Here is a 72,089-nt window from a genome sequence, read left to right on the forward strand (position 1 = left end):
AAGGCAATAATATAAACCTTGAATTTTACATCAGCTTTAACAATAAGCACTGTAACGTATGATCTGGTGAAAAAATATCCTTCAGCTTCTGTGAGCTTATGTGTTTCATCCTGACTTTGGTGATAAATTTTACAGCTTATCAAATGCATTTTTTGTTTTATGTTATTAAACATGAATCATTTTTTAAAAGAAGTTACACATGAAAGCATTGATCGTGAGATATTTTCCCACAGTCATACAACACTGTTATTGCAGAATCAAATTTGGCTGCCTAATAATAATAATAATGATAATAATAACAATAATAAAACCTTAGTACTATGGCTATGTTTCAGTTATGTCATTCCAGTAATTATCTATTCCAGTGTGAAAGAAGATGTCTGTCTCCCATGATTTTAAAAATATCCTGAAGCTCAGGGCTTTAAATTTGCAGTGTGAAGCGTGGGTGGTAAGAACGGGGAAGGAAGGATAAAGACATGAAGCTTTAAGTGTACAGATTAATATATGGTGAGAAAGATAATATAAAAGAAAACTATAACAAAGTAGGCAAAGCCCATTTTAGTTTTAACTATTTATACAGTGATTTCAAAAATACTTATTTGAAGTTGTCTCCAGTAACCACTGCTTAGTAGAAATTTAAACAATGCTTTCTAATAAAAATGTAAATCATATGTTATTACTTATTACCTCTTCCTAATGTCTGCATTGGTTAGGCTATCACTGAAGTTAGTAGCTCAGGAAAGATGGCATTCTGTAACTGTTACAATATGATTACATTCTGGTATTATGTACTCAGTAAGTAATATCAAACTAAGGAAATTAATACCATTATAGATTTAAATTTAAATTTAAAAAATAGAATGTTGATTATTCTGGTGCACATTATAATAACAATTATTATTATTATTATTATTTGCCTCTTCTTCCTACTTCTGAGCTTTAAAGTTATAGCTCATAGATTCACAATAGTAATTAGATATTTATTTAATATGCTTTGCATATGATCTACTTTTGTGTGTCAATTCAAATTTTACCCAGATGAAGACTAATTTACTCATGTAATCCGTGTTATTTAAATCTCACTCAACTGCAATCTTTCCTTTCCTTCAGAAGGGGTAAACGTGCACTTGTACCCATGAACTTAAAACAAAAGTTTTTTAACAAAGAAAGTGACCCTTTAGAGAAATTGAATTTCAGAATATTTAATTCAGTTTCCAATCCTAAGGAATCAGAGACTAATTCATAATGTGGTATTATCTATTCCTTTCTCTTTTGGGGGGTGTATAGAAGATAATGAGGGGGAACTTATGCTCAGCTTCCCAAAGTTTAAAAAAGTAATTGTAATTTACTACTTTAAATATGGTTTGTATAAGGGGGAATGATAAGATAAATATCCAAAAAGAGCATATAAACTGTAGCCACAGGATAATCTTTATAACCATCTTTTCTCTTTTTGTGTTTTTTATTTAGCACAAGGCTTGGTTCTTGCTAGATTCCCAATAGGGAATAATGAATATTTAATTAGCATTAGCTAAATATTGGTTACTGCTTTAACATTTTACAACTATTGTCTTAGACATAACAGCAACCTTATGATTCAGGTACTAGTTTTACTGTCATCATTGTGCAGTGGTGTGATTGAAACTTAGAGGCGGCCAGGTGTGTTGGCTCACGACTGTAATCCCAACATTTTTGGAGGCCGAGAGAGGTTGCGGTGAGCCAAGATCATGCCACTGCACTCCAGCCTGGGCGACAGAGCGAGACTCCGTCTCAAAAAAGAAAGAAAGAAACTTAGAGGCATTCATTTAATTACTTGTTCAAAGTCACTGTACTAGTAATGACCATTGCTGACATTAGACTCCAAAGCAGTCTGATTCTTGAATCCATATTCTTATTGAACATACTAAAATCAGTGAATTTGTGCATGAATAAATTTCTGAAAGGCAATAATGAGCTTCTATAATGCCTTTATATACCTGTTTATAGCAAAGCTTACAGCTATTTAAACTTTGGTAAATGGTAGATGACTGATGGAAACGAAAAATAAATGATGAATTCATGCCTGGAAATGGCAGAGAGATTAATTAAATCAGTGTTTCTCTTAACTTGACAATTTTTAAAATCACTTGGAATGATTAAAAAAATACACACCCTGAGCAACACCCCTGAGTGGTGTCATTATGTTATTTGGGAGGGTGGTCTAGAAAACTGCATTTTAAAATAAATGCCCCCACCTCCATCATTCTGATATTTACCCAAGTCTAATAGCACAGATTTAGTCACACTCTACTTTTGTTGGGCATGAATTCATCTACATCATTTCTTCCACTTAATTCTCTTCGCTTCCTTTCCTCTAAAATTAAGTGATGCCTGGAATGCAGACTGTGCCATTTTCTTCATCCCACCAAGCTCCAGAGAATGTGAATATAGCATGTGATTGTGGACAGACCACCTGAGTGAGTAAAAAAAGTAAAAGTGTCCTTTTCACTCCTCTCTGGCTGTGTGCATTGGGCAAGATACATATCCTTTCTAAGCATCAGCTTTCTTGGGGGTACTGGGAATAAAATTAGTCATCTACAAGAGATGAAGAGTAAATTTTGTAAGGTAAGTAGTTGGTACCTTAACTAATGCTTCTTCCTTTTAAATTCTTACCCTCTACATTTGACTCTACTAATAGCTCCAGGAGCCTTACGCGAGAGTACTATCAGAAACTTTCTTCCTTTGATATTTCCTTATGCTTTGTGTGTCAGGAAACTACTTATGAAAGAAATTACTTGTATATGTGTGTGTATACAATAATGTATATTATACTTACAGTTGGAAAAATAAAGCAAAAAAAGAGCAGGAATAAAACAACTAAAATAGTTAAAAATATCTGAAAATGCTTGTCTATATTGTCCACAATCCTTACAGAAATATGTCCCTTGCTGATGCCACATGTGAAGCATAATTTTTCTTCACTTCTCCATAATATGAGAACCTTACATTGTTAAAAATGACCACAAGCCATATGACATCTGAGAAAATAGCCTCTAATATGAGGTCCTATTAGTAAGAATTTACTTTTAAGAGCTAAAACTAAAGAACAGAGTCTTCAATTGCATGCTTGCGTCACTTTGAAAGTGGTCCACAGACTCTCAGAAATGAAAGAACAAGATTTATTTCCAAGGACCCTTTAATACAATTCCCTACTTATGAGCATCTATACCCTTGATAAGTCACCTTTATCTGGTATCTTTTGACTAAATGAACTGTTTAGAATATAGAATGAGCCTTTTCTTTGACATTAGAAAGGTCTGGATTTGAATTTCAGGCATGTTTTTACTATATAAGTGATCCCTTTAAAGTCCTATTTCTCATCTATAAAATGGTGATTGTAACATCAAACTGGGTTGTATTGCATATTAAATAAGATTATGCATGAACCTGATAAAAAGGCAGTCATTAATAATTTTTAAAAATACTGAGTTCTTACTCTATGTAGGCACAACTTAACACTCTAGAATAGAGCAGTAAGCAAGAAAGACATGGTCATAGCCCTTGTAGTGTTTACCACAAGTGAAATGAGTCACATAATAATCAAGTAAATTAGTTATTTCAGATATAAATTACTCTGCATAAAATTCAACAGTGTGTTAGGAACGAGAGTGATTATCAAGAAAGGCATTATCATAAGTGATCAAAGATAATTTCTACCATCCTAAGAAGAAGGTGTCCAACAAAGAGTGTCTCATGCAAAGAGACCAATTTAAATGTTGCTGAAAGCATAATGTGTGTGAAGAACAAAAATCAGGCCAGTGAGATAATGTTTAGTGAGCAAAGAGGCAAGTGGTAGTGGTGAGGTCAGGGAATGAATCCCACAGGGCATTTCACTCCATGATGAAGTGATGGATTTTATTATAAGTTTCGTGGATGCCATTTGAGTGTTACAAATTCTAGAACCATCAGGAGGGGAGTAGAAGTAGTCAGGAAGGGAGGTAATTTTGGAGACTGCTGCAGTGTTCTATGAGAGAAAAGATGGTAGCTCAGATAAGTTGTTTCTCTGAGCTGATTATCCATTTCTCCCTTTGCTCTTAAGTGTCCCCATGGGTTTGTTAGGTTCTCACTGTGAACCTGCCCAAACTTTTGTCTCTCACATCTGACCACAATTAAGGAGCGCCTGTCCCAATGTTCTGACCTATTATCTGATCATTAATCATTGATATGTATCTGGTGTTTCCTCCCATTTTCTGGTCAGCCTTGAGTTGGACTCTCTGTGCCTTCTGAAGGAACAATTCTATAATAGGATACACTGAGCTATGTGGGAGTTTAGAGCCATGGGTTTTTCTTTTATCTCATGATAAATGTGCACTTTAAGGTACATTTGCATCCCCCAACTATGTTACCATCTGACACAGAGGAAGAAACAGAAACTCTCATGGGGAATATTTCTGGTTAGCAGAGAGATGAGTAAAACTAAACAGAAAAATTACGAGAATAAACACTTGAGAAATAAAATAGGAGAGAGAAGAAAAGAGAGGAAAAGATAAGGAGGAAAGAAGAGAGAAAGATTGATTAGTGAAAGGATGCAGTTTTGATGTCACTAAAATAGTGTTTCCTGAACTGTGATGTGCACAAAAATCACCTGGGTTCTTGTTAAAATGCAGATTCCAGTTGAATAAGTCTGGAGCAGGGCAAGGATAAACTTTTTTTTTTTTTTTTTAAACAAGCAACCTTGTAGTAAAAATGCTCCTGGTCTGTGAAACACACTTTATGTAGTGAGGCCCTAGAGCACATCATCTAAGCAGGTACTTACACTATCACAGTTGTGCTATTGGTCCTCTCACCAGTACTTATATAGAGAAGATACCCCCAGAATGTAGTGACTAGAATATGTTAGAAGTGCATTGTTGCAGTGATAATTATTCTTTCATTCATCTTCAATGTATGTTTTTGTTATGGTGGAAGTTGGGATGAAAGCAGAAATATGAGCACGAATTTTGGTTATGCAGTTTTTAAAAAACTGACATTCTGCAGTTAGTTTCACTTTCAATCAGTGAAGTGAGTAGCAGTTCAGAGAAAAAAAAAATCAATTAGGGAAGGATGCAGCTCTCTTAGGCTTTTCCCTCCTGCAAGATACAAAATAAAATGTTTAACAATAATATGTGTTAGAAAAGAGTTACAACCAGTATAAATAAAACTGAGTGGTTTAAATTTAGGTTTAGATACCAGTTTAGAGTTAAAAATATAAAATATAAAGAGTTACTATTTTACCCATAATCTTAGGGCTACCAGTCACACCTTACAACCTCTTACAACCTTGATGTCCTCAGTCACAAGTTTGGTAATGTTCTGCTAAATTAATCATTAATTTTTTATCAGCACTACTTTATCAGCCCTATGTTTACTTGGATCATATATAATAATCTGGAAATTACTTCAAGAATACCCTTCTATAGTTTTCAAGAAAAATTCCGATAAATATGTTACACTTATTTGAAGAAATATGTACCAAAAAGATGGAAAACATTAGAAATACCAATTTCCTGGTGGGTTGGTGGGCTTTCTTAAAACAGGAAACTGTGAGATTGTATATATAAAGCTCTTTAGAGTTTGAATGAGTTATTCCTTTATAATTATAGTTTACCTGTGTGGTACATAGTTTGATTCACTACATCTTAGAAGGTAATTGAATCTATCGATTATCGAGGAGGAGTATAGCTCAAAAAATTTCACTAGCACGGCTTAAAAAAATTAAAGAGAATCTGTATGCTATCATTCAAGGCTTGGTAGTTTTCAAGACTTTTAAGTTTCATAATGATTTCCTGGCAGTTCACCCTGAATCTCTAGTTTTCATTTAGACAACTTCATTCACTGTTTTCAAAGTATCTCCCCAGCTTTCATAGTTATTTGTAGAAATATAATAAAACAATGTGAGTGAAAGTTATTGAACAATTTATCTTTCACCCATGGACATTCTACTTTTGGACACCCAGCCCACAGGTCTCCCATGTCCCCTGCAGAGTCTGCTGTGGCTTTTGTGTTCTGCTTGATGGCCATTATGTTCTCTTTTGAAGTGGCTAGTAAGTCATCGCCACCTTGTGACTTCACTCAAACTTTGTGGTTTGCTCTTGGCTCTGAGGTTCACTGCTATTTTAATGATTTTGCACTTGTTACCTCATAATGCGGATCACTCCTGCTCTGTGCTTCTGTTGCTGTCATTGCTTCTCTAGCTGAAATCTAGGACCCTCTCTCCTGAACAATTTGATAACTCATTTTTCATGGTCCTCAGATGGCATATCAAACATACACTCTTCTTTTTATACACATCTCTAGTGTGACAGCTATAATCTTTCATGTCACTATGCCAAACAATGTTTCCTTCCAATCCCCAGTTTTGCATGGAACTACATGACTATGGCTCTACAGCTCTTTCAGAGGTTGGTTGTATGTTCTCTGCTTCCCTTCTTACTCTTATCACTCTAGCTTTGCTTTCTTCTTTTGCCCAATATGTATAGCTGTCTTATTCTAGTGACCCTAGCTACATAATTTTAACTATTTTAAAATTTAATTCTACTTAAAACTTCAATGCATTCATAGCAGTAAGAACTCTAACTTATCTCTCTCTGCCACATTATCAGAATTGAAAATCTCTGAAGATTTTTTTTTGGGAACTATAATTTTGCCCACTGAAACAAAGTCTCAAGCATGGTGTTGGAAGGAAACTTAAAATCTATCTATCATTATCTATCTATCTATCTATCTATCATCTATCTATCTATCTTATCTATCTATTTATCTATCTATCTATCTAATCTATCTATCTATGACATACATTTAAAACAATACTAAAAGAGAAAAGAAAGATCTAAATTTCCTTTCTGCCTACTACATCAACAGGAAGCCAAAGCAATAAAATCAGTATTCTTTCCTGAGTCTGCTTTTTTTGATAACTGAGTCATCCTTTCCATAATTTGCAAATAAAATTTGAAAGATTATATGCTTTGCCCTTTGAACTAATGTATTTCACCACTTGAGCATATGATGCATTCTGTTGATTGATCATATTGTAGGTGACAACTGAATACAGCATCTGATATGTGTAGCCTATCTGCCAACACACACACACACACACACACACACATTGAGAAATAAATCATCAAAAATATTTCTCTGTTCTGGTCAAAATTATCATTTGCAAGTAAGAGAAAACAACTCAATATAGCTCAGGAAAAAAATATTTTATTTCAGGGTTAAAAACAAGTCCGATGCAAATTTAGCAAGCAGATTATGCAAATTTAGCAAGCAGATTATGCAAATTCAGCAGGCAGATTTGGGGAAGAGGGAGCTGGAATGATGTACATGTGAATCATCTCAGTTGCTTTCTTTTCCTGTCTGCTCTTCTTCTGCTGACTCATCTGTTCCATTATCATCAGTCTCACAACTAGTTCCCTTACATCCTTAGTGCACATGTAGCACCATCACATCATCCCATCATCACATCATTGAACATGATTTGACATCAACTTTCAACTCATGTTCAACACTGATTACAGTATCCCCTTTTCCTTTGAAATGTAAAGTATACAGATCACACATCTTTAATCAAGTAAGATGTACACAAGTGCATTAAGTAAATAAAAATTATTTCTGGTGACAAATAGGTGAATAAAATCAGAATGAAAATAAATATTGCCACTTACATATATTAAGTAATTGTGCCAGGCATGTATTATAAATTTGGAAATTAGCTGTTGCTACTTCCATTTTATGTATAGGAAACCAAAACATAGACAAGTTAAGTGACTTGCTCAAGGTTACACGACTCATAAGAATAGGTCCCAGCTAGCCCACGGGCCATCAGACTCCACGCAGTGTGACATCAATGCCCATATTCCAAACATTGCCTACTGTATTGCTATTCTGTAGCAATACAGCTAAAGCAAGACAATGTTAATAAAAAAGTGAACACTTACAGGTGAAATAGTAGAAGAAGAAAAGCCATATGAGACAAAGACTAATCATGCCTGGCAGATAATTTAAGGGGGAAAACCATTTCCTAAGTAGAAATGTATGCATGTTTATGTAAATGCTAGACCTACCTGGTAGCAGTAAATTCATTTTGGATATGAAAGCATCAGGACATCATTTTCATTTTATTTAGCATTTAATCCCCTTCTCTTCTAACTTCAGCTCTTCTTACTCTATTCTCACTGAGAAAATTTTTTATAACTTGGCTTCCCATGTAATTCACCTACAAGGAAAAGATATATATTTTAAGCAAACACAAATGATTAATATGTCTAAGAATATAACTTACTATAGTTATGAAATTGGCTTCCTGAATTAAATAATTTAGGCTCATATTGCCAATGAGTTTCCTAAATCTGATACATGTTATGATACTGAGAAAATAGACTTTTTGGCAAAGTAGAAATTGAATTGGAATTACATAAGATAATAATTGCATTTTAAGAATGTCATGGGATAAATGTGCAGGCTTTCGTGACAATAGCTCTAGCTTAGCAACCAAAGGAAAAGCATTACTGAAGTATTTAGTGTGGGCCTGCATATTTTCTTTGTGGCAGTGAAGCACTTTTATTACTGTGCAGCCTCTCAGAGCAAGGAAAGGGGAAAGGTGAAGATAAAAATAGAGAGAGGTTCAAAAATTTACACTTGCCAAATTATGACCTGAACCTAGGGAGTCTTGTATATTTATAGGGGTGTGTGTGTGTGTGTGTGTGTGTGTCTGTCTGTCTGTCTTATGAGAGAAAGGGTAGAAGTGTCTGCTTCTATCATCCTAAACCCTTATTATGACAATGGGAATGTTAGTATTTTGTCTGCAATAATTTGTGTGGGGGGATTGTGGTGATGCTGCTATTGCAACATTTAGAGCACCTAATTTACTCTCTTCTTTACCTTGTTGCTCTTCTTATGGTGAGTGTGTGAAATTAGTTTAACTTGGCCTAAGGCTGCTCCATATGTTGAGTCCCCATATAGTGAACTGCTACATAACTTTGTACGTAAACCAACCAAAAGTGACCTTGAGTATAACAAATAGCTGATTTTTCAGCCAATCACAACCAGACAAGTTTCAGCCAGTTATAGGCAGCCAAGTCATCACATTATGCCCAAATAAGGCAGATGCTTTATCACACTATGCCCAAATAGGTAATTTCTGTACTTTGATTATTTTTGTCTGGCCTCTAAAACTCAATACTCATGCTGTTGGGGTGGAGCTCTCTACAACTCCAGTGGTTCAGGGTGCTGCCCAATTCATGAATTATTATTTCCTTAAATAAATTCTACTATATTTAATTTGACTGAAGTTTTTCTTTTTAATGGTTTAGTATCAAAAGAGGGATTCAAAGAAGACCTCTGGTGACCCCAGGAGCACTGAGTGACCAAGCAAAGGTGATTCCTAGGATCGATTGTGCCTATTGTTCTCTTGGAGCAACTAGAGGTTGTCAGTGAGTTCCCTGTAAGATTTGAACTCTACAAATTTGTGTTTTGAATTATTGAAGTTTATTTGGGCAATCATTTTAATGAACTGGGTCCAAGATTGGATTGGACCTGATAACTAGCTGAAATGGATCCAGTTAGAAGCCTCAGATAGGTAATTGAAAATAAGTTTCTTTAAATCTAAGTTTAGGATACCAGGAGCCTGGGACTTTATTTTCTAGGGTAACAGCTAATTTGAGATACAAAAATTTATGATCCCAGAACCTGTGTGGTTTTGTAAAAATGGATTAACACCTTACTAAGGGCAATTTGGGATTACAGTGTCCAGAGTGTGGAAGTTAAAAGAAATTATTCATTTGTAAGGCACATTAGAAAAGAAAGAATTTAAAATGTCAAAAAAAGCAATGAGATACATTCTCTAATTGATGTTCAAAGGCCTCTAAAATATTTAAAAAATCAAACATTGACCCTTAAGAATATAGGTTTTGTTTTGTTTTGCTTTGTTTTTTGAGATGGGGTCTTACTCTGTCACCTGGGATGGAGTGCAGTGGCATGATCTCGGCTCACTGCAACCTGTGCCTCCCGGGTTCAAGTGATTCTGCTGCCTCAGCCCCCCGAGTAGCTGGGACTACAAACCCCCGCCACCATGCTCCGCTAATTTTTGTATTTTTAGTACAGACAGGGTTTCACCATATTGGCCAGGCTGGTCCCAAACTCCTAACCTTGTGATCCGCCCACCTTGGCCTCCCAAAGTGCTGGGATTACAGGCATGAGCCACTGTGCCCGCTCAAGAATATAAATTTTTAAAATCTTAAAAATATTTTCCACAAACAGTAGTCAAAAGCTTTAACCATCAGGGTAAGTAATTTTGCTTCATTGGCATGGCCAGAAAAAAAATTTAGCTCTAGATATTCTTTAATGCATTAGTGAGCTTTGTGTCATTATGCCTGTCACATGGCTAAAATATTTAAATAAAATCTATAAGATCTGTTTGAGTTTATATGTTTACATATGCCTGTATTATGTTATGTGTATGTGATATTTCCCTATACTCCTCATGGTATTGCCAAAATTAAATTGTAAAATTTTTTATTTAATAGGCTTAAAGAAAAAGAAACACTTATGTAAAATATTTTTTACACACTTAGAAAGATAGAAAGTAACCTATAATGTTTTTCAGGTTCATGTTATCTGGCATAAATTTCAGTAAATAAAAGCTAGTAAAAGTGTGCTAGCTTGATTAAAACAGGAATGCCTTCAGAGTTGTTGGCATTAAATATAATACACATGTACAATTTTCTAGGTTTATTAGTAAAATAATTTTATATTACCTTTACATTTTAAAATTTGTCAGTAAGAAAAAATAACTCCAACTGATGGAAAGCTAGCTGTTTAATATTTCACCATCTCGAGGATTCCAAGTATAATTCTTAAAAACAAGTGAACTAAATAGATGCATGTAAGATAAAATTCCTATTTGAAAGACGTCCTTCTTATACCAGAAGGTTTTAATATTCTTATTATGAAGAATGGAAAGTTCTGCATAATAAGTCTGAGTAAATAAAAATTTAATTCTCACTTCTTGCCAAAAAAACTACGAGGATAGAGATAAAATTTTTCCTCCTATACAGTTTCTTATTACAGATAAATTAAAGATAGGTGGGACTATTAGTAAACATAGTTTGTGCCACACTGAAAAATTATATTATGAAAAAGCACATGATCCTAGAAATTATAATTCATAGATTTGAAAGTCTACTCTGTAGATGTTAGTGTGACATATAGTTTACAATTGCTTGCTTCCTAGTGTTTACTAGAAATTAAGGTCATTAAAGACTAAGAATTCTAATGAATATATGTAAATAATGTTGTTAGAAATGAAAAGGGAAACAACTTTATATGCAAGTATATGAGAAAAGCAAGATGCGCTTTTGGCAAGCAAAGCTATAAGGTATGGGAAAGTGTTTGGTTGTGTTAAGGAAAAAAAAGTAATTTTTATCGTAAAGTACAACTGGTTGTTCCAATGAAAAAGAAAAAGTATAAAACTAAACTGAATAGACATAAGCAAGTTGTAGAAAATTTGTAGAACATGAATTTTGGAAAATAAATTTTATATGTGAACAAGCTAAGATTAGAAGAGAACTATTCATAAGTCTTTTCTAAAATTGAGCATTAATATCAAAAGTACACTAATATAAAAATAGAATTTGATTCTCTGTGAAAAAACACAATTTTATTGGAATATTGGTCTGCTTTTAATATAAAATTGTAAAAGGTTATATTTATTACCTTTTTAGGTAATTGGCCTAGAAAAAAAAATTCAATATTTATCAAGATTATCTGCTATACTTCATGTTATCTTTTTTCTTTTTCTTTTTCTTTTACTTTAAGTTCCGGGATATATGTGCAGAATGTGCAGGTTTGTTACGTAGGTATACATGTGCCATAGTGGTTTGCTGCACCTATCAACCCAACATCTAGGTTTTAAGCCCCGCATGCATGAGGTATTTGTCCTGATGCTATCCCTCCCCTTGCCCCCTACGCCCCAACAGACCCCGGTGTGCGAAGTTCCCCTCCCTGTGTCCATGTGTTCTCATTGTTCAACTCCCACTTATGAATGAGAACATACAGTGTTTGGTTTTCTGTTCCTGTGTCAGTTTGCTGAGAATGATGGTTTCCAGCTTCATCCACGTCCCTGCAAAGGACATTAACTCATTCTTTTTTACGGCTGCAGCTTCATGTTATCTTTTTCAGGCTCCTGATTACTTAAGAAAACTGAGCCTTGTCTATTAAAAGATCTAAGATTTTTCTACGACCATGTAAATTTTCATATTTGCCTTTGAAGTCTTTAACTCTTTCTCTTGTTAACTGAATGATTATTTTTCAGAGTAAACTGTGATTCTATTTTAATCAAGTCCTTTAAATCTTTTGACATTTTTGACTTTCCAAAATCAAATACTCAATTAACATCTTTGACTTTGAACTAACTTTGGGAGGTTCCAGTGGGCCACTGGAATACCACAAAAGTTTCTCCTCTCTTTCAGACAGTTGACAAAGTAGGCTTATTTAGCATGTTAAATTGCATGGAAAGCATTGTGAAATAATAATTGATACTGAACCTATATTGAGTTAAATTGTATAGATATGTTATTAATATGTGCTTCATAAATTGGATGAAATTATTAGAAATCTGAAAGTTTTGGTATAATGCTACCAGTGACAATCATAATTATTATCTTAGAATATTGTATGTTACATAAACAATTGAATTTCCTTGTCCATTGTGTTTTAGTAAACTCTCATCAGATCTTTAACCATGGAAATTTTAAATATTGTCATTCACAGAGAGCTAATTACTTTATTCTGGTATTTTCCTGAAAGTTTTTGCAAGTAACTATAAACCTAAAAGTGTTTCATCTCTGAGAAGATTCTATAAAAGTCTCTAACAAGTGTATGTTTCTGATAACCTTACTTTCTGATAATTGGTCAAGGTAAGAATTTCCAGAACTTTAATGAAAAAATGAATTCGTTTATAAAACTGTCAACATCAAGCAAAACAAGAATTCATTAAATACCAAGAACATGCTTTGCCATGGTTTTATGCCAAGTAAGCTGGTACTGAAACTGTTAAGATATGCAAGTTAAATAAACTCTGTAAGATTAACCCAAGTTAATTTACTTATGATAACCTAGTCAATAAACAGTGTTTTGCACCTGAATTGGAGAACAAACCGGTCATTTCAAAGAATGTAAATTCAATGTTAAGCATGGACTCATGGAGAATCTGGATGGCTGCCTGGTCCTTCCCAAGTTCTTTAATATCATTAAAATTTTTATAGACTCTGACTCATTATGGAAGAGATAAAATGATTCAAATTATAAAAAAAATTGGTAAAGTTACTGTTTAAAATGGATAAAACAATTTATAACCAATGTTTGGTTTGTCAAACTCATAATCCTATTAAGACAATAAAAACCTCAAGTGGTATGTTTCTGGTGCATGGTGGATTATTTAGACACTTACAGATGTATTTCATTCTATTTCCACTTTCAGTGCTGGTTCTCTGGTTATGTAGAAGCTTTCCCATACAGAAAGACTGATGCTATAACAGTAAATAAAAGGTCATTAGAAAATATGTTCATAGTTAACATTTCTTGCTGTAGTTGGATAAATATGTTTGATGTGATCGAAACTCAATTGTAAGAAAGGAACAAACAAGATACTTGCTTAAAACAAATAGACTACTCTTCTGACTCATTTTTTTGACATATTTTAATTGATTTGGTTCATGAGAGCTCCTATGAAGAAGTACACTTTAACCTCTTGGTATTATCTTCCTGATAGCCATCATAATAATCTCCCTGACAGGCCATATTCTCTCACAAGTCATAAGTGCTAATATGCAGCCATCTGTTGTGTGTCAAATGGTCTCACTGCATTTAAAATAAGAAAAACATAAGGAGAACATAAAGAATCATTCAACTACCCCAATGTCATTAATTGTGAATTTCATACTGAGAACAAACAAGTCCATTCTGATGGTGACAGAGAGTGATGCCAATGCCCAAATTTTTGGTTATTCTTCTAAAATTGAGAGGCTGATCAAAAGGGGAGAATTGTCATTTAAACTTACCTGGAGCCTGCCTCTGTACCTTAAGTCCCTACATAGTGAACTGAAACCTACCTTAGTATATAAACAAACCAAAAATAACATAAGGATTATAAAAAAACAGTCAAGTTATAGCCAATCACAATCAGCCAGGCTGCAGTCAATCACAGGCATCTAACTCATCACACCATGCCCAAATAAGGCAGATGCCTAGTTGTAGCCAATCAGGTGATTTCTCTACTTTGCTTAGGTTTCAGTCTATGCAAACTTGCTGCTCACACTGCTGGGTAGAGCTTTCTGCACCTCTACGTGTTCAGGGTGCTACCTGATTTATGAATTCTTTTTTGCTCAAATGAACTCTGCTAAATTTAATTTCTCTATTATTTTTCTTTTAACAGGTTCAAATTCCTAAGCTAGATAACATAGAAGTAAGCTTGTAGAGTTTTTCCTTAGAAGGGATTTTAAAAATGGAATTGCAATTCTGGAAAAGTGAAACTGGAGATACAGTGAAATGATCAGTGATTGCTAACGGTTTAGGGGAGACAGGGATAAAGGCTAAGCACAAGAGACTTTAGGGCTGTGAAAGCATTCTGTGTGATATTTTAATGGTGGATACGTGTCATTATATATTTGTCCAAATCCAAAGAATGCACAACACCAAAACTGCACTCTAATATAAACTATAAACTTTGGTTGAGAATGATGTGCCAATATAGGTTCATCAATTGCAACAAATATACCTCTCTGTCAGGAGATTGTGATAGCAGGGAACGTATGCCTACATAGGGGAAAGGTGTATATGGAAACACTCTGTATTTTCCAATCAAGTTTGCTGTGAACATAAAACTGCTCTGAAAATAACATATATATTTAAAAAATGAAATAGCAAATAAATATTCCTTGAAATAATTTACAGTTGCAATAGTGTTTTATTTCAGCTTTTTATTTTAAAAATGAGAAAACTATAAAACCCAGAGAAGTTAAAAAAATTCCAATTTACCATTATTAAATTATTAACAATAGAGAGGTGAAGCAAGATGGCAGAACAAAGGGTTCCATCCATTGTTCCCCCAGCAAGGACACCAATTTAACAACTATCTAACCAGAAAAAACACCATTAAAACCAAAAATCAACTGAGCACTTATAGTACCTAGTTTAAACTTTATATTGCTTAAAGAGGCACCAAAGAAATTTAAAAAAACAGTCTTGAATTGCCATCACCACACCTCCCCACACCTAGCAGTGGCATCATGGTGTGGAGAGCATCTCTGGGCACTGCAGGAGGGAGAACACAGCAATTGTGAGGCATTAAGCTCAGTGCTATCTTGCTAGAGCACATAGGAAAACCGGCCCAAACTCAGCTGATGACCACCCACGGAGGGAGCATTTCAACCAGCCATAGCCAGGGAGGAATTGCTGATCCCAGCAGTCAGAACTTGAGTTCCCAGAAACCTCAACACCAAGAGCTACAGTGCTATGTGCCTCCAAATGAAATGGAAAGGCAGTGTAGACTATATAGACTGCAACTCTTGGGTGAGTCCTAGTGCTGAACTAGAACCTGAGACAGTGGACTAGGGGATGAAGGTGGGGTGTGTAACATACTGAGACATCAGCTAGGGCAGCTAAGGAAGGGCTGGCATTACCCCTTTCTTAAACTCAGGCTACACAGCTCATGGCTCCAAAAGAGACACTTTCCTTCTGCTTCAGGATAGGAGAGTAAAGAATGGGGAGGACTTTCTCTTGCATCTTGGATACCAGCCCAGACAGAGCAAGATAGGGCACCAATCAGAGTCACAAAGTCCCAATTCTAGGCTCTTGTTCCCAAAAGACATTTCTAGACATACCCTGGGCCAGAAGGGAATTTGCTGCCTTGAAGGAAAAGACCCAGTCATGACAACATTCATCGCCTGCTAACTGAAGAGCCCTTGGGCCTTGAGTAATCAGCAGTGATACCCAGGTCCTACATCAAGGGCCTTGGATGAGCCTCTGACACTTGCTGGCTTCAGGTGAGACTCAGCATATTACTAGCTGTGGTGACTATGGGGCAAAACTCCTTCTGCTTGAGAAAAGCAGAGGGAAAAGTAAAGGAGACTTTGTCTTGCACCTTGGGTACCAGCATGCCCACAGTGGGGTAGAACAATAAGCAGGCTCCTAGAGTCCCTGATTCCAGGACTTGACTCTTGAATAGGATTTCTAATCCTGGCCTGGGCTAGAGCGGAACCCATTGCCGTGAAGTCCCAGGCCAGGTAGCATTCCCAACGAGCTGACTTAAGAGCCCTTGGGCCTTAAGGGAACTTCAGGTGTTGTCTGGCAGTACTCCTTATGGCCTGGGTTGGCAATGGCTATGAAGTGAGGCTCCTTTGCCTTTGAAAGGGGAGGGAAGACTGAGAAGAACTGTATATTGTGGTTTGAGTGTCGGCTAAGCTGCAGTACAATAGAACACCACATCAAATTCTAAGGTTTTAAACTCCGGTCCTTCACTCCTGGATGACGCCTTTGGACACGTTAGGGCCTGGGGAAACTTGACACCCTGAAGGGAAGGACATAGGCCTGGGTGGCTTCACCACTGGCTGATTTTAGAGCCATAGGGCCTTGAGCAAACATAAGCAGTAGCCAGGGACTGGTTATGGCAGGCCTTGGGCTACACCTAGCGTTGTACCTACTTTAGGTCTGACCAGCACAGTCATAGTGGTGGGTGGTGGGCACAGAGGTCCTTGAGTCACTCCATTCACAGCTTTAGGTAGCTTAGAACAGATGGAGAGACTCTGGTTTTTTTTTGTTTGTTTGTTTGTTTGTTTTTGAGATGGAGTCTCGCTGTGTCGCCCAGGCTGGAGTGCAATGGCACGATCTCAGCTCACTGCAACCTCTGCCCCCCAAGATCAAGCGATTCTTGTGATTCAGCCTCCTGAGTAGCTGGAATTACAGGTGCCCACCACTATGCCCAGCTAATTTTTGTATTTTTAGTAGAGACGGGGCTTCACCATGTTGAGCAGGCTGGTCTAGAACTCCTGACCTCAGGTGATCCATCTGCCTCGGCCTCCCAAATTGCTAGGATTACAGGCGTGAGCCACCACACCTGGCCTAGACTGTTTTGGGGGGAGAAAGTAAGAGAAGAGAATAAGAGTCTCTGCTGGATAATCCAGAGAATTCTCAAGGATCTTGTCCAAGACCACCAAGGCGGTATCTCTATGCGTCTACAAAAACCACAGCATTACTGGGCTTGGGGTGACCCCTAAAGGAGATATATCTTAGATCACAACACCCAAGTCCTTTCAAATATCTGGAAAGCCTTTCCAAGAAGGATGGGTACAAATAAGACCAGACAGTGAAGACTACAATAAATACCTAAGTCTTCCATATTCAGATGATGAAGAATATGTACTACCATCAACACCAGGAAAAAATGACCTCACCAATTGAACTAAATAAGGCACCAGGGACCATTTCTAGAGAAACAGAGATATGTGACCTTTCAGATAGAGCATTCAAAATAGCTGTGTTGAGGAAACAAATAAATTCAAGGTAACACAGAGAAGGAATTCAGAATTCTATTAGATAAATTTAACAAAGAGATTGAAATAATTAAAAAGTATCAGGCAGTAATTCTGGAGCTGAAAAAATGCAATTGGCATACTGAAGAATGCAACAGAGTCCTTTAACAGAAGAATTAATCAAGCAGAAGAAAGAATTAGTGAGTTTGAAGACAGGCTGTTTGAAAATACAGTGTCAGAGGAGACAAAAAAAAAGACAAAAAACAATGAAGCACACCTACATTATCTAGAAGATAGATTCAAAAGGGTAAATCTAAGGGTTATTGGCCTTAAAAAGGAGGCAGCAAAATAGATAGGGGTAGAAAGTTTATTCAAAGGGATAGCAGAGAACTTCCGAAACCTAGAGAAAGTTATCAATATCCAAGCAGAAGAAGGTAACAGAACAATAAGCAGATTTAACCAAAAGAGGACTGCCTCAAACCACTTAAAAATTAATCTCCTAAAGATCAAGGATAAATAATTTTAAAAGCAGCAAGAGAAAACAAATAACATACAACAGTGTGTCAATACATCTGGTAGCAGACTTTGCAGTGGAAACCTTACAGGTCAAGAGAGAGTGGCATGGTATATTTAAAATGCTTAAGGAAAAAATGTTTATTCTAGAATAGTATATCTGGCAAAAATATCTTTCAAACATGAAAGAGAATTAAAGTCTTTCCTAGATAAACAAAAACTGTGTGATTTCATAAATACCAGACTTGTCCTACAGGAAATGCTAAAGAGAACACTTCATCAGAAAGAAAAAGACATTAATGAGCAATAAGTAATCACCTGAAGGTATAAAACTCATGGGTAACAGTAAATACACGGAAAAACACAGAATATCATAACACTGTAACTGTTGTGTTTAAGCTCCTCAACCTAAGTAGAAAGACTAAATGATGAACCAATCAAAAATAATAACTCCAACTGTACTTTTTAAGACACAGACAGTACAATAACACACAAATAGAAACAGCAAACAGTTAAAAATCAGGGGACAGAGTTAAGACATGGAGTTTTTATTAGTTTTTGTTTTTTGGCATGTCTGTTTATGCAGACACTATTAAGTGGTTATCAGGTTAAAATAATGGGTTATAATATTTGCAAGCCTCATGCTAATCTGAAGCCAAAAAGTATACAACGGAGACACAAAAAAATAAAAAGCAGGAACTTAATCATATCACCATAGAAAATCACCTTCTCTGAAGGAAGAGAGGAAGGAAAGAAAAGGACAAGAAGACCACAAAACTATCAGAAAACAATATTACAGGAGTTAAGTCCTTACTTGTCAATAATAATATTGAACATAAGTGAACTAAACTTTCTAATCCAAAGACATATACTGGATAGAATGGAAGAAAGTACACGACCCATTGATCTCCTGCCTGCAAGAAACACATGTCAGCTATAAATACACATTTAGATTAAAAATAAAGGAATGAAAAAATATATTCCATGACAATGGAAACCAAAACAAGAATGGGAGTAGCTATACTTATACGAGACAAAATAGATTTCAAGAAAAAAACTGTAAGAAGAGACAGGCAAGGTCACTATACAATAATAATGGTGTCAATTCAGCAAGGGGGCATAACAATTTTAAATATCTGTGCACCCAAAACCGGAGCACCTAGATATATAAAGAAAATATTATTAGAGCTAAAGAGAGAGAGACAGGTCCCAATACAATAATAGCTGGAGACTTCAACACCTCACTTCCAGCATTGGACAGATCTTCCCAGACAGAAAATCAACAAAGAAATGTCAGACCCAATCTGCACTATAGACCAAATGGTTCTAATAGATATTTACAGAACATTTTATCCAGTGGCGGCAGAATACACATTCTTTACATAAGCACATGGATCATTCTCAAGGATAGGCCATATATTAGGTCACAAAACAAGTCTTAAAAAAATCAAAATACTGTCAAGCATTTTCTCTGACTACAGTGGAATAAAACAAGAAATTAATAACAGGAATTTTACAAGCTATAAAAATACATGGAAATTAAATGATATACTCCTGAATTACCAGTGGGTCAATGAAAAAATTAAGGAGAAAATTGAAAAATTTCTTGAGACAAATGAACCCCCATTTCTTGGGTTCAAGCGATTCTCCTACCTCAGCCTCCTGTGTAGCTGGGATTACAGCCACACGCCATGTCACCCAGATAATTTTTGTATTTTTAGTAGAGACGGGGTTTCTACTAAACCATGTTGGCCAGGCTTGTCTGAAACTCCTGACCTCAGGTGATCCGACCACCTCGGCCTCCCAAAGTGCTGGGATTACAGGCATGAGCCACTGCGCCTGGCCAAGGGTTCAACTTTTAACATTTTTGTTGTCATAGAGCAAGAATTCTAAGACAATGTTGTCCCCTAATTAAATCCTGAAGCTAGAATAATAAGATAAATTTCCTAAAGGAAGAAGTGTACCATGGACATGGCACTAGATAACTTTTTAGACATATAACAGGCAATTAAATTTGTATCTAGCTCTAGTAAAAAGGAATCTTTCTCTTCATTTTTCATGTAAGGGAACAGAAGCAAAAATGATACTCATTCACCTTTCCATACATGAGAACCTTCCCCTTTATGGGAAAAGAGAAAGTTTAACTTTTATGTAAAATATGCAGCTTTCTCTTTGCATTACGTTACATAATTTCCTATAAATTCCTTTATTTTCATATTATTTGTTTGTGGGCAGAGGGAAATAGAATGTAGATTAAGTCAAAGGAGAAGTCCTTAATTGTTAGTGGTGCAATGGAAATATAAAGAATATATTTATATTCTTAAATATAAAGAATAATTGTAGCTTCAGAGTTCCATCTCTGTACTGTATTTTCATTTTGTATTTTTTTGTTCTCTCAATTAAATGGATAGTTGCATAATAAATACATCTGAGAAATGAAAGTACCATGAGAAATGACTGAGGTCAGTGTCTTCAGGCAAATTTTACAATGGAAGGGATGCTTAAAATTAGGAACTGTTTTTTATTTATTTTTATATCTTGCAAAGGATTCAACACTTTGTTTTGGGTATCTTAAATTACAGGCATGAAGGGAGCTTTAATACAGGAATCATAGACTTCAAAATCTAAGGTTAAATAAAATGTCTGTGATTCCCTTGCTGCAAACTTCACTGAGCTCCTTTACTCAGTGTTGGAGAATTTTTCATCAAAAAAGAAACATTCTAAATTGAAAATCTCTGAACAAGTAAATCTTTTTTTTTTTTTCCATAGGATGTAGTAATTTTAGCAAATTGAGATGAAAAATGATGGAAATGTCATTCAATCTCATTTCATGATTTTATGAACTAAACTTCTTAAACTATTTAGAAGCTGTCCAAGCACTTCTATGAGGGGACATATGTTCCTTATTGCTTTTTTTAAATTGCTAACTGTAGGCCCAAGGCCTTCACATTACTTGTCAGCTCTCTGGCTGCATGAGGCAACATGATGTAAGGAAAGCATATTTGAGTTTCAGCAATCATTCCCATACATCAGCATACATCAGAATCACTTGAAGGATTTGTTAAAACACAGAGTGCTGTGTCCTACCTGTACAGTTTCAATTTATTCTATATATCTGGGGTGAGGCCTGAGACTATACATTTTTAAGTTCTCAGGGGATGCTGATGTTGCTGGTCAATGGATAATAATTTGGAGACCGCTAAGTTAATGTGTTCCTGTCCTAACCAAGGCCCAGAAATTTTTTAACATTCGAAAATTTCATTACAGTTTCTGAGACTAAGGTTCCTCAGTTGTAGAAGAAGGCTACACAATGCTACCAGGGTTTGTTTCTAACATTCTCTAAATCTATTGTTTTAGGTATTTGAGCTAACGTATTTATTTTCATTACAAATAAAATAATGCCTAGGTGATACATTTGGTTACAGTGCAAAATGTAGATAAATTCAATTTGTCTATTTAAAATTTAGAATTATTTTATGTGGTGAGGTTCTTTAAAGGACAAAAAGGATTGTGTAATTTTCCTCAATATGCCAAAACTTTGTTTTAGATAATTCAGATTCAAAAAAGAAAAATATTGAAGATACATTAACTTACAAAAGTGGAAATGGAAATGGAAAATGAATGAAGGTATTTTATGTTTAATTTGTAATCCATTATTTATTTTTTGAAAGAGTGAACAAGTTTTCCATTACAAAGCAAGTCATTGTGCAAAGGGCATGTACTCTAGGTCAACAGATATGTGTTGCAAAATAAGTCGTGCCATTTCTTAACTATGAATAAGTAATATTAGGAGTCAAAAACTGTATGGAACAATGAAATTAAAAGATAAAAATACAAAATATAAACATTATTTATCAACAAAATCTCCATCAAGTGTAAGCCACTTTTGTAAGCACTGATACCAGCCATTTAGTCCATCCCTAAAGAACTAAGAATTCTGGGAATTTAACCGTATCAATGCAGTCCTTTTTATATTGTTGACTGAAGAAAAATGAGTGCCTTTAAGGATTTTCCACAATTTGGAAACAAACCCCAAAAAAGGAGAAGGACGAAAATCAGTACTATGGGCGGATGCCTACTAATTCCTCATTAAAACTATCTCTAAATTGCTCTTGCTTAATGAGAGGAATGAGCAGGAGCATTGTCATAGTGCAGAAGAAGTCTCTGGTGAAGTTTTCCCAGGCATTTTTCTTTGGCTATGTTTCTCAAAACACTGATATAATAAGCATGTTATTGTCATTGGCTCTCCAGAAAGTCAATAACCAAAATGCCTTGAGCACCCCAAAGAACTGTTGCCATGACCTTTGTTTCTGACCAGTTCACTTTTGCATTGACTAGGCCATTTCCACCTTTTGGTAGCCATTGCTTTGATTGTACTGGTAAAACTGGTCAAAATAACCTCATGTTATAACTTGTCAAAAAATTTACTGGAATCTTGATCCTACTTGCTTAAAATTTCATTGAAAATTCTGCTCTTGACTGCAGCTGCTCTGGATGCAACTTTTTTTTTTTTTTTTTTTTTTTGAGACAGAGTCCCACTCTGTCACCCAGGCTGGAGTGCAGAGGTGCAATGTCGACTCACTGCAACCTCTGCCTCCCAGGTTCAAGCAATTCTTGTGCCTCAGCCTTCCAAGTAGCTGAGATTATATTTGCGAGCCACCACACACAGCTAATTTTTGTATTTTCAGTAGAGACAGGGTATCGCCATGTTGGCCGGGCTGGTCTCAAATTCCTGGCCTCAAGTGATGCACCCACTCAGCCTCCCAAAGTGCCGGGATGACAGGCATGAGCCACCTCTCCTGGCTGGATGCAACAGCTTTGACACAAATTGAGAGGAAAGTTCACTCAACAATAATTTTTTAGTCGAATTGTGTACATTAAAACAATTGAGATGTTTATGGTGTTGACTGCCGTTTGTGCTATTAATCATTGGTCCTCTTCAATAAGGGCACAGACATAATACATTTTTTTCCTTGTAAATTAATGTGGATGGTCTCCCACCGAAGATTTCATCCTTAACTTTGTCTCATCCCTTCTTAAAAACATTGATTTATCCAATTGTAAACTGCTGATTTCTTTCAGGTATTATCCCCATAAAAGTTCATAAGACATTAATGATTTCATCTAAAAGTGTACAAATAATTAAAAAGTAGTAAAACAGATCAACAGAAACAAATAACAGGAGGCATAAATAGCAAACCAGTTGCTAGAATAATAGATATTAAAAAAATGTCAAAAATCGCTTTAAATTGTCATGGTCTAAACTCCAACTACATGCTACCTGTAAGAAATAAATACTAGATACCAAAATAAAAATAGATTACAAGCAAAAGGGTGGAAAAAGTTATACTATACTAACAGTAATCAAAAGAAAGTTAGAAAAGCCTGGACATAATGGCATGTTTCTGTAGTCCCAGCTACTTCGGAGGCAGAAGCAGGACAATAATTTGAGACCAGGAGTTTGAGGCCAGCCTGGGCAATATAGCAAGACCCTGTCTCTAAAAAAAGAAAATAAGTAGAGAAAAATAGTTTTAAAGTTAGAATGTCTATGTTAATGTGAGACAAAGTATATTTTCAAGCAAAGAATATCACTGGAAATAAAACATGTCATTTCATAATGACAAAGAAGTCAATTCATTAAGAGGAAATAAAAATCCAAGACACTTTGGGAGGCCCAGGCAGGCAGATCACGAGGTCAGGAAATCGAGACCATCCTGGCTAACATTGTGAAACCCCGTCTCTACTAAAAGTACAAAAAATTAGCTGGGCGTGGTGGCGGGCGCCTGTACTCCCAGCTATTCTGGAGGCTGAGGCAGGAGAATGGCCTGAACTCGGGAGGCGGAGCTTGCAGTGAGCCGAGATCGCGCCACTGCACTCCAGCCTGGGAAATAGCGCAAGACTCCGTCTCAAAAAAAAAAAAAAAAAAAAAAAAAAAAAAATTCCAAGACGCGTATGCATCTAATCACAGAGACTCAAAATACGTGAAGCAAATAATAATAGAACTAAAGAGAGAAATAAAAAATTTCAGTTATAATTAGTGGTTTCAATATAGCATTATCAATAATTAATGAAACACATAGCTGTTTTAACTTAAAAACCCTCAACAACTTAACCTAAGTTGAATTTTTAAATCGTTCCAACCAATAGAAGCAGAATACATTCGCAACAGAACAGAAAATATTTATCTAGATAAACCATATTTTGGACAATAAAATATGTCTGAAATTTAAAAAACTGTCAGTATGTTCTTTGGTAATAATGGAATTCAATAAATATCAATAAAAGAAATACTTAAAATGTGCATACCTGGGTGGAAAAATTCAAATACTTGAAAGCTAAATGGTGCATTGATAAATAACTCATGAGTCAATAAAGATGAAGAGGAAATTAGAAAATATTTGAAAATGAATAAAAATGAAATACAGCATATAAAAATGTGTAATGCAGCTAACCAGTACTTAGAGAAAATTATATACCATTAAATGCCTTGATTAGAAAAAAAAGTAATAAATAAATATCAGCTTCCATTTCAAGAACTTAAGAAAAGCAAATAAAAACCAAATTTAGCAAAAGAAAGGAAATTATAAATAACAGGGGTGAAATAAATAAAACAAAATCAAAAAAGAGAAAAATAAATAAAACAGAGTCATTAAGAAGATTAATAAATCCAATAAACCTCTATCCAGAATATGCAGGCACAAAAGAGAAAAATATTCCAAATTCTCTATATTAAAAATATGAGAACTTTCATCATTACAGATTCTACAAATAGTGAAAAAATGGGAAATATTATGAATACCTTTATAATAAATTTAAATATTTAAAAGAAATGGACATTATTTGAAAACCTATAAACTACCTAAACTCACTCAAAAATAAAAAACAAAAAACAAAAAACAGGTAAATTCCAGCAACCCAAAGTCTATTAAATAAATTAAATTTGTACTTAAAATCTTCTCCTAAATAGAACTCCAGGTGGTGTCAATAAGAAATTCTATCAAACATTTAATATGAAAATATTAATACATTATGACCAACTGGAGTTTTTCAGGAATACAGATTTGTCTACTATTTGAAAATCATTCAATATAATTTACCACATTAACTGAATAAAAAATATATATATATATAAAATAATCTTGATAGATACAGGAAAAAAAAAGTTTTGAAAAAATCTAAAGCTGTTCCTGACAAAGTCACTCAGGAAATATAAAATAGAAAACATTTCCTTAACCTGATAATTAGCATTTATAATAAAACAACAGTTAAACATCCTACTCAATGGCTAAAAAATGGAATGCATTCTTCCTAAGATGAGGAACCAGGTAAGGATGTCCACTTTCATCACTCCTATTCAACATGGTACTGAAGGATTTTACTCAGGGTAATAAACACAAAAAAATACATAAAATATATCCAGATTGAAACAGAAAAAGTAATATTGTTTTCATTTGCACATTACGTCATCAAATATGTAGGAAATCCTATGATATTTATGGGAAAGTTACTAGGACAAATAATTGAATTTAGTTAGGTTGTAGGACACAAGATTAGTGTGCAAAAAAATTGTATTTCTATGTGTTAGAACCAATCAGAAATATCTTTAAAAGAACAGCATTACAGTAGCACTAAAATATAAAATAGGGATAAATATAATAAATGATGACTTGTACACTGAAAAGTTTTAAAAGACCTAAATAAATAGGAAGTTATACCAGGTTCATGGATTGAAAGTCTGATCTTCTTTAAGATACCAATTTTCTACAAATTGATGTATAGAATCAATGCAAATCCCAATAAAAATCCCTACAAAATATTTGGAGAAATTGACCAGATGATTATTAAATTTATAGGGAAATATAGAGGACCAAGAATAGCTAAAGCAACTTTGAAAAAGAAAAAAGTTGAAAGATTTACACTATTTGCTTCAGGATTTATTATAAGCCTTTCATAATCAAGATAGTGTGTATTGACACAAACATAGAAAAATAGACCAATAAGTCTGTATATACATGCTCAATTTACTTTTGGCAAAGGTGCTAGGGCAATTCAAGGGAGAATGAATTCAACAAATGGTAGTGAAACCATTGGATATCCACATATATACTTTAGCTCTCACATGATGCACAAAAACTGATTCAAAACTTGTAATAGTTCTAAATGTAAAACCTACAATTATATAAAATGTCTAGAAGAAAACATAGAAAAAGAATTCATAAACTTGGATTAGGCAGACATTTAAATATTAAAAGCAGAACTCATGAAAGAAAAATAAAAGAATATTTGTACTTCTTCAAAATGCAGTACTTTTGTTCTCTATCAATTATTATGAGAATGAACAGTAGATCACAGATGAGGAGACAATATTTACAAATTATATTCTTTATAAAAGATTTATTTAGAATACATAAAATTTTACACACTTGATAATAAAAATAACAATCCAATATAATAATGTGCAAGAAATTTAAATAGGCACTTCACAAAAGATATGTGGTAGCAAATAAACACATAAAAATGCTCAATATAATTATTCATTTGGTGCTACCAAATTAAAACAACAATCATATACCACTACACACCTATATACTATTAAATTAGCTAAGGATAATAATGTTTTCTGGGTTCAAATATCACATCTAAAGATTCTGAGGTTCTTGCTATAGTTGTTCCATTTTAATAATGTTTAAATATTTACATTAAAAAGGATGGATATGGAAGAATTAAAGACTTTCAGGCTGCTGACAAAAAAAAGACCTACATTTTTTTATACCCATGATGATAAAGTAGTGAATGTTTCCTTTATTTTCTCTCCTTACCTAAATTTGCATTTTCCAATTTATTCCCATGTAACTCAGTCCTTTCCCTTTTAACACTTTGTCAATATTTCCAACAAAGAACAGCATAGTCTCTTAATGAATACATAAGGATGCAGAGAGCTGTTGGTGGGAATGTAAATTAGCACAGGCATTATGGAAAACAGCATGGAAGTTTCTCAAAAAACAAAACTAGATCCACCATATATTTCAGCATTTTCATTACTTGGCATATATCCAAAGGAAATAAAATCAATATGTTGAAGTGATATCTGCACACCCATGTTTACTGCAATGCTATTTAATATAGCCAAGATATAGAATCAACCTAGTGTCCATCATGGATGAATGAATAAAGAAAATGTGGCATATATACAAAAATGGAACAATATTAACCCATAAAACAGAATAAAATTATTTCATTTGCAGCAACATGAATGAAATCGGGGGACATTATGTTAAATAAAACAAGCCAGACACAGAAAGGCAAGCACCACATGACTTCACTCGTATGTGAAATCTAGAAAAGTTAATTTCATAGAAGTAGAGAGTAGAATAGTGGTTTACCAGAGACTGGGAAGGAGAGTAAGGAAGAGGGGAATCAAGAGAGGTTGGTCAATGACTACAAAGTTATACAGAAGGAATAAATTTTGGTGTTATATAACTCAGTAGGGCAACTATAGCAAATAGCAATGTAGTGTTATATATCAAGATAGCTAGAAAATAATATTGTGAATGTTGTCACAACAAAGAAATGATAAATGTTTAAAGTGATGGATATAGTAATTACCCCAATTTGAACATTATTCTATGCAAACATGCACTGAAAAATCACATTGTACACCATAATAAGGTACAATTATTATGTGTTGTGAATAAATAAAAGATAAATAAATAAAACTCCAGTCTATCACTTGGCACAGATAACAGATGAACATATTTCTTTTGCATATACTGGGTTTCCTCTAATGATAACTGAAGAGATGGAGTATATGAAAATAGAACAAAAGAGGAAATTGTAACACAGCTTAAACTTTAAATATTAAATCTCTTTATTCATCCTACAACTTAGTTCCAGAGGGCAGTGAAATCGATCCCACATGGAATCTTCTCACAGGAAAACTTGAATAATGGACAATTTATTCAAATCACTGTCTATTTCAAGATACTCTATTTTAATATTATATATGACCATTCCTCCTAAAAACGTCTTTCTTAATTCTAACCTTATTTCAAATATAGCTCTTTGAAAACCTATTTTTCCTTTTTTCTATATTATATGCTTAAATATGAATAGTCTTCAAACTGAGGTCTTTGATACATTATTATTTATATATGCATCCATCTATCCACTCACTCATTAAATAAAAATGTATCAAGTATTTACTCTTGGTTAAACGCTGGGCCAGGCTCTAGAGATATCTAATAAGCCAAACATAAATGGAAATACCATTTCTTCTCTGAAATCTTCCCTGACCATTCTAAGAAAAGTGATAATAATCTTCATTGTCTCCTCACAGCATTTGTATGTATAACTCATCTGTATTTACAACATTCTACCATAAAGTGTATTTCTCCAAAAGTACTGTTAGTTCTGATTGATGTCAGAACCACACTGGGGATCATATTTCCTATATAAACCTTTCAAGCCCACAATCCCAATTTTTGTTCTTTTATTCATCAAAGTGAAAATTTCATTGGGCAAAAGCAAACAGTCAAGCAAGACTTTATGACTGTTGCAATAGAGGAGACAGACTGAACTTTCCTGAAATAAAAGGCAGGCAGGTTTTTCAGGGCTAGGGTCAGCTAGTGGAAAAGTAGTGGAAGACATTGAGAAGAGATTAATCAATGGGCTACATTGAACACATTGAGTTATTTCTGAATTCTCAAATGCTTTTCTCTGTGATTAGGCCATCTAATTGGTAATTAAAGTTAGTGCCCTTTGAAGTTAGACAGCCTCCCACAGCAACTGGGAGATAGTAGTGCTATATCCTTCAATGTGTACATGTCAAAATAATGGTCTCCAAATCTTTGAGAAAGAAATTTCTTTGCTTGTAATACTGGCAAGAGGCTGGGAGAAGTTTTACATGTATTTCAAAGGTAGGAAAAAAATTTACAATAGAAAGTGTTCTAAAGTAAATGCAATTAAGAAAAGTGAGGTAAGGGATTCTATAGTCAGGAAGAAACCTGTCTAAAATTTAGTGAAAGCTGAGGGAGCATTAGGTAGTCTTGGTCGTATCCTTCAGTGGAGCAGTATACCAATCTTGGAAGCTGCAAGAAAATTAGGACTGTGTTGTCAATACAACACTACAATATCCTGTGTTCAAGGAATGTGTTAGGCTTTAAGAAAAGTGGTTATTAGAACATATCCTTTTGAAGAGTTAAAATTCCAGAGAGAGGGAGGGCGAACAGAAACGCTGTTACTATTTTTGTGGAAATTTCCATACACAAATTATAAACATGTAAGAGGAAAATGAACTTTTATTTCTGAATTTTAAACTTGAATTTTTATATTTCATAATATTAGAAGATGAGAAATAAGCACTGAATAAGTAGAAAAAAGACACATATGATTGAGTTTTTATTAATTTAGGCCAAAGAACACAAATCCATGAACTATAATATGCAGGAAGAGTACAAATTGCTTTATCTAAAAGTATATTTTAACATTTTTTTCTTTTGTATGTATCCATTCCAAAGAAAGGCTCATGTGACTTGGCATCTTTCTTCTACTACTTGAGTATATTTTGTCAGTAATAACAAGGAGGTGCTAATAGTTTGGCCCAAGTTTGGTAAAAAAGTAAACAACCATAATTTCACATCAAAAATTTCAAAGGTTAAAAGCATTTCTAGGCAATGGTTAGCAAACTCTTCTGTGCATTTTCATAAATTGAAGAATAGGCTAAACATAGATTGCTGGGACTCATCTCCAGAGTTTTTGATTTGGTGAATCTGAGCCCTACCATGTGCATTTCTAACAAGTTCTCAGGTAATGCTAAGACTGCTGCTTCATGAATTACACTTTGCTCTTGAAAATGTGACTGACTCTATCTATATAGGGGTTAGCAAGCATTTTCTCTAAAGGGCAATTGTTTCAGGTTTGCTGCCCAAGATGAAAAACTGGAAATAGGCACATAGACCAATGGAACAGAATAGAGAATCAGAAATAAACTCAAATATTTACAGAAAAGTGATTTTTGACAAAGCAAACAAAAACATAAAGTGGAGAAAGCACACCCTTTTCAACAAATGGTGCTAGGATAATTGGCTAGCCACATGTAGGAAAATGAAACCGGACCCTCATCTCTTACCTTATACAAAAATCAACTAAAGATGGATGAAAGACTTAAACCTAAGACCTGAAATTATAAAAATTCTAGAAGATGGCCAGGCTTAGTGGCTCACGCCTGTAATCCCAGCACTTTGGCAGGCTGAGGCGTGTGGATCATCTGAGGTCAGGAGTTCAAGACCAGCCTGGCCAACATGGTGAAACCCCATCTTTACTAAAAATACAAAAATTAGCCAGGCATGGTGGCATGCACCTGTAATCCCAGCTACTCGGGAGGCTTAGGAGGAGAATTTCTTGAACCCAGGAGGCAGAGGTTGCAGTGAGCTGAGATCACAACACCACTCCAGCCTGAAAGACAGAGCAAGACTCTGTCTCAAAAAAAAAAAAAAATCTAGAAGATAACATTGGAAAAACCCTTCTAGTCATTTGCTTAGGCAATGATTTCATGACCAAGAACCCAAAAGCAAACGCAACAAAAACGAAGGTAATTAGCTGGGACCTAATTAAACTAAAGAGCTTTTGCACAGCAAAAGCAACCTTCAGCAGAGTAAACAGACAACCAACAGAGTGGGAGAAAATCTTCCCAATCTATACATCTGTCAAAGAACTAATACCCAGAATCTACAACTAACTCAAACAAATTGGTAAGAAAAAAACAAACAATCCCATCAAAAAGTGGGCTAAGGACATGAGTAGACAATTCTCAAAAGAAGATAAACAAATGGTCAACAAACATTTAAGAAAATGCTCAACATCACTAATTATCAGGGGAATGCAAATCAAAGCCACAATGTGATACCACCTTACTCCTGCAAGAATGGCCGTAATCAAAAAATCAAAAAACAGTAGATGTAGGTATGGATGCAGTGAACAGGGAACACTTCTATACTGCTGGTGGGAACATAAACTAATACAACCACTATATAAAACAGTGTAGAGATTCCTTAAAGAATTAAAGCAGAACTACCATTTGATTCAGCAATCCCACTACTGGGTATCTACCCCAAGGAAAAGTGGTCATTATTCGAAAAAGATACTTGCGCATGCATGTTTACAGCAGCACAATTCACAATTGCAAAATCATGGAACCAACCCAAATGCCCATCAATCAACGAGTGGATAAAGAAACTATGATATATGTATCATATATATATCATCTATTATATTAAATAGATGATATATATGTATCATATATGTATCATCTATTATATTAAATAGATGATATATGTATCATATATATCATCTATTATATTAAATAGATGATATATGTATCATATATATCATCTATTATATTAAATAGATGATATATGTATCATATATATCATCTATTATATTAAATAGATGATATATGTATCATATATATCATCTATTATATTAAGTAGATGATATATGTATCATATATATCATCTATTATATTAAATAGATGATATATGTATCATATATATCATCTATTATATTAAATAGATGATATATGTATCATATATATCATCTATTATATTAAATAGATGATATATATAATCTATTATATTAAATAGATGATACATATATCATATATCATATTTTACATTAAATAGATAATATCTATGAGATACATCATATATTAAATATATGTTATATTAAATATATGATATATATCATCTATTATATTGAATATATCATCTATGATATATTCCATGATATATATATCATATGATATATATATCATAGATGATATCTATCATCTATATATCATCTATATATCATCTATATATCATCGATGATATATATCATCTATATATCATCGATGATATATATATATCATGGAATACTATGCAGCCATTAAAAGGAATGAATTAACAGCATTTGCAGTGACCTGGATGAGATTGGAGACTATTATTCTAAGTGAAGTAACTCAGGAATGGAAAACCAAACTCGTATGTTCTCACTGCTATGTGAGAGCTAAGTTATGAGGAAGTAGAGGCATAAGTATGATGCAATGGACTTTGGGGACTTGGGGGAAGAATGGGAAGGGAGCAAGGGATAAAACACAACAAATATGGTGCATTGTATACTGCTTGGGTGAAGGGTGCACCAAAATCTCACAAATCACCACTAAAGAACTTACGTAAACAAATACCACCTGTACCCCAATAACTTATGGAAAAATAACAAAAAAAAGTAAAAAAAGAAAAACTGAAGATATTATTTAGAGATTTAAATAGATGAGAGAAAACAAATTTCCACAAATTTTCAATTGACAAAAAATCAATATATTTTAATAATGACGGTGCACATTATCTTTTTGAATACAGATCAACTATGAGAAGAATTCTTATTCAACATTTTGATGGAGGTTCATCAAGCAAAGATTGATGATAAGATGATGTTCATCTTATCATCAAAATCAGTTATAAATGTTTATCTGTAAATACAATTCTTAATTCACAGGTTTTATGAAAGAAGGGCCAAATTCTGTCCATGGCCTATAGTTTATTTTTGATCCCTGCTATGTATACAGTAACATTAAAAAAAATATAGAGTCATAGATAAACATAAGAAGACGCATAGAAAATCTAATCCAATTATTTCATGTTACAGGTTAAAAAATGAGATCCCAAGTGATGAAATAACTTGCTTAATTTTTTTAACCACAAATCTTTAACTTGATATAAAAGAATAAAAATGAAAAAAATGAGATTTTAAGACAGAATAAAAATGAAAATAAAATAAAATGAAAGAGAATAAAATGAAAAAGGAAAGATTTAGGCACATTTATTTAAGAGTTATCTATTGAGTGTATGCCATGTGCCAGTGATTTTTCAAGGAGCTGGTGGTATATCAGGAGACACATCAGAAAGTATGAGTCATGAATTTCAGCAAAAATTCAAATAAAAATTACTTCAACACTTCTATTTATTTTCAGACAATCAGTATTTGGGCATTAATTCAGGATATCTGGCAACATTACTGATTTGATGACATATTTCTTAGGTAAAGAAATCTCAGCCGGGCACGATGGCTCTCTCCTGTAATCCCAGCACTTTGGGAGGCCCAGGTGGGCGGATCACGAGGTCAAGGGATCAAGACCAACCTGGCTAACATGGTGAAACCCTGTCTCTACTAAAAATACAAAAATTAGCTGGACATCGTGGCGGATGCCTGTAGTCCCAAAAATCTGGGAGGCTGAGGCAGCAGAATCATTTGAACCAAGGAGGTGGAGGTTGCAGTGAGCCAAGATCGCTCCACTGTACTCCGGCATGGCGACAGAACAAGACTCCGTCTCAAAAAAAAAAAAAAGAAATAAAGAAATCTCACTAAAAGATAGCTCTTATGTAAGCTTGTAAGCTATTAGCTATTACATTCTATATTCAAGTTCCCTTATAGTTGGAAGGGTAGTACAAGTTGTACTCAAAGAAAGGTCAACGGACGTGATATTCCGGTAGTACCCAGAAGAGAATAATAACGTAATATTTTTCTTAATGGGAATTAGTTCATTGGCAATAGGATAAAGATAAGGAAAAGGTAAACAATCCTTACTCTAGCTGTACACTATTACCATAGATAAGTTTTTGGTGCTGATAACTATATTCAAACATTTTCTCCAACACTTTACAGTGTCAAGAAGATTAGAATCTAAATAACTGTAACTAAATAATAGTGATGTAATTAATGCAATGATCTTTTAATACCTAGAGTATTATCATTATTTTGTCAAGAAATAAACCAGTGATTCCTTCTCTAATTCAGCAATACAAATATCCCTGCATAAAAGTTTATATTACCTGGTGGAATTCTGATCTTTTTTTTTTTTTTTTTTTTTTTTTGAGACGGAGCCTCGCTCTGTCGCCCAGGCTGTAGTGCAGTGGCGCGATCTCGGCTTAGTGCAAGCTCTGCCTCCCAGGTTCATGCCATTCTCCTGCCTCAGCCTCCCGAGTAGCTTGGACTAAAGGTGCCCGCTACCACGCCCGGCTAATTTTTTGTATTTTTAGTAGAGACAGAGTTTCACCATGTTAGCCAGGATGGTCTCGATCTCCTGACCTCGTGATCCGCCTGCCTCTGCCTCCCAAAGTGCTGGGATTACAGGTGTGAGCCACCGTGCCAGGCTGGAACATAATTTTTTGAAAAAAGAAAATAAAAAGTAGAATCTTAGTAGAAAGGTATTAAAAGACATTTCTTCACATGTAAGGTGTTGAAATGAGGGAACTGAAAAGTTTTGCCTCTCTGGGGCTTATTAAGAATAAAAAGAGTTCTATGCTTGGTTAAATAGTGTTATCATCAAAGGGCAAGTAGTAAGAAAGATTATGGTACTTTCACAAAAACAGTAAGATTTTTCTGTAGAGCTGTCTATGCAGACATTTATTGCTTGTCTTGATTAGATGGAACCTTATATCTCTTCATCTATGTACAAAAATAACTTAAATATTTCAGTTAGAGTAACCTAGACAATTATAAGCACATGGTGCATGTCACAACATCAATAATATCTTGTTAAACTAAATAACATCACCCCATCTCTGACCTCCACAGCACTACTGCTGGAAACAAAAAAGCCATCCTTCCTTAGTGAGGATTTTGGGGGTAAATAATATTGTCCCCGGGGTGCCCAAGAAAGTCCTCATTTTTGCTACTACACAATCTCTGCTTTTCCTGTATCTTCATCTTTCCTAGGATTACTGTAACATTTCCCGTTTTCCATATGAACATCAGCTGCACAGCCATGAGAGCTCTTTCTGAAAATTAAATCACTCCTACAAATATTTCTAACGTCATCCTCTTAGGTAAAACTAACTCAGCTAGATTTCATGATGGATCTTAGAAACATGAGTTATTCTGAGTTACGAGTCAGGTTTACTCATCAGCTAACCGAGCTTTGTTACGCAAAACTCTCCATAGTTATGGGATTCTAACTCTTGCCTCAACCAAATTGAAATTTCCTTCATTAGACACATTCTCTGAGGGTGTAAAATTGAGTTGGCCAGACACTAGCCCTACCCTGCTGAAACAAAGGTACCTATTCCTGAGTTTCCTTATGAGATTTTCTTTGAAAAAAGAATCACTTGGCTAAAAGGGGCTCTATATCTCAGATCTTATTTATCCTTTTGCCGTGCTATGAATAGTGCTTAATTACCCTGCAGAGAGGGCATTGTTAAATTGTATCATTTAAAAACCATTGTAATTGGCTAAATGTATGCAAAAACACATCAGACAGGTCAAAATTGGTAGCTGTCATGTTTGTAAGAAACACATTTTCTGTTGAAGAAGAGTAGATGCCTTAGAGGGATTTGAGTGTGGAAACCAGGATATATGAAGATAACCATAATCCTCATAGTAAATCTGGCAATAAGGTCACATATACATATTTAGAGAGGGAGCAGAGTAACTCAGATAAGTAATATGAATGTCTCAGAGTCAAAGTGGAAATAATGAGATTATAAACATAATTAGAGTCTGTTTCCTTGTTTCGATAATGTGTTCATCCATTTGAAATACAAAAATCCATCATTCTCAGAAAACTATCTCAAGGACAAAAAACCAAACACCGCATGTACTCACTCATAGGTGGGAATTGAACAATGAGAACACATGGACACAGGAAGGGAAACATCACACACCGGGGACTGTTGTGGGGTGGGGGGAGGGGGGAGGGGTAGCATTAGGAGATATACCTAATGCTAAATGACGAGGTAAGGGTGCAGCACACCAGCATGGCACATGTATACATATGTAACAAACCTGCACGTTGTGCACATGTACCCTAAAACTTAAAGTATAAAAAAAAAAAAGAAATACAAAAATCCCCAAGGAATAAGTAGAGACTAAATTCATTATATGTAAATAGATATATTTAGAATTTAAAAGTGTATATTTTCATTAAATGTTGCAAACATTTTTTTTACCTACTCTTGAGAGAAAAACATGCATCTCTGTTCCAGACTTGATCCTCAATAGTACTTCTTTTCCAGAGTTTATACGCAGCACTGACTTCTCCATTTAATGCAGTATCCATAATCATACTCAACATCATCACAAAACGTTTTACATATTCCTCTCACTTTTTCGCATCTTTCAAATCTATACTTTGGTTCAAAATTGCTTCTGGCTGCAATCAAGAAAAATATCTAAAGTTATTAGTCTATTATTGATTTGTGGGTTTTCTTGCTAAAGAAAGACAAAAACTGTTCCAGTTATGAGATCATGTGTGTGCAAGTTGGAGACAATGGAACGTCAAGTTGTTTTGTAGCAGAATTTATGAATCATTTCAGAAAATGACTGAGCTACTAACATTATATTTGTACAAAATGTCTATGTCCTTATCTTGCAGCTCACATCCATACTAAACATCAGCTGGCTCAGTCTACAGTAATAATGAGAAAGTGACACACAATTTGGTACTTAATTATATGTATTTTTGTCAGACATTTGTTGTGATACTTTGTTATTGCAGCCAAAATATCAGCCCTTTTATAATAGTTATAATTTATTTGATTCTTTATCTCTTTCCTATTTGAACATAGTGGTCACACAAATAGTAATCATAGAGAAACTAGAGAAGACTTCTAATGTACTAACTTCACTGATAGGGCAACTGATCGAGAAAACTCAAAACTAAAGTACTTTAGATCTACATACAGAAATATAATTTTGTCATACACTGCATATCTAGCAAAAAGTGGAGCCTCACATTAGTATTCTGTTATAGTTTCTTGTGAACCATCTAAGACAATGAAAAGAAAGATGTTCTGAGATTCCAAAATCACAGTTTTATATTCATACATTAAACTACAGTAAATGGAGGTAAATTATTTTGTTACTTTAAAGTTTTATTGTTCCTAGTGATACAACTGTACTCTGAAAATGCCTTTAGAGTGGAAAAGAGACTTTGGAGTCAGGCATATTTTTATTTTTCAATTTTGTCAATGTACTTACCTATCTTTGGTCAGTCATTCTACCTATCTGGATGATATAATCAACATAATTGTCAGAAATATATTTTGAGTATTAAATGTTGTTATGTGTGCATATATGTGTCAGGAAAAAATGAGGCAAAATAATTTCGTTAAAATTTAGAGAATGAATTGAATTGAAGTCAGATTTAAATTATGTAATATCTGCTAATAGAACCTAATTGTCTACATAGAATCGAATTGGAATTTAGAAAATTGTTTCATTTCAACTCAAAATGGTAGGCATTTATTTTAGTACCCAGTATTCACCAGGCATTAGGTTCCGAAGCAGAGAAAAACTAGAGAAGATCTCTAAAGCACTTACTTATTGCCCTTAATGAAGTTGGTAGAAAATAATTAAACATAAGATGGAAGAGACTGTCAGGTGGATTTTGACATGTTAAAAAAAAAAAAAATATATATATAGACATATGTAGACATATATATAGACATACATAGACATATATAGACATATATATGACATGTAAATATATATATTTGACATGTAAATTATATATTTTTGATGTATATATATATTTTTTTAGTGAATGGTAAACTAATGTATAATGACAGAATCCCTACCTTTGGTGAATTTTAGTGAAATCTGAAGTCATTTCAGAGACATGTTTGATATAATTTAAAGTCAGGAAGACAATGATGCATAATTGCATACACTTTTTGTAACTGTTGCTAGAATAGAAACTTTTTAAGCCAATCAACATTCCTGAGCCATTATATTTTGTCAACTCTAAAACCACCAAGTCTATGGTGGTTTTTAAGATATATTCAAATTAGAAAAAAGTATAGACATAGAAATAATAGTAATATTTAAAATGTACTAATTTTGTTCTGACTTTCTAATTATTTTAAAGAATAAGAAAGTTTTGAGTTATGAGGAAATCTACAGAGCCATATAAAAACAAAAAGCATGCATTGTAAAATTGGTTCTATTGCTTATAATTTATTTGCAAATTATGGCTCACTATAGAATCAAAGGTTTGCCATGTGTAAATTATGAATGAAAATAACATCTCTTTGTATTGTTATGAAAATTGATACATATCAATTTATAATACATATAGATAAATATTGATATATATATATCAATATATAAAAACAATTTTAAGGTGTTGAATGCTATACAAATGTCATCCATAAGTGCATGAGTATTTATGTGATATGAAACTGGGTGATACATACCACATAAAAACAAATTGTTTGGAGGAAAGATGCATAGTATCTCTTTCACTCACTTATACTTCCGCACATTTTGTACACCACTGGAGAAATTGAGCCCATGATAACTATTTTTCATAAAAAGAGACATTCAAATGCTAGTTTGGGGCCTTAGTCAGGAGAATATATTCCAGAAGGTTTCCGGGAGTCTCATCAAGAGTGAGGTACCACAAATAGAGTGGAAATATGCTGTGGACATCAACACAATCCTGCATGCACACAGATGGGGACAAATCTGTTCAAAAGCTAGAGCTTAAAAGCGCAGTGGTCTCCATGACTCAATGTTAGTTTTTCCAAATGGTATGCGGAGTTTTTCACTCTCTCAAGGGAAGTGTCTGGCATATATCTCTCCACCTCCTCACAAATAACATCTCTGAGGGTGACTGCTTCACCTACCTCATGATGCTCCTGGAAATGTCATCCATAAGTGCAGATTTGAAAGTAGAGGGAGGCAGTGTTGAAAGTAAAAAGAGTTATGTTTTGGAAGATATTTGCTCTTGCTGGATAGAAGTTGAAGTCAAGGCAGAAGCAAGGCTGTGGGTCAGTTGAAAGTTTGAAAAGGTATGATCTTTCAAAATCAGATAGAATTAAGTTTCATGACTGGATATTTTATTTGTCATTTTGCTATATAGGACAAATGATTTAGATCACTGGATTTCAGTTTCCTTATTAAATTGAGGTTTTATTGAAACTTCAAAAGATATAATGGGATAAAATATGCAGACTGCTCTTATAGTGTTAAAAAATTAATAAGCCTTCAAAGTCAGGTTATTCTCATTTCCTTTGTCTTTATTTGCCTTTTGGATTTCACACCAAAACCTTATAAAGCCTTACCCTAAGTGGAGCACTGTTACTCATTGTTTATGCCCTGCTATCACATTGTTACTAGTGTTTAATTCCTGCTATGGCTTTTTGCTATAGTTAAACCACAAACTTCTCATCTTAAAGTTACAGTAGGCCAGGCCCACTATATACCTCATTCACTGATTTATTTCAGCACATAGCAAAATGCTTGAAACAAATTACTCAATAAATAAGATAAATAACTGAAAAAAAAGAGCAAGTGAATGCATATGTTATTACAGATAGGGATCTAATTCATATTACATAATAAAAAACTCTCTATGTTTTATTACATGTTATTCATCAGTTATTTCCTGTCAACTTAGCAAGTGACTTAGGCCCTATATTTGCAGTTTCCTTAACTGAAAAATGCATTTAATAATACTTCAGAGTGTTGTGTGGCGATCAAATGAGATAATACTTAAGGAAAAATTGTTTGGCCCATAATTTTATGAAGTAAGTTTTCATTGTCACTGTAAATGAGTTATTTATAGATTTATGGCAGATTAAAATAACCTTTTCTTAATTTACATATTTTTCTCTACCTTTACTGTTAAATGAAGAGAATGCTCTTTTTGTGATTCATACAACACACATTTAGTCAGCAAATATGTTGTGCTTGGTCCTGTGCTAGGTGGGGACAAAGATAAATAAAATATTTAAGCTCTTCACCTTCAAAAGACAACTATTATTTGTTGGGAGATGATGACATAGATGAGAAAAAAATGCATCACTTTTAAAGGCAATTCTGAGATATAAGCAAAATGTCCTTGCATCACAAAATAAAGAGTTGTAAACTCTTCCTGGAATAGTCTGTTTTTACTATTACTATTTTAACTGCTACTACCACTGCCACTATTAATAGCTATGTTTTATTAAATGTTCACTAGGTTTCAGATTCTTTTCTAAGCCAGTTATATTTATTTTTGGATTTATTCCTCCAATAACTCTTCCCATTTCATACATAAAGATAGCTGAATTCAACTCTGCCTAAGGTTTCAGAGGGAGTAGGAGAGCAAGTAGCAAACAAAGCTAGGTTTGTTGGACTCAAAAGCAATATATGCTTCATTGCTTCACTGAGGAGATGACAGGTGGCTGGATCTTTAAAAGATAAAAGCATCTTTTCCTGAAATTGTGGAGAAGGTCTTACAAGCAAAAAGATTTATCCTAAACATAGATACTATGTTTTGAAGAATGTGTGATCTATGCAGAATGGTATGACCTTTTAGCACAATAGAAATTATATGGATGTGAACTTTAGAAAATCAAACTGTGCACAGGTGGCAAAAGGCCCTACCAAGCTAAGGAGTTGAATATTATCATGAATGGAGTGGTAAAACTGATGAGATTTTAAGCATCTTTTCAATTTTTTTTCTCTTTTAAGGGAGGAAATAGAGAAATTTTTGTAGCAGGAAATCTATGTCGAAGTTTATTAAAACAGTCTAAATAAGAAATGAAGAATAAGATAATTAAGTTAATGAAACTTGAAAATAGAGAGGAGAAAGTGAACCTAGAAGATATTTCTGAATGAGACATAGCCCAATAGATAAGTTTTGGATTTGCGGGGAAAGGAACCTGGGACATAGAGAAGCAATGACCAGAAGTGTTTTAGCTTGTAAGACTGCTTGACTGATTACGAAATGACAATGTTTTGGCCTTTAGGATGTATGTGTGATATTGAAACAGAATAAAAGACATGGAACAGATTTTAGCCCTTGCGAGTAATATGATTTCGTTTTGGACAAATTATGATTAAGGAATTTGGAGGCTATCCAGTAGGTTCGGTAAGTAGTAATAAATACTGTTTTGTGGTTTAAGACGGAGGTTGAGAAAAAGACTTGATAGGAGAAGTCTTTGGCATTAACAAGATAATATAGACAAAGCACATCAAAATAAGAGGAAAAGGGATTCAGGGACAACACATTGGAGGCCATTGACATTTAGAAGACTATCAAAATAGATAATTCAATTAATAATTGTAAAATAGCAGTCTATTCTAGCATGTGTTCAGAAGTCAAGCAAGATAAATAATTAAAATAAACCTTTGAGTTTGCTTTAGGAAAACATATATAACATGAGCAAGAAGAGTTTCAGTTAATTGGTGTGAGTGAATTTATGGTGGGAAGAGTGTAAAAGAGTTAATGAAGTGGAGGCTATGGGTCTAAGATTCTTTTCAAGATATTCGATGAAGAAGAGAATAAGGCAGATTAGAAAGTGGCTTGAAGAAAAATTAAGAACAAAATAAGGGAGGATTTTTGTAAGATGAAAGAGACTTGAGAAAATGTGTGTTTACTAATTAGAACCATATAAGGTTGGTAAAATTTTTAAGAATATTTGATTTACAAAATGGCAAAGTCATATGTGTTCAAACATATAAGAAGAAATGAAATATTCAACAAATGACGAGAAAAAGATGCTGGAAATAGGACAGTTGTGAAGAATACCTACAGCCTACTCAACTTACTCCTTGAAAACACCTTTACAAATTCTCAGCTCTCCTCCCAATTTCAAAACATCCTTCCTGTCTTCACTCTCAGCTAATGATCTTGCTCCCTTCAATTCAATGATCGAATTGAAGATTCCTGAGACTCTCCACAGACTTTCAGCACCAAATTAACCTGCCAATCAGCAACTGCATCTATGTATTCTACCCCTCCTGCTTATGAATGAAGAAAGCATCCCCATGCTCTAATGAAGGGCTAGTCCCTCAATCTCTGCATTAGATGTCATCCTGTCTTGCCAACTCAAAAGATTACTGTCTCCACTCTCATTTTCTGTCTCTTTTCTTAACCACTTGCTAAATCTATTTGATATGACAAACTCTACATGTCCAAAATTGGATCAATCATCCAACCAAAATTTGTTACACCTAATATCCTTCCCATTTTAGTCAATGGCACAGCTCAATCTTTCCAATTGCTCAGACAAGAAATCTTGGAGTCATTATTGACCCCTCTGTCTGCCATAGCCAAAATTTAATCCCTCATGAAATCTAGCTAGCTCTACCTTTAACAGATCCAGAATTCTACATCCATTCCTCATTGTTTGTATTATTATGGACTTAGCTTCTATAATTTACCACCTATATTATTTACTACTTATATTATTTTAATAACTTCGAGAGACCTTTACAATATTCAAATTATGTCTCTCCCCTGGCTAAAACCCTTTGAATTGCTCTCAGAATAAAAGTCACGATCTTTTCTAGCTCCTAAAAATCCCTGGGTAATCAATTTGTCAAGATATTTTCTCTCCAACTTCCTCTCCCAGGACTCACCTCCTCAGTTACTCTTTTCCAGCAATTCTTTCTTCCCAGGTGTTCCCCACACATTCCAGGTATGCTCTTATGAACACTTTTTTCAGCCTTTACAATAGGGCTGTATGACAAATCATGTTTAAAATTACTATAGCCCAGGATTGTGGGCCACTACACTCTGTTTCCTTTTCTCTAACACTTATTGCCTTGTAATATAATAGATAATTTGCTTATTTCTTTTATTTACTGTTTATATTTGTATCCACTCACTATACTATGAGCTCCATAAAAACAGACAACATTGTTAGTTTTGTTTTTTTATGTGTCCCAGTTATATTGTACTCTGACACATAGTAGGTGTTCAATAGATATTTATTGAATTGGTAAATAAATGAGGGAGAATATATTGAATGTAGTTTAACCTGTTTATTATCCATATTACAAATTGACATTGATCTTTTTGGAAGAATATTCCATGCTTTATTCATTTGTGAACTCTATCAAATTGAATATTACTTAAAAATCAGTTTGTAGTCAATCAATATCAGTTCCTTAAGCCAGGAGCTATAATTTTTCAATCTCCAAATCCAAAACCCATGACATTAAGCCTGGGAAGAAGTGATCCACTTATGAAAAGTTGCCTGAATAAGTACATTGCTAATTGGAATTAGATTTTGTTCTTGCCCAAGGATATTGAGGTAAAATAAATACTGATATAGGTTGGGTTTGAATACATGATATCAGGTAGGAGTCTAATTTCTCTCTTCCTAGTTCACGTGAGAATTTGACGGTGATAAATCTAATTTCAATATAATGCTTTTAATTGATTCATATGGGTATTGAACTACCAAATAACAGCAAAAATTTCCAACACTTGGTGGCATCTATTTTATCAGAGTCACTGCTCAAGACTCACAAGAAACTAAATATGAAGGAAAATACATAGTGTCATGAAAATTTCTATTGTGGGCCATAAGAAGGAAAAATATAAAACCTAAGTTTTTTAGAACGAATTAGTTTAACATTATCTAGTTCTTTTGTAAGTTCATACAATAAAAATTACAATGTATCAGCAAGAAAATCACCAGAAATATTTCCATTTTTAAGCATTTTTTTGCCTTCCTTTTGTTAATAAATTACAAACTTAGACAAATGTAAATTCTGGGGGCAGAATAATTAGTAACACCTTTATCTTTTTAAGAAAGCAGGCTTAAGAACTTCATCAAAAGGGTTTCTAGAGTTTTCAGTCTTTTTTTCACACAGAAAACACTTAAAAGATTTCCTCAGGAAAAAAAAATATTAATTTTGAGGTTGATGCACGTAGGTTCACATTCTCCTTCAATTTTCTTAAATTTGTCCCTTGAGCTGAAGGCAGAGGCTGGTGGCTTAAATGTATTGAACACAAGTAAAGGCCATCTTAGAAATTTAGATGGTTTTCGTGCTCTCTGTCAAGCACTGAAAGATGCAGGGTACACCAGGAGTTTTAGCACAGCCTAGTTTTTGTGCAGAGACGCCTCACATGTTTTTTAGAAAATCTCTCATCTTCTTGGTGGCTCCTAACAAACTCAACTCTTATTTTCCCAATATTAATAGTATATTAGGCCTCTCAATTCTGCTTTAGATGTCTTGATGGAGAGAGGGCTCAGTCTCTACTTAGGTAAAATAAATAAAAATCAAACTTTCATAACTTTCATTTTAAACATTTATTTTTACTAATCTTTTTCTTGACGTAGCTAATATATTCATTATCCAAAAGTTAGGCCAATTTTTCTTTCTGGAGCCAGCAATATATCACGTCTAGCCCATATGTAATATATAAAAAATTTAAATAGATAACTATTTCTCATAAAACACAGAAAATGTAATTGGCCACCTGAAAATCTCACTGATTTTTTTATTGTTTCCATTTTCATTTTTAAATTTTTGTGAGAATGGGTGCTTGACTTTATAAATCAGTAGTTCTCAGCCAAGTGTAAATTTGCCCCCTCCCCCAAAGAGGATATTTGGCAATATAGGTAGACATTTTTGATTATCACAATTGGGAGAAAGTGTGCTATTCACATCTAGTGGGTAGGAGTTAAGGATGCTGAAAAACATATAAAGAGCAGAATAGCTCCCACAACAAAGATTACCTGGACCAAAATATCAACAGCGTCAAGGTTGAGAAACCCTGTTATAAGTAACTATTGTAAAGATACTTTTGAAGATAGTTACATTGCAAGAAAACACACTGAACAATCAAAGACTGTAAATTTTATCTGAGTGGAGAAAAAAATATTTCCCCATTCATGGCTTGTTGTAGATAGTGCTTAGTATAAGCATACTTAAATCTCATATCTGCATTTGAAGAATAGAATGGATCCACAGAGAGGCCATAATAAAAATATCAAGAGAGTAGGAAGCCCCTGGAATTTTTTGATTTACCATCTGCTTTTGAGTCTAAGTCTGACCTATATGTACGATTTAATACATTTTATTTTTCTTTAGTTAATTTCCCAAAATATTGGTTAATTTTATTTTGAGGGGTATGAAGAGAGGATTCTATTTTATTATGATGTTGTGGTATTGACAATGTTTCTTAAGAATTTTGAATTAATATGGATTGTTAAATTGTATTCCTAAACTCATAAAATAACATAATTAGCTCTTCTAAATGGAAAACAAATGGTACAGATGCATCACTGACATGTTTTAGTGAGGAATACTGTGGATCCTCAGAGGAAGCAGTAGAGGAACTGAGGCAGAGTGAAATTGAAAAGTGAGGGTTATTGCTGCTTCCTTTTGTCATGTATCTCCTCAGACATAGTCATCTCTCAGGACTGAATAGCTGCATTAAACTATTAGTCATAATTTCTGACTTCTTTGGTCTAAATTTTCAGTTATTTTCTCCTCTTCTTTCTGAAATTATTCTCCTTTCTTTTTACTACCTCTCATTTCTTGATACACATTTATCTTTACAAAATAATAAATATGAGTAGAAATTGGAGCTGGTTGTGATTCTTCTCTGGTCTTCCATTCTTATACTCATGATCCTTTCACTTCAGCTCTGTCTCTCTCACAATAAAGATCTGCCCTCTCAATGTCCAGTCTCCCAAGCCCAGTGGATTTATATATTTACATGGGGGTAATCTGTGGAACAGTGTCTAATAAAATAACAGCGCATTTCTACTGGAAGCTTGTATTTTAGAAATATGCTTACCCAATTCTTTGACCTAGGGTTTCCCACAACCTTACTTATGGCAACTAACACAAGGCACATAAAAGTTGTGGAACTTGTGGAACTTGTGGAATATGAAGCACTGAAAACTTGAGGAACTTGCATAAAATAAGTCCCTCTACTTCTGGTACCAACAAATCAGGAGAAAAGTGTAATGGAAAGGCACCAGATATGAGCGTGACATATGATCACTTCTGAATGGTTCAACATTAAGTTTTATTTAGTTCTTGTGTATTATAGAGACACACATGCCTTGAAGGATGTGCTGGGAAAACTTAATAATGCTGGTCCTCTCTTCTTGGAGCTTGTGACTCTTTTCTTCTGTCATCGTTACTGCTGCAAGCAGCAATGAGTTCCAGGTCTTATGCAGTAAGCAATCCTAATTTCATTTTCATGACACTGATTTTTACATCGACCATTACCCATTCTGCACTCTCTCCTCAAGTCCAAGCTACCATACTCAGGATATTTCATTTCGGCTCTAAGAAGGGAAGAATGACTAAAATTAGCTATCTAGCTGTGACACATCCATGTTTTAAAAGGAGAAAGTCCATGAAGCAAAAGATTATAGAGTGAAAATGTCCACCTACCTATGGAGGAAAGTTTAAGTGAATTTCCTGTCCCTTGGTGCAAGCTACATTCTAGAAATAAAAAGGGTCTTGGACTTAAGTTAGGTGTTTCCACTTTCTGTCTTACAAGAAACTGGGCAGTGACCCAAGGATGGTTCCCAAAATCAATGGAAAAAAAGTGACCATAATTTATCTTTTGGTCAGACTCTCTCTCTACAATCATCTAATTGCATTTGAGCTGCCTGTTCTCTGCTCTCACTAACATTATTTAGACTGAATGTTGTGCTTTATGAATTCTTCTTCAAGTGATTTTCACTGTAGCTTGATTTTGCTTCTCTAAAATGTCAAGAGCTAGGCAACGCTAGCGAATTTGTCTAAATTTCTGCAACTCCTCTAAATATTTGGGGTTTATTTCCCAAACAAATCATCTAACTCAGACATGTGTCTAATAACAACATTGATAAAGAAAAAAAAAGTGGAGCCATTGTTAACCATTACATGATTTCTGAAATTACCAGTGATACCTTTTTTTTCTTTCACCAAAAAGTTTCTAAAATAATAACTTACAAACAATTTCTGTCAATTACTGTGTGTGCTATTAAACCTTTTGACTAGGAATCAATAAACTATTGTCAGGGAGCCAAATCCACCCTGCCACCTGTTTTTGGAAGTAATTTTAGTGGCACACAGACACACCCATTTGCTAACATTGTCTATAACTGCTTTTGCATTAAAATAATGCAGTTGAGATCATAGGGTTCATAAAACCTATAATATTGGTTGTCTCACTTATTTCTAGAAAAAGTGTGTTAACTCCTACTCTGGCTTTATATTTTCTCATCAATCATGAAAGAATGGGTGAGGGATTTGTAGCTGGGGTCACAAGAAGACATGTCCAGGAGAGCAAAACCGCAACTAAAATTTGCACATTATAAGAAACACAAAATTTGACACAATACAAAAATAACTGTGTAATAGTCAAAGCTGTAAGAAAAGATTTTTTTTTTTTTTAGTTTAAAGATGGACTCTCACTAGAAGTTTCTTATTTAGAATTGAATATATTTAGGGGGTTTGAGGACATTGGTTTGATTGGCTATGTGATCTATTCCAAGTCAATTTTTTTTAAGTTTATATTTTAAATTGTACCAAGTCAAAATTTTTTTATTTTATATTTTAAATTGTACCCTGGCCGATTCGTTTTCAGAAGTCATTTGTTTTGTAGCCTTTTTTTTTTGTATACACATCAAATTCTTGACCAAAGGACAGATTTAATATTTTCACATATGAAAACAAATAAATTATGCCACTGTTTCCTGCTATTAATTATTGCTTGGTCTTCTCAAAGGCCAGGCCTTTTGGCCTAGGCAGTCTGTCTGCAGTTCCAACAGCTGACACCTGATGGTGAGTAGTAATACCTGTTAGCTAATACATAGACTCAGAGCTACATTATCTATGTCATTGGTATAGTGGCTATAAAACCAAGTCCTACTATTAATATTGGCTTTCTTCTCAATGTAACCAAAGCAATTCAGAGTATGAAGCAACTTAAAGAACCAAAAGCATAGAAGAACATCTAGTTAATCTGCACAATTTAAATATTCACTTCTAAAGATCATTATTTATTCTACATTTTCTGAGGAGTTATTATTATCAAACCCATATGTGATTACCAGTGACAGACACCTGAATTATACTCACTTTTGGCAAAAGTTCTGTCACGTTTGGCACTGTTGTCCATGATTGCACCTTGGACTGACCCCACCCCTTCTCTTATTCATTCTTTGTCTTATTTCACCTTTCTAAAACATTACTGTCTTCTTTCTCCTCATTCTGACCTCTACATGTGTTCTCCAGCTTGTGTCCTTGGATTGCTAATCTCCTTTGCAAGCATTCGTCTCCTCATTCAAATAGTATCAATTAAATATACTCCCTGTCAATTGGATGCCAAGCTCAAGGGCATGGCGTCTCACTCTAAGCAATATTGACCTTTTGAATAGGACAATTCTTTGCTCTAAGGGGCTGTTCCGTACATTGTAGGTTATTTAGCAGCATCCTGGGCTCTATCTACATCTGGTACTGTGCCAGTAGTACAAGTTGTGATGAGCTAAAAGGTCTCTAGACATTGCCTGATGTTCCCTTGAGCACAAATTCACTCCTCTCTGAGAACCACTGGTCTAGTGATACTTCGATATTTCAATAATTATTATTTCTGCCTTCAAATACATTGTTCAAGTCCAATCTGTCTGAAGTCTCTGATCATTACTTTCAACAAAGTAAAATCTCTCTCCCTTTCTGTCTCACATCACTTTTTGTTATGATATTATTTTAGATTCACAGAAGAGTTGCAAAGTTGGTGGAAGCCAGCTTCCACTTATGTTATATATTGCATAAACTTGGTAATGTTAATTAAGATTAATGAATTAATATTGATGTAATAGTATTTACTAAGCTATGCTTTATTCAGATTTTGCCAGTTTTCATACTTGTTATTTTTATCTGTTTTTCACTATTGTCTTTATTATCTGTTCTGGAGTCCAATCTAAAATACCACATTACATTTTTGTGAAATGATGTTTTAATCCCTATGTTATTATCATATTTTTATCAACAATCAACTTATGTCTTCTCAAATTTGTTAGTATAAATCCCCACAAATATTTGCATATTACCTGGTAAAATTGTGACCCAAAAGAGCAGAATAAAGAAAAAAAGTTGAATCTTCATGGTAGAGAGTTTCTTTAAAAAAAGGGGCAACAGGCCTCCTTTTTCAAGTCAGTTGTTTTGAAATAAGGAAACAGAGATCCCCTTTATTTATGGATTCTCCTGGGAAGTACTTTTAACCACTGAGGCTTATCAAGAGCAAGAACATTTGTATGCTTGGTTGAATAGTGCCATCCTCAAAGAACATGAACTCAAAAAGTATTATTAAATTTTTCTCATAAAAGTAAAACCTGCTGTGTAACCTCAACTAGACTTTCATGAAAACAACACAGTTTTTAAGAGATTTTATTTATAGGGGATATGTGTTTGGATTGCTAAATGTTATAGTAATCATCTCCTCTATTCTATGTTATATGTAATATTAAGTATTCTAATGCCTTGGTATAAAATTTTTGAATGCCTGAATCATAAGATTTTACAGAAAAAGTTTTCATTGAGATCAGTTTTGTTTTGCTGATAAAACAATGAGAACCAGGGAGATTAAATGACTTTATTTCAATTAATATAATATGCAATTATTTAAATAATCAGTAAATTCCGGATTCACTAAAAATGTGAGAAATATTCTATATGTCTTTTTTTTTTTTTTGAGATGGAGTCTGGCTCTGTCACCCAGGCTGGAGTGCAGTAGCACCATCTCAGCTCACTGCAACCTCGGCCTTCCAGGTTCAGGTGATTCTCCTGCCTCAGTCTCCTGAGTAGCTGGGATTACAGGTGCCTGCCACCATGCCTGACTAATTTTTGTATTTTTAATAGAGATAGAGTTTCACCATATTGGTCAGGCTGGTCTCAAACTCCTGACCTCATGATCCACCCGCCTCGGCTTCCCAAAGTGCTGGGATTACAGTCATGAGCCACCATGCCCGGCTAAGTCTTTGTATGATTTATAAATTTTCTATAGTCATCTGATTTCAAAATTTCAGGTTCAATGTTTTAATTCTGTTTATGGAACTGAAAATTTCATATCTGATCTAAATTGCATGCTTGCAAAAACTTTTATTTTGGTATGTGAGAAAGAGCTGGAAGTTTTGCCCAGTACTCAGAAGCTGATGCTATAAAGAAAAACAATTGGCCAGATGTGGTGGCTCACACCTGTAATTCCAGCACTTTGGGAGGCTGAGGCGGGTGGATCACCTGAGGTCAGGAGTTCTAGATCAGACTGGCTAACATGGTGAAACAACCCCGTCTCTACTAAAAATACAAAAATTAGCCGGCCATGGTGGCAGGCACCTGTAATCCCAGCTACTCGGGGGTCCAAGGCAGGAGAATCGCTTGAACTTGGGAGGCAGAGGTTGCAATGAGCCAAGATTGTACCATTGCACTCCAGCCTGGGGTAAAAGAGCGAGACTTCCTCTCAAAAAAAAAAAAAAAAAAGAAAAAGAAATCAATTAATCAATTATTTCCTACCACATAGTTAAGATAATTTTTAAGACAGTGGTTCCTAAACTTTAGCTGCATCAGACTCCCTGATGCTGGCATCACCTCTCCCCTAACCCCAGGCTACATAGCACACAGATCCAATAGATACTTCCTTCCATGTGAGGATAGGAGAGAGATGAATAAGGAGGGCATTGTTTTGCACAGTAGATAGGGAACCAGAGTCACGAGGCCCCCTTTCCAGGCCCTAGCTCCTGAGTGACATTTCTAGACACACCTTGAGCTGGAAGTGAACCCACTGCCTTGAAGGGAAATTACCTGAGGGCCTTGGGAGAGACTCTGAGATATGCTGGCTTCAGGTAAGACTTAGCACATTCCCAGCAGTGATGGCTATGGAGAGAGACTCCTTCTGCTTAAGAAAAGCAGAGAGAAAGGTAAAGTGTGCTTTGTCTTGCACCTTAGGTACCAGCTTAGCTGCAGAGGGGTACAAAACCAAGTAGGCTCTTGGGGTCCCAGATTCTAGGCCTTGGCTCCTGGGTTGCATTTCTGGACAAGCTGTTGGCAAGAGGGAAGAGCACTGTCCTTAAAGGTGAGTCTCAGGCCTGGTGGCATTTACCACAACCTGACTAAAGAGCCCCTGGACTTTAAAGGAACATCCATGGTAGACTGTTAGTACTCCCTGTGGGCCTGTGGTAGTAGTGCCCATGGGATGAGGCTCCTCTGACTGTTGAAAGTGGAGGGAAGAATGAGAAGAGCTGTGTATTGGGGTTTGAGTGTCAGCTAAGCTGCAGTATAATAGAATATCAGGTAGACGTCTAAGGTTTTCGACTCCAGTCCCTGGCACTCAGATGGTACCTCTGGATGCCTCCCCACATCAGGGCTTTAGGGAACTTGCCACCCTGAAGGGAAGGACACAAGCCTAACTGGCTTCACCATCTGCTGATTTTGGAGACCCAGGACCTTGAGTGAACATAAGTGGTAGCCAGCTAGTGGTTACAGAGGGCCTTGGGTAAGACCCAGTGCTATGCTAGCTTCAGGTCTGATCCAGTGAAGTCCCAGTGGTGGTGGCAGCAGGGGTGTTTGTGTCACCTCATCCCCAGCTACAGTTAGCTCAGAAAAGAGAGATACTCCATTTGTTTGGGAGAAGGTAACAGAAGAGAAGAAGAGTCTCTACTAGGTAATCCAGAGTATTATTCCAAATCTTTTCTAAGACCATCAAGACATAGTACAATAAAATATAAATAGAAATAACAAAAATTTAAAAGCAGGAGGATGAAGTTGGGGTGTAGAGTTTTAATTCATTTTATTTTTGCTTGTTTAGTTTTTTTTATGCAAACAGTGTTGTTACCAGCTTAAAATAATGTTATAAGGTTGTATTTGCAATCCTCATGGTAACCTCAAATCAAAAACCATATAACAGATGTACAAAAATAAAAACCAATAAATTAAATCATATCACCAGAAAAAATCACCTCCACTAAAAGGAAGAGAGGAAGAAAGGAAAGACCACAAAACAACCAGAAAACAAGTAGCAAAATAGCTGGAGTAAGTACTTACTTGTCTCCAATCAAAAGACATAGAGTGGCTGAATTGATTAAAAGACAAACAAACAAAAATAAAACAGGCCGAGCGCAGTGGCTTATGGGCTCATGCCTGTAATCCCTGCACTTTGGGGATCGCCTGAGGTCAGGAGTTTGAGACCAGCCTGGCCAACATGATGAAACCCCATCTCTACTAAAAATTCAAAAAAATTAGCCAGGTGTGGTGGCGCGAGCCTGAGATACCAGCTCTTATTCCCAGCTACTCAGGGGGCTAAGGCAGGAGAATCGCTTGAACCCAGGAGGCAGAGGTTGCAGTGAGCTGAGATCACGCCACTGCACTCCAGCCTGGACAACAAGAGTGAAATTCTGTCTCAAAACAAAAACAAAAACAAACAAACAAAAAAACAAGACCCAATAATCTGTTTTCTACAAGAATCACACTTCATCTATAATGACACACATAGACTAAAAATAAATGGATGGGAAAATATATACGATGCCAATGAAAACCAGAAAAGACTGAGAATTGCTATACTTACATGAGAAAAAATACATTTCAAGGCCAAAACTGTATAAAGAGACAAAGAAGGTCATTATAAGGATAAAGGGGTCAATTCAGCAAGAGAACATATTAATTGTAAGTAGGAACCCAAAACTGGGGACCCCACATATGAAAAAAATATTATTAGAGCTAAAGGGAGAGATAGGCCCCAGTAAAATAATAGTTGGGTACTTTAACACCACACATTCAGCATTGGACAGATCTCTTGGACAGAAAATCAACAAATAAACATCAGATATAATCTGCACTATAGACAAAATGTATCTAATAGACATTTACAGAATATTTCCTCCAATGGAGGCAGAATACACATTCTTTTTGTAAGCACATGGATCATTCTCAAGGATAGACCATATGTTAGGTCACAAAAGAAGTCTTAAAACATTCAAAAAATTAAAATTATATCAAGCATCTTCTCTGACCACCATGGAATAAAACTAGAAATCAACAGCAGGGGGAATTTTGGAAACTATACAAACACATGGAAATGAAACAATATGCTCCTGAATGACCAGTGGGTCAATGAAGAAATTAAGAAGAAAATTGAAATTTTTCTTGAAACAAATGATAATGAAAACACAACATATCAAAACCTATGAGATACAGCAAAAGCAATACTAAGAGAGAAGTTTATCGCTATAAGTGCCTACATCAAAAAGGTGGAGAAACTTCAAATAAACAACCTAACAATGCATCTTAAAGAACTAGAAAAGCAAGAGGAAACCAAACCCAAAATTAGTAGAAGATACAATAAAGATCAGATGAAAAATAAATGAAATAAAATACAAAAGATCAATGAAACAAAGAGTTGGTTTCTTCAAGGTTTACAAAAATTTGACAACTCTTTAGCCAAACTAAGAAAGAAAGAGAGAACACCCAAACACATAAAATCAAAGATGAAAATGGAGACATTGCAATTGGTAGTGTAGAAATTCAAAGGATCATTAGTGGTTACTATAAGCAGCTATATGCCATTATATTGGGAAATCTAGAAAAATGAATAAATTTCTAGACACATATAACCTATCAAGATTGATCCAGGAAGAAATTCAAAACCTGAACAGACCACAGACAAGTAATGAGATTGAAGCCGTAATAAAAAGTCTCACAGCAAAGAAAAGGCCAGGACTCAATGGCTTCATTGCTGAATATTACAAAACATTTAAAGAAGAATTAATACCAATCCTACTCAAACTATTACAAAAAATAGAGGAGGAGGGAATACTTCCTAATCATTTTGTGAGGCATGACACCAAAATCAAACAAAGACACAACAAATAAAGAAAACTATAGGCCAATATCATTGATGAATATTGATGCAAAAATCCTCAACAAAATGCCACCAAACTGAATTCAACAATGCGTTAAAAAGATCTTTCATCATGACCAAGTGGGATTTATCCCTGGGATGCAAGTGTGGTTTAACATACTTGAATCAATGAGTGTGATACATCATGGTAACAGAATAAAGGACAAAAATCATATGATAATTTCAATTGATGCTGAAAAAGCATTTGATAAAATTCAACATCTTTTCATGATAACAACCTTCAAAAAACTGGGTATACAAGGAACATACCTCAACATAATAAAAGCTATATTCAGCAGACCTACAGCTCTCATACTGAATCTTCCTCTAAGATAGGGAACACAACCAGGAGACTCATTTTCCCCACTGTTGTTCAACATAGTACCGAAGTCATACAAATAGTAATGAGACAAGAAAAAGAAATAAAGACCATCCAAATTGGAAAGGAAGAAGTCAAATTATCCTCTCCTTGTTTGCAGATGATATGATCTCATATTTGGAAAGTCCTGAAGACTCCACCAAAAAAACTTAGAACTGATATACAAATGTAGTAAAATTGCAAGATACAAAATCAGCATACGAAAATCAGTAGCATTTCTATATGCCAACCATGAACAATCTGAGAAAGAAATCAAGAAACTAATTCAATTTACACAAACTACAGGTAAAATAAAATACCTAAGAATTAATGTGACCAAAACAGTAAAAGATCTCTACAATGAAAACCATAAAGCATTGAGGGAAGCAATTGAAAAAGACATAAAAACATGGAAAAATATTCCATGTTCATTGTTTGGAAGAATCAATATTTTTAACATGACCATGTTACCCAAAGAAATCTACAGATTCAATAGAATCCCTACCAAAATATCAATGACATTCTTCACAGAAATAGAAAAAAAAATCCTAAAATTCATATAGAACCACAACAGACCCAGAATAGCCAAAGCCATCCTAAGCAAAAGGAACAAAACTGGAGGAATCATATTACCTGACTTCATATTATACTACAGAGTGATGGTAACCAAAACAGCATTGTAATGGCATAACTGCATGTAGATCACTGGTACAGAATAGAAAACCCAAAGATGTATCCATACATCTAGGGTGAACTCATTTTTGAAAAAGGTTCCAAGAACATAATTGAGGAGAGGACAATCCCTTTAATAAAACATGATGGGGCCAGGCACTGTGGCTTGCGCCTGTAATCCTAGCACTTTGGGAGGCTGAAGTGGGTGAATCACTTGAGTTCAGGAGTTCAAGACCAGCTTGGCCAACATGGTCAAACCCCATCTCTACTAAAAATACAAAAAATTAGCCGGGTGTGGTGGTGCATGCCTGTAATTCCAGTTACTCAGGAGGCTGAGGCAGGAGAATAGCTTGAACCCAGGAGGCAGAGGTTGAAGTGAGCCGAGATTGTGCCACTGCACTGCAGGCTGAACCACAGAGCTAGACACCCCGCATGGACGTTTGAACTGGCAGGGGCATCTTCCCAGAGATTAGACAGAGATGGGGCTTCAGCAGGCACCAAGCCAGGGACCTTTGTGTGCGGGAGAGCTCCGGTTGAGCTCCGCTATGGATGCCCATCCCAGGGCTCTCTGTCACTCTGAGAGGCTCTGTCCTCAGCTAACCACAAGAACGGGAGATAGCAGAGCCAGTTTCCCCGCGGGAATGGGGCACGAAGGTCCTGCAAGGCCCTCCTGCCTGCCAGTCCCTCCCAGGGCTCCCGCCTGGCCACCCCACAGAAATATAGACACGGCGCATGCTCTACTGCCCGGCCTGGGTGCTTTGTTCCGACTGAAGGCATTTTGGCAGCCTGGAATCCTTCTGGATCCCCCAAAACACCCAGAACCCAACCCTGAGGGTCCAGAGAAGGGAGGAGCCCCAAGCAAGTCCTGGTGTTTCAGGGCTGCAGCCTGCAGCTAAGGAGTGCTGGGGATGTCTGCAAGCACTGGAGCCAGGGAGAAGCTCACATACACAGAAAACTAAGAGGGATGAGTTATGCAAGTTCGCGGGCTGATGTGAGGCTTGGGCATGGCTCCCTCCACTGTTCTGGTCTGGTAAGCGAGCGGCCTATTTCCCTGCTGGACCTCTTATAGGGGCATCCCCTCAGCCTGAAACCCTAACAACAACATCAAGGACAACAAAAACGCAGGCATAGTGCCAGTGATCAGAGGTGGCTTCCTCAAGGCTGAGGAGTGGATCTGGTGAGCGCGTCATCTCTCTCCACCTGGCACCGCAAAGTGCAGCTGCAAATGCAAGGATACACAAAGGAGCCATGCAGCTGAGTGACAGTCGGTCTACCGCCCATTGTTGTCAAGCACCATCTACAGGACGCAGCGCAAACTACAATAACAAAAAAACGAATTATTCCTTAGCAAAACCAAGGGCGAGAAATCAACAACAGAGACCCTAGACAAAGCCTTAATCCTGTGAAAACTTACAGAAATAAAGCCAACTCAATATATATTCAATTTACACAACAGTTGAATGAAGACCAACCTTCCCAGATAAGAAAGAATCAGCACAAGAACTGCGGCAATTCAAATAGCCAGTGTCCCCTTAACTCCAAAAGAACCCATTAGCTCCTCAGCGATGGTTCTTAACTAGGCTGAAACGAATGAAATAACAGACATAGAATTAAGAATATAGATGGAAAGGAAGCTCATGGAGATGCAGAAGAAAAGTTGAAGCCCAATCCAAGTAAGCCAAGCAATTCAGTAAAATGATTCAAGAGCTGAAAGATGAAGTAGCCATTTTAAGAAAGACCCAAACTGAACTTCTTCAGCTGAAAAATTTACAAGAATTTCATAACACAATTGGCAATAATTAACAGCAAAACAGACCACGCTGAGGAAAGAATCTCAAGCTCAAAAGCCAGTTCTTCAAATCAGTTGTCAGACAAAAATAAAGAAAAAAAGAATTTTTTAAAATGAACAAAACCTTCAAGAAATACAGGATTATGTAGAGACCAAATCTATGACTTATTGGCGTCCCTGAGAGACAACGAGAGAAAATAAGCAACTTGGAAAGTATATTTGACGATATAATCCATGAAAATTTCCCTAATCTTGCTAGGGAGGTTGACATGCAAGTTCAAGGAATACAAGAATCTCATCTGGATAGCATACAAGATGACCATCCCCAACGCATATATGCATCAGACTCACCAAGGTCAACACAAAAGAAAAAATCTTAAAGGCAGCTACAGAGAGAGGTGAAGTCGCATACAGAGGGGACACCATCAGACTGGCAGCAGACCTCCCAGCAAAAACCTTACAAGCCAGAAGAGATGTGGGCCATTTTCAGAAACTTTAAAGAAAAGAAATTTCGACTAAAAATTTCATACCCCACCAAACTAAGCTTCATAAGTAATGGAAAAATAAAACTCTTCTCAGATAAGCAAATGCTGAGATAATTCATATTAACTAGAACAGCTTTCCAAGATGTCCTTAAGGGAATGCTAAACATGAAATCGAAAGAATGATACCTGCTGACACAAATACTCACTTAAACACATAGTTTACAGACATTATAAAGCAGCTACACAACCAAGTCTACATAAAAATTAACTAACAACAAGATGACAGGTTCAAAATCTCACATATCAATACTAACCCTGAATGTAAATTGGCTAAACACCCCTCTTAAAAGAAACAGAGTGGTAAGCAGGATAAAAAAACAAGCCCCAACCATCTACCATCTTCAAGAGAGTAATGTCACAGGTAATGATACTCAGAGGTTCAACGTGAAGGATTGAAGAAAGATTTATCATGCAAATGGGAAAAAAAAAGCAGGAGTCACTATTCTTATATCAGATCAAATGGACTTTAAATGTTTTACAATTAAGAAAAACGAAGAAGAGGATTAGATAATAATAAGTGGTACAATTCAAAAAGAAGACTGAATTATCCTGAATACGTATGCACGCAACATTGAAGCACCCACATTCATAAAACAAGTTATTGTTGACCTATGAAAAGATTTAGACAGCCACACAATAATAGTGGGAGGTGTCAACACCCCGCTGGCCGCATTAGATAGATCATGGAGGCAGAAAACTAACAAAGACACTCTGAATTCTAATGCAACACTTGCCCAATTGGACCTACAGACACCTACAGAACACCCTACTTAGCAACCACACAATATGCATTTTTCTCATCTGCACACAGAACATATTCTGAGATTGACTACATGCTAAGTCATAAAGCAATTCTCAATAAATTTAAAAAAATCAAATCATAACAAACACAGTCTTGGATCACAGTGCAATTAAGACAGAAACCAATTTCAAGAAGATCTCCCAAAACTACACAAATACTTAAAAATTAAAAGTCTTCCTCCTGAGTAACTCTTGGGTGAACATCAAAATAAGGACACTAAGAGGAAAGTTTGTAGCACTAAGTGCCTTTATCAGGAAATTAGAAATATCTGAAATCAACAATCTAATTTGCACCTAAAGGAACTAGAAAAAAAAGAAAGCAATTTATAAGCTAGCAGAATAAAAGAAACAACTAAAATTAGAGAAAAACTGAATGAAATTGAGACAGAAATCCATGCAAAAGAACGAGTTGGCTTTTCAAAAGAATAAACAAAATTGATAGAACCCCTAGCTAGATTAACAAAGAAAAATGAAGAGATGATCCAAATAACACAATCAGAAATGACAAAGGCAATATTATGACTTACCCCACTGACAAACAAAAGATCCTGAGAGACTACTATGAACTCAATGCACACAAATTAGAAAATCTAGAGGAAGTGAATAAAATCCTGGATGCACACTATCTCCCAAGATTGAATCAGTAAGAGGTTGAAACCATGAATGTACCAATATCAACTTCTGAAACTGAATAGGTAACAAAGAAACTACCAAACGATAAAGCCTTGGGTCAGATGGATTCACAGCTGAATTCTACCAGACATACAAAAAGAATGGGTACCAATCATATTGAAACTATTTCCAAAAATCGAGGAGTAGGAGATCCTCCCTACCTCATTCTGTGAAGCCAGCATCAACCTGATACCAAAATCTGGCAGAGATAGAGTTAAAAAAGAAAACTTCAGGCCAATATCCCTGATGAACATAGACACAAAACTCCTCAACAAAATATTAATAAACCACGTCCAGCAGCACATCAAAAAGTTAATATACCACAATCAAGTAGTCATTATTCCTGGGATGCAAGGCTGGTTCAACCTACATAAATTAATAAATGTGATTCACCATATATACAGAGTTAAAAGCAAAAGCCATATGATCATCTCAATAGTCATGAAAAAAGCTTTCAGTAAAATCCAACACACCTTCATGATAAAAACCCTAAAGAGATTAGACATTGGAGGAACGTATCTGAAAATAGTAAGAGCCATATATGACAAACACAACCAACATCATACTGAACGGGAAAAGCTCAGATCATTCCTCTGGAGAATAGGAAAAAGACAAGGATGTCTACTTTCACCACTCCTATTCAGCATAGTACTGGAAGTCCTAGCAAGAACAATCAGGCAAGGAAAAGAAATAAAAGGCACCCAATTAGGAAAAGAAGAACTGAAACTATTTCTCTTCGCTGACAATATGATCCTATTCCTTGATAATCCTAAAGGCTCTGCCAAAAGGCTTCTAGAAGGTAGAATTAATAAATGACTTTAGAAAAGTTTCAGCATTAAAAAAATCAAAGAAATCAGTAGCATTTCTACACATGAACAACACACATGCTGAGAGTGAAATCAAGAACACAATCCCACTTATAATAGCATAATAGCCACATAGCAAATGAAATACCTAAGAATATGTCTAATCAAGGAGGTGAAAGATCCCTACAAAAAGAACTACAAAAAAAAAAAACTGCTGAAAGAAATCAGTGATAACACAAATAAATACAAAAGCATTCCATGCTCATGGATTGGAAGAATAGATATCATAAAAATGGCCACACTATAGATATATAGATTCAGTGCAATTCTTATAAAACTAACATCAGTTATTCACAGAATTAGGAAAAACTGTTTTAAAATTCTTAAGGAATCAAAAAAGAGCCTTAATAGCCAAAGGAATTTTTCAGCAAAAGAAACAAAGCAGGAAGTATCATACTATCCAATTTCAAACTATACTATAAGGCTACAGTAGCAAAATTAATGTGGTACAGATACAAAAACAGACACATAGAACAATGGAACAGTAAAAAAGTCAGAAATAAAGCTGCACACATATAAACATCTGATCTTTGACAAGGCCAACACAAATAAGCAATGGGGAAAGTACTCCCTTATTCAATAAATGGTGCCAGGATAACTGACTAGCCGTGCCAGATCAAAGCTGGACCCTTACCGTTCACCATATAAAAAAATTAACTCAACGTGGATTAAATATTTAAATGTAAGACCTCAAATTATAAAAAATCCTAGAAGATAATCTAGGAAATACTCTTATAAACATTGGCCCTGGCAAATAATTTTTGGCTAAGGCTTCAAAAGCAATTGCAACAAAACCAAAAATTGACAAGTGGAATCTAATTAAACTAAAGAGCTTCTGCACAGCAAAGGAAACCATCAACAGAGACAATGTACAAAAAGGGAAAAGATATTTGCGAACTATTCATCTGTCAAAGGCCTAATATCCAGACTCTATAAGGAACTTAAAGAATTCAACAAGCAGAAAACGACCCCATTAAATATCAGGCAAAGGACATGAACAGACATTTCTCAAAAGAAGACATACAAGTGGCCCACAAACATATAAAAAAAATGCTGAGCATCACTAATCATGAGCAAAATGCAAATGAAAACCACAATGAGATACCATCCCACCCACTCAGATTGATTATTATTAAAATGTCAAAAAATGAAAAACACTGGCAAGGCTTCAGAGAAAAGGGAATGCTTATACAGTGTTGGTGGAAATAAAATTAGTTCAGTCACTGTGGAAAGTGGTCTGGAGATTTCTAAAAGAACTTAACACAGAGCTACCATTTGACCCAGCAATCCCAATACTGGGCATATAACTTAATGAAAATAAGTAAGTAAACCAAAAGACACATGCACGTGTATGTTCACCACAGCACTATTCACAGTAGTAAAAACTTAGAATAAATCAAGGTGCCAATCAAAAGATTGGATAAAAAAATATGGTACATATGCACCATGAATATTATGCAGCCATAAGAAAGAATGACATCATGTCCTTTGCATCAACATGGATGCAATTGGAGGCTATAATCTTAAGCAAAATAAGGCAGAAACACAAAACCAAATAATGCATGTTATCTCTTATGAGTGGAAGGTAAACACTGAGCACAGATGGATATAAATATGCGAACTAAAGACACTATGGACTACTAGAGTGGAAAGGGAGGGAGGGAGCTGAAAAACTGTCTATTGGGTATTATGCTCACTACTTGGGTGATGGGATCCATTTCTCAAACTTTAGCATCACGCAATATTTTCATATAACAAAACTGCACATATAACCCCTGTATCTAAAATAAAAGTTGAATTTTTTTAAAAGTTAGGCATAAATATATCAAGGCTTTTATAGGAGATACTAAACAGATATATTAACTATTATATTAACTAATAATACTAAACTAATACATATCGAATAAATTAATGTTGGACGCTGTATCAGGAAACACCAAATATAGCCGTTCAAAGAGGCAATTATGTCTTTTGAATCACTCTTTTAAGCTGGGCTTGCAGACATATCTATTTCATTAAAAATTTCTATTTGATTGCCATTGAATTTGAAGCATGCAGAATAATTTCCCTCTTTTCTTCTTTCATATCCACATCCGAATCCTGGAAACAGTGAATGTGTTAATTTACATGGAAAATAATACATTGCTGGTATAAATAAATTAAGGATATTGAGACAGATTATTGTGAATTAACCAGTTAGGCACAAGGTAATCACAAAAGTCTTTATAAAAGGAAGGTAGGAGTGTAAGGCTTTGAAGATGGAAGAAACCATGAGCCAAGAAATTCAGGTGACATCTAGAAACTGGAAAAGTCAAGAAATAGATTCTTCCCTAGAGCCTCCAGAAGGAGCACAGCCCTGCTGACACCTTGATTACAGCCCCTTGAGACATATTTTGGATTTCTGACCTCCAGAACTATAAGATAACATTTCTGGTAATTTGTTAGAACAGCAATAGAAAACCAATGGAGGGTTGCCTCAGCTACATCTATAGTTATTATTATTTTTATTCATAACATTATTCATCTATGTATTCATTTTATTTGATTAGTCTTGAGTCATAAATTTTGTTATTGTCATCAAATAAATATTTAACCTTTTAGTTTTTATTTATTATTATTATTATACTTTAAGTTCTGGGATACATGTGCAGAATGTGCAGGTTTGTTAATAGGTATACATTTGCCATGGTGGGTTGCTGCACTCATCAACCCGTCATCTGCATTAGGTATTTCTCCTAATCCTATCCCTCCCCTATGACCCCACCCACCAACAGGCCCCAATGTGTGATGTTCCCCTCCCTGTGTCCATGTGTTCTCATTGTTCGACTCCCACTTATAAGTGAGAACATGCGGTGTTCAGTTTTCTGTTCCTGTGTTAGTTTGCTGAGAGTGATGGAGTCCCGCTTCATCCAAGTCCCCGCAAAGGACATGAACTCATCCTTTTTTATGGCTGCATGTTATTCCATGGTATATATTTGCCACATTTTCTTTATCCAGTCTATCATTGATGGGCATTTGAGTTGGTTCCAAGTCTTTGCTATTGTTAACAGTACTGCAATAAACATATGTGTTCATGTGTCTTTATAGTAGAATAATTTACAATCCTTTGGATATATACCCAGTAATGGGATTGCTAGGTCGAATGGTATTTCTGGTTCTAGATCCTTGAGGAATCTCCACACTGTCTTCAACAATGGTTGAACTAATTTACACTCCCATCGACAGTGTAAAAGCATTCCTGTTTCTCCACATCCTCTCCAGCATCTGTTGTTTTCTGACTTTTTAATGATCACCATTCTAACTGGTGTAAGATGGTATCTCATTGTGGTTTTGATTTGCATTTCTCTAATGACCAGTGATAATGAGCTTTTTTTCATATGTTTGTTGGTCGCATAAATGTCTTCTTTTGAGAAGTGTCTGTTTATATCCTTCACCCACTTTTTGATGAGGTTGTTAGTTTTTTTCTAGTAATTTGATTAAGTTGCTTGTAGATTCTGAATATTAGCCCTTTGTCAGATGGATAGATTGCAAAAATTTTCTCCCATTCTGTAGTTTACCTGTTCACTCTGATGATAGTTTCTTTTGCTGTGCACAAGCTCTTTAGTTTAATCAGATCCCATTTGTCAATTTTGGCTTCTGTTGTCATTGCTTTTGGTGTTTTAGTCATGAAGTCTTTGCCCATGCCTATGGGCATGGTACTGTCTAGGTTTTCTTCTAGGGTTTTTTATGGTTTTAGGTCTTACATTTAAGTCTTTAATCCATCTTGAGTTAATTTTTGTGTAAGGTGTAAGGAAGGGATCCAGTTTCAGTTTTCTGCATATGGCTAGCCAGTTTTCCCAACACCACTTATTAGGTAGGGAATCCTTTCCCCATTGCTTGTTTTTGTCAGGTTTGTCAAACATCAGATGGTTGCAGATATGTGGTGTTATTTCTGAGGCCTCTGTTCTGTTCCATTGTTCTATGTGTCTGTTTTGGTACCAGTACAATGGTGGTTTGGTTACTGTAGCCTTGTAGTATAGTTTAAAGTCATGTGGCGTGATGTCTCCAGCTTTGTTCTTTTTACTTAGTATTGTCTTTTTTGGTTCTTTTTTTAGTATTTTTTTCCTCTTATTTTTACTATTTCATTCCTCCTCATTCCTTTGACCATGTTCTGGTCCTTTTCCAAGGTCTTAACTAAAACATTTAGCTCATTACTTTTTACCTTTTCTTTCTTCCTTGCATACTCATTTAAAGCCATGCATTTTTCCCTAAACAATTTTTTGCTACAATATTGATATATAGCAAATAAATTTTTAAGAAATTTTAAGTTTTATTATAATTTTTCTTTTTCAAATATATGGAGATTGCTTAATTTATTATTTTCTTACTCAATTTTTAACATTTTATTTTAAAAATTATAACTCACAGAAAAGTCACTAAATGTTATGATTACCTCCTATATTCCCTTCACCTAAACTCACCAATTGCTCACTTTTTGCATATTTTAAATTCACTAACTCCCATCTATATGCATCTCTCTATATATGTATTTGTATATACACACACGTATATGTTTATGCACTTATAAAATATATTTATATTTTTATTTGCTAAATAATTCAAGAGTTAGTGACAGACATCATAACACTTATCACATCTATTGTAAATAATTTAGCATGTATCTCCTAAGAACATAGATACTCACATAACTCCAATAAAATTTTCCCATTCAAGTAATTTAATTTTTATAAGATACATATTTTTAACATGCAGTCTGTGTTCAAATTTTCACAGTGGTCTTTATAATGTTTTAGTTTATTTGAATGAGCACTCAGTAAGGATTATCTGTTATATAGTTGTCATGTCTCCTTATTTTCCATTAATCTAGAATAGTTCCTCTTCCCAGACTTACACTGTCATTCATTGTGTTGACAGTTTTGAAGATTCCAGGCCAGTATTTCAGAACATCTTTCCTTTTGTATTTGTCTGATTTTTTTCCCTAATGGATGAGTTCAGATTGAAAAATGTTTAAGGTATTATTACATAGGTGATAAGTCCTACTGCATGATATGGTTTGGCTGTGTCCCCACCCAAATCTCCCCTTGAATTGTAGCTGCCATAATTCCTACGTGTTGTGAGAGGGACCTGGTGGGAGATAATTGAATCATTTGGGAGGTTTCCCCCATTATGTGATAGTGATCTGGCACTTGTTAATTGGCCAAAATGTGAAGTCCAACAAAGATTACTTACAATTTCAGTGAATGTTAAAAAATTTCCAGGTAGCAATTCCGGTTTTTGTACATTATTTCAATTAGCCTTCAGAGCTCATTAAAAATGTTTTTAATTTATAAAAATAAAAAGAAATGTTTCATAAAAATAAGTAACTTCTGTAAATTTGAAGGAAACGTGACAGTGTTGGAATTTTAATCCCTGTCCATCTAACTCCAAAGCCAGATCGCTTACCTGGAATGTTTTTCATTTATTTTATTGTACTTTAAGTTCTGGGGTACATGTGCAGAACATGCAGATTTGTTACATAGGTATACATGTGCTATGGTGGTTTGCTGCACCCATCAACCCGTCATCTACATTAGGTATTTCTCCTAATGCTATCTTCTTGATCAAGCCGAATGGTTTCTTGGAAAAGCATATTATAAGAAAAAGCAATGCAAAGTAATATCATTCAAATTTAAGCAGAAGATAGTTATTAAATTTAAAACTATTGGAGATTTAGAAATTGTCTTATCATGTCAAATTTCAGGTTGAAAAAGTCTTTTTTCTCTTACTTTTAAACTTCTTATTCTATTTTTTTCATCTCTATGTTTGATACCAAACAAACTGGATTCTCTTCACTAGCTATAGGTTAAAGAAATGATCTAGTCAATTAACAATATGGACTCTAATTATTTTGAACCTATCAAAACCTCATTATCCTGTGTAATAAAAATGGTAAAAATATTGTGTATATTATCTTTGCTGGTCAAGTAGAGAATAAAATTCCCTTTAGACCAATGAAGGAATTCTATTTATTTGTCATACAAATTATTTTTTTACTTTATCCATTAAAAATCTTTATTCTTTATTTCAATAAAAGTGCATGGCAGACTTTTTAGAAAAGAATAGCAAGATAAATCTAGCAATTCCATAACAGAAAGATCACCGGAAAAAAAGTGTAGATAGATATATTTTTATAAAGATGAAGAACTTCTGCAATAACTTTTATTTTTGCTTACAAGACTCAGCTGGCTTGTGAGACGGAAAAAGCTAGCTTGAAGTGGAAAAAGCTAATTTATTATCTGTTACCTTACCTTAAATCAAGCAGAGCCACATGACATCAAATCTCCTATCCGCCCACATGGATCTCAGTTCATGGATAAGATAACAAACTCTCACCAAAGTTCTCTATCACTTCCTTTTCCTTGGAGCCACAAGCTGTGTGCTGTCTGTCTCTAATTACAAAGTTCTAGTACTCACTGCTGATCTTAAATTCACATTTCAGAAGTTCCGGCAACTGATACTCAGAGTTTGGAAAAAATGTTTACAGGAAACAAAGAAAGTGGCCAACAATTATATTTCCCTTTGCTTTTTTCCCCCCCCTCACTTTCTGTAGAGTAAAAGCCTCACAACTATAAAGGACATTAGTGAAAAATTAGAACAATTTGAATATGGGCTGTTTTACATAATATCCCTTTGATTTTTTATGTCTGTAATTTCTATCCACAATATTTTGTAGCTTGAGATGCCATTTTTGTTGGAATTATTTTTAAATATCTAATAATCTAAAATGTGTCATTTTAAAATTTTGTTTTCAATTTGATTCTAGTGCCTAGAAATATAATTTACTTTTTATATTGACTTTATTTAGTGACTTTGCTGAATTGATGTATTAATTCTATTAGTTTCTAGATATTAAAAAAGTAGATATCTAATCATGTTACATGTGAATAATGACAGCTATATTTCCTCCTTTCCACTGCTTATACTATTTGTCCTATTCTTAACTTACAGCACTGGTGCAGTCCTCTAGTATAATGTTGTATGGAAGTATTGATAAATTAACAACATTCTTGGTTTATTTCTGAACTTGGGTGAAAGTGTTCAATAATCCACTGTAAAATATGGCATTTGATGTGGCTTTTGGTATAGGTAAAACATTATCAGTTTAAAGTGATTCCTCTGTCCTCATTTTACTGATATTTTTATCATGAGTTAATGTTTTATAACTCCTACAAATCAACAGGAAAAAGAGGTACAACCACTAAAAAAAAAAATGTCGCCAAGACTCAAATACAAATTCACAAAAGAGCATTTCTAATGGCCAGGATCAACATCAATTATGGAAAAGTTATCAACATCATTAATGGAGAGGAAAAAGGAAATAAGCCAAAAGACCAAGATGATATGAATTTACACACACAACAGAAGGGCTAAAATTGGAAAAAATGTGGACCAGCTGGAACTGTGGTACACTGCTTATGGGAACTTAAATTGCCATAATCATTTTTGCTGCCAATATCTCTAAAAGATAATAATATAAACAGTTTATGTTGAAACTTCTCTACTCCTAGGTATATAACCATTAATAATGAATGCACACATTAATACAATTATAGCAGCTTTATTCATAATTTTCATCTATCCTACCACAGATACATTAAATTATAGTATAGGTATACTGTGAGACCCCTGAAGTGGGGTTCAGAGTTTGGATCATAAACCAAAATCACAAGATGCAAATAGGGTTATTTAGCTCCAAATTGACACTGGTCAGAGAGCATAGTATTATACATATCAGGAATATCATATATAATTTGGACACCCAGATGCATTTCCCTATGTGCCCAGGTACTGTGTACAGGATATGTTTTGGTTATAAGATTAACCCAAAGGTGAAATGTGTATATGTCACAGCAGCATAAGAAACCTACCAGGTACAAGTAGCCTCAACTTAAATACCTTGTTACCACATAATTTTAAGTGACTAGCTCCCTTTTCTTCATGTGGCCTTAGTCCACAGGTTGTAAGTCACATAATAACCAAGGTTGCCAGCCAAGGACAAAGCCTAGAGGACATTCTTTAAGTAATACTTAGCACATACCAAGCCCTGCAAAACCATCACCTATTTTTAGAGTTGATATTTCAAAATGTTTGAATAAGGGGAAAATCTTTAATCTAGGTGAGGTATTAAGACCAACTGCTGACCCTTTCCCTCAAGGCCACAATTTAGCCTTTGTTAACACATCCTTGCCACATAAATCCTGGGTATGACAAAAATTTCTATAATAGAAATTATATGTGTGTGCATGCATACGCACATATATAATTTTGTTACATTATTTTTTAAAAACTTAAAATTTACTAAGACACCAATAAGTAGCATGATAAGAATCATCTGATGACATGTGGAAACATTAAAAGCATGAAACAAAGCAAAACAAAGCAAAAAAGTTAATCATAATTTCACATTATTATTATTGCCACAAGCTACAGGGATTTACCATTCTTCTTTTCCTTCCTCAACCTAGTCTCCCTCTATTCTACCTTTTGAGATTATTCTTGGAAAAAAATCAGTTATTTTTATTTTCATAATTCTTTCAAAAAAGAGAGAAAAAGTATAACCAGGAAGTATAAGCAATATGAGAAAGTTATGAGGATTTCATAATCCTTCAAATTTCTTGCAACAATTTTTACTAGTTCAGGGATCACATCTCTTATCAACTCTGTCCCCACTCCTGAGTCTCCTCAAAGAATTCTTGATAATACCTCACTAATGACTCATAATATGCTTTTCACACTAAATAAGGAATTGGCCCCAGAATCTCACTAAACTTAGTGGTCCCATCATGGATTTTCTTCTCCACGCTGCTTCTATTCCAGAGTTCAAGTCCCTGCTTTGTATTCTGATTCTTTCTTCCAAGCAAGCACGTTTATAAATATTACCAGCTGAAATACATTTTATTTAATTATTTATTCATTATAGGTATGCATGCATGGAAATTATAGGTCATTAATGAAGTGATGAAATAATGAGAAGACTTCGTTCAGATGTATCATCTTCTTGTGGATGGATTTCTTCAATGACGTGAGTCTTTAGGGTACCATTCTTGAGTCCCTACTGAGTCCTTTGGGATCCAATTATTTGGGTCCGTAGGGTCACATTCTGTCACGCAGCAACGAGTTGTAGGTCTTGAACAGTATGAAATCCTAAATTCACTATCATCACATAGATTTTTACAGCGACCTCCAATCGCTGTACATGCCTTCCACCTACTAAAGGTGATATGGTGCCCTTCACTTCTGGCTGAAAGAAGGCAAGAATAGCTGGAATTAGTAATCTAGGTGGGAACTCCCAAGATTTAAAAGAAGACACGGAAGTAATCACAGACAACAGAGGAGAAATAAAGGAAATGGATATTTGCTTTAATTTTTTTGTCCATATCAGAGAAAATCAAGGAAACCAACAAGTATACAGTTCCTAAACTGTAGAGGTTTAGGACCTGTACCTAAACCTCTATACCTGTTTAGGTATAGAGGTTTAGGAACCTCTATACCTGTTTAGGTATAGAGGTTTAGGAACCTCTATACCTGTAGAGGTTCCATTCCTATGCATTTTAAATAATTTTGTAGTGACTCAATAAGGGATTTCTGAAGGGCTTGCAATGTATTAATCTTCCTCTGTCTGTCTTGCACATTGACTAGAACCATTGGATATGAGTGGGACGATCTCCATCCTCTCATTTATTATTCATTCTTAGTACTGTTCTGTGGTAAATGTTCTCTTCCTTTTTAAGATTCCATTGTTCTTTTTAACCTGACTTGAGCAGTTCTAAAATATTGAAAGATACAATTTTATTTTCCTTAAATATCTCATCTCCTCTTGGATTTGCACCCTAGAGCCGAGCACAAGAGAAGTTTTGCTTAAAAAGTAGACACTTTGGGGTGATTAGAATAAGGAAATAGTAAATAACCACAAGCTGTGGACATAGTGAACATTTCAGCAAGGCTCATAATTTTCTAGTTCTACTTCACCATTTTTCTCTTTCATCCTGAAGTTTCCAATGCTATAGAAAATTTTTTAAAATGTCTCTAATCTCACTTTACACCACAATTTCTTCGACTTTATAACTTCCACAAGTATAAGGAATGATGTATGTATCTAGATAGAAGGTCTCTCTGTCACTAACAGAAGTTCTGATCTGTAGTTGCAGATATTCATTTATTCTCTGTATCTCCACAGATACATGGCACATATCACTGGAGAGCCAGGTTTTGAATCTATATAATAATTTTAAATTAATTAAAAAGTTTAATAAAAATTCTGGAGGAGACTGTCTTAGGAAGTACATATCTACCATTACTCGACTAATATAAGCATGCATTGCTGGACATATTTCAGAAGGTGGATAAAAATGAGCAAGTCCTTATCACTGATGTCTGCAAGTATGCTTTCATCTCAAAAACCTTTTTATTCTGTAATTAACCATTTTCGTGTCCATCTTTTTAAATAAAATACATATATATCATTTTATATAAAGTAGTAATATTACCCACAAATTTTGCAGCAAGAATTCAAAATAACTGAGGATTTTGAAACCACACTATCGGAGGACATTCCTTTTAACATACTCTGGATTTGCAGTGATGTGTACTCAGTCATCTAGGAGCCAGCACTTTACGCAGTTATCTTCACTAATAATTGTATTTTATTTGCAAATAGTAATAGTAATATGAATAATGGTAATAATAATATTTCAAGCCCATATTTACCCTGAGATATGAAAGGTACATTTCATAATTGGATTAACCTCAGCATAGTTCTGTTCACAAAGCAACATATCACAAGGGGTATTTCCTTCTGAGAGAAGGAACACAAAATATAAATGCAGAGCCTAATGTAGCACTGTAAATGAAATAGCCATGAGATTACTACCTACATCAAGAAACAAGATATTACTAGAAGCTTCACACCCTCACGCCACATCATAACCCCCTCCCTCTTCCCTAAGAGTAATCATTGTCTTGAATTAAACACTAACTTTCTTACTTTGCTTTATATTAATATTTCTATACCTCAATTATGCATTTTTTATGCCTGCTTTTGAACATGTATACACATAAAAATATGTATAAATCTAGATATACACATACAAATAAATGTGTACATATGTGTATACAATCAGGTGTCACTTAGGGACAGGGATATGTTTTGAGAAATGTGCCATTAGGTGATTCTGTCCTTGTGCAAACACCATAAACTGTACTTACACAAATCTAGATGGTACAGCCTATCACATACCTAGGCTGTAAGGTATAGCCTATTAATCCTGATCTACAAAATGGCACCTGTTACTGGACTGAATACTTTAGGCAACTGTAACATAATGGTAAGTATTTTTGTATCTAAACATAGACTGAAACACTGTTTTGCAGCACATGACTGTTTATACTGATAGTCCCCGAATTACAATAATTTGACTCAATTTTTCATCTTCAGAATGGTGCAAAAAAGACATACGTTCAGTGGATACAATACTATAAGTAGTCATACAACAATTCTGTTTTATGCTTTTAGTACATTATCAAACACATTCCATGATATATTCAATAATTTATTATAAAACACTGTTTATGTTAGATGATTTTGCCCAATTGTAGGCTAATGTAAGTATTCTGAGCATGTTTAAGCTAGGGTAAACTAAGCTCTGATGTTCTGCCTGTTAGGGTGTATTAAATCCACTTTCAACTGATGATATTTTCAACTCAAAATGTCTTTATCAAGACATAATTCCATCATAAATTGAGGAGCACTGTGTGTGTGTGTGTGTGTGTGTGTGTGTGTGTGTATCTTAGAGAGAATCATACAGTTTGTTTCTGGATTTTTAAATTGATATTCATATAATTGAACTTTGTGGTTGGATGTAGTTTGCAGTACTGATTTTCATTAACACATAGCATTCACTTTATTTATGTAATAAACTTTAGATGATCATATAGGTTATTTGCTACAGGGAGAATTTGGCTGCTCTTAACATTCTTGTACTGTTTCTTGAAGCATATTTAATAATCTTCTGTTGGATAGATTTCAAATTTTGAATGTTCTGTTGAATGTATGGTGGTAGTTTATCATGGTTTAAATTAGCATTTTCTTGATTGCAAGTGAGGATGAGCACTTTAAAGAGGTTGTTTATTCACTCTTTCAAGTGGCTTAGGTCTTTTTTTCACATTTCTGCTGAATTACCTAGCATTTTCTTATTTATTTATTAGAATTTTAAAATATATTCTAGATTTAAGCCCTTTGCCAGTTATATATGTAGCAATGTTTGTATTCTACTCTATGACTCTACTAAGCTGATATACAAGAACTGAAGGAAATTTTGCCATTGAAATGATTGGTAAAGTGGTGTAATGGACAAGAGGGAAGAACCTTTAAAGGCTATGGGTCCTAAAACATAGGTTTGGAATAAAGGTGAGCCTAGGGTTACATGAGCTGGCCAGGTACTGAGTGAACCTAGAGCCTGTATCCACCGAGGCTGGCCTCGGGGCTGAGTCCACAGGTCCTTACCTGATGACTATGGCTGTGGAGCTCACCTTGTTCTTGGACAAGCCTGAAACCTGGGGGTCAGCTTGGTGTTGGGGGGATCCAGAGCCCAGGAACACTGGTGCCAGCCTAGCTCTAGAGAAACTCTGGAAAC

At 34.8% G+C, this 72,089-nt stretch overlaps 2 protein-coding genes across 3 annotated transcripts in view; both read right to left on the reverse strand.

The window, feature by feature from the left end:
* Positions 1-35,590: 35,590 nt before the first annotated feature.
* On the reverse strand, positions 35,591-48,988 carry DEFB110 (defensin beta 110). Of its 2 annotated transcripts, none has more exons than XM_057302663.1 (2): positions 48,875-48,975; positions 35,591-36,240 (listed from the first exon to the last, which is right to left on the reverse strand). In XM_057302663.1, the coding sequence occupies exons 1-2, from the start codon at positions 48,927-48,929 to the stop codon at positions 36,107-36,109; spliced, it is 189 nt and encodes a 62-aa protein (XP_057158646.1). In that variant the 5' UTR covers positions 48,930-48,975; the 3' UTR covers positions 35,591-36,106. The 2 variants fall into 2 exon arrangements, with proteins under 2 accessions (XP_057158646.1, XP_008956908.4); XM_008958660.5 differs by lacking the exon at positions 35,591-36,240 and adding an exon at positions 45,832-46,115 and having other exon boundaries at positions 48,875-48,988.
* An 18,011-nt stretch (positions 48,989-66,999) lies between these two features.
* The window catches only part of DEFB112 (defensin beta 112), an 8,079-nt gene continuing 2,989 nt past the window's right edge, over positions 67,000-72,089 (reverse strand). Inside the window, exon 2 of the mRNA XM_034963355.3 lies at positions 67,000-68,698. Within this exon, the coding sequence (XP_034819246.3) occupies positions 68,472-68,698 (227 nt within the window). The 3' untranslated portion in view covers positions 67,000-68,471. The remainder of the gene's footprint in view (positions 68,699-72,089) is intronic.

Source organism: Pan paniscus, chromosome 5 (assembly GCF_029289425.2).
Source record: "Pan paniscus chromosome 5, NHGRI_mPanPan1-v2.0_pri, whole genome shotgun sequence".
NCBI classification, from domain to species: domain Eukaryota; kingdom Metazoa; phylum Chordata; class Mammalia; order Primates; family Hominidae; genus Pan; species Pan paniscus.

Coding starts and splice junctions, on each gene's coding strand:
- DEFB110 (XM_008958660.5), bottom strand. CDS start 48,929: ATGAAGATTCAACTTTTTTTCTTTATTCTGCTCTTTTGGGTCACAATT. Junction 46,116..48,874: donor TTGGGTCACAATTTTACCAG/GTAATATGCAAA, acceptor CCCTTCTTAGAG/CCGAAATGAAATATCCTGAG.